Here is a 72089-nt window from a genome sequence, read left to right as displayed (position 1 = left end):
TGAATATATCGTAGCTTGGATGGATGAAACTAGATATAGGGTCTTCAAACTTGTTCAATCTTCACTCGGAGTACAAGTCGATCCACGTGAAAGATGTTCTGGAGTCGAACATGGAAAGACATCGCCTGATTACCAGCAAATGATGTAAGCTATTAACAGGTGTGAGAGGAATCACCGATAATGATGATGACCCTCAAGGTACTACAGTACAATTTGCATGGTGTGAATAAGGGACTTGGCATCGAACACCATGCAAAATATTTTGGTCGAAGGTCATCGATGTAAACCTGTCACCGGAAGTGAGAAACTTACCATTGAGGCATGCAAGCTTCAAAGTACTGAAAGGGTTGTTCCTAAGTCGAATTCTTGGATAATGAGCTGATGTCGACAAGAAGTGACTCACCGTAGGAGGGCCTTAATGAATCCCACATCTACAACACAAAACGGAGTAAATGATTTTGGAGGTGAAAATGATCTGATGATACAGGGTTCAGAGTGGCGGCCATGAAAGAATGGAGTGTGAATGTATTGCAGTGGATGAGACACAGGTGAATTCTCTGAGCGACTTCTCTTGAACATATCGGCGACACTGACATGATGGATTGGTAGCGTTAACCCCAAATGTGGATGGTCTGATGGACCAATGGTAATATGACCAGTGAACGGAACAACCCAACCCGACTCGGATGTGGAGCGAAAGTGTCATGTTCAAGAGCGACTTGCTACCAATAAAGTTTCTTCAAGTTTTCTTCCCAATTTTTCCCGTCATTGCTGACCAGTACCTCTTTATTTTTGTCAAGCTTGAGGAGGATAACATATGCTTGTTCTATAAATTTCCCTTCAGGAAAACCTGTCGCTATATTTTAACGAGCCTAGCGACAGTGAAACTTGTTCTTGTTTGTATGGACAAGTTTGTCGCTATTCGGTTTTAACGAGTTTAACGACAAAGATAACTCAGTCCTTTTTAATTTTAGAGAGTCTGAAAAGGGACGTAAAGGAAACTCCAATGATCCGTTTTCATCATATAATCCCTTAAGCTCGAAAAATTATAAAATAATACAAAAGGGATGAATTTTCGGTAATTTTAACGAGTCGAAAAGACAAGCGCTCGATCTTTTTGTGTAACAACCCCTCAGGCCCAAAAAGATTAAAATCTAGAGGATGGATATCACTTCCAGTCACTTTAACGAGATGGAGAGGCCAATTTCTTGGTAATCTTTTCATATTTTACGAGTCAGTTGAAAAGAACTTAAAGGAGACTCGTTTTTGGGGAACGAGTGATAACTTCGGGTAGTAGTTGATTCCAGGTAAGGTTTGGAATTTTCCAGTCACGACAGTGTCACGAGGATGGCTAACAGGATCACTCTTTGCAACTGTTCCTCAAAAGAGGTAAACAATCAAATGGAGGTGAATGATTGGCTAAACAGAGTGGAGGTGATGATGAGAACACAACCAAGGCTCAAAGTTGATGATAATGCATTCACAATGGTTATTTACCAGGAATTGGTTCATTTTTTAATGAGCTTAAACTCTGGGGAACGTTTGCTCATTGCTTGTGTTTATTTTTTAACGAGCTTGAATTCCACGTTAAAACTGCTTGTGCCAGTCGTATAATAAGGATGTCTCATCTAAGATGCCATTTTTTATGGAGCTTGCACCTTACAAAGCTTTGCCCCAAATCCTTTCTTTATGGAAGTTAGGAACGACCAATCCTATGAGTTTAAAGGGTTGAGAAACTACAAACTAAGAAAATAAATGGTCGCTCTTCGCTTGCATGCCAAAAGGTTTGCATGCCCCCAAGTATAGTGAAAAATTTCCAGGCTACCATATGAAAGCTTTCCATCCGCGTCGCAGAAAAAATGATCCCTTGGCGATGTCTACCGAAATAGACAAAGGCGAGTGGCGCAGTCACTTCCACTCACATAACTTTGACGAGGGAATATTATTCCAGTCTAATCCCATTTTCCTAAATGGATGGGGTGTGTCAGACTAGTCATATATCCTCCATGGAAACCTACCCTATAGCCAAGATTTTCCTGCCAAAACAGACCAGGGTGCATGCCCCCTGGGTTTCAGTCATGTCCTCCTGAATCACTCGCGCTCATCAGGTGGACGGACTGAAGAATGATGATACATTCCTTGCGTGAAAAGACCATTTAGGGATGGTATTTGACTATTTTCTATGTGTGAGCCGGGAAACGACAGCTGGTCTACGAGCTTGACCACTCTGCCTTCGTGCGGAAAACACATTACTCTAAAGAGTGAGGAGAGAATGGCTCCCATGCAATAAATATAGTCATGCCCAAGGAGTAGATTATAATCCAGAGGTCCTTGGACTACCATTACATTCATGTGAATGGTTTTCCTTCTCAATGTTATCAGCACATTGGGAAGGATCCCTAATGGTCAACTGGTTCCTTTGTCAAAGCCTGTTAGATTTCTCATCTCAGGCAGAAGCGATGGCGAACCAAGTGCTTTCCAAGTAGTCGAGGAAAGGATACTCATAGAAGCCCCTTCATCTACGATGGTACCGGCCATGACCATTCTGTATATTTGTGTAATGATTCGGAATGGTACACTAGCCGGTAAACGGGTTCTACCTAGTAGGTTCCAATCGAAGGAAACAACTAGGTTGCTTGGAGGATGGACCGAATAGATGGCCGGATATGACTTTGAAAAACTTCCTTCCTACGGTAAAGGAACGGGTAGACTTCCCTCATGTTCATTGAAGTCTGTGTTTACGAAAAGAATTTGGATGGTCTCGTTCTCATTCTCTTCGGTGATTGTGTCATCTGAAGATGGACCTTCCGAAGACAAGACCAGGTCGACTTCCGCCTCAACCTTTTGACTTTCGTCTGGTATGTGTTTGACCGGTTTATCTTCAATGATATATGCTTCGACCGAACACAATGGCGTGTCAGTCGGATTTTCAACCAGTGATGGACTTGGCAAGAGTTTCTTATATCCAGGAGGAAGCCATAACGGTGAAACCGGATGGTCATCCAAAACTCTTTTAGCTTCGTCCAAGAAGGGACAACGGTGGAGGGCATGATTTCCTTCACACAGTCTACAAGGAAATTTACATTTTCCTTTTTGTCCAGGTGCTTCACCTTCACTAGTTGATGGTGTACTTTCAACATGGTCCTCAGAGGTTGATGACACCGGGTTGTGCAAAGGAGGAGACCAGTCCCTTAAGATCCGAGGGATGCAGGGACAATCTCGGTGGTAATGGTCTCCTTTGCAAATGACACATGGCGATTTAGTCTTGGACAGTGCAGTGTGTGGATTTTCGCTAGACAATGCATGGTTGCCCCCTTTTGCCTTTGGCTCCTTCTTCTTCTTCTCCTTCTTCTTCTTAGTTACTTGGTTTTGGGCCTTACCGGCTTTATCAAGCGAAGAGGAAGGAGGAGAGGGAGAATCGGATGAAGTAGAAGGTTTGGAGGTAACTTTAGTATCATCTAGTTTTTGACTCGATTGTTCAAGAATCGCGGTATTCTGAATGACAGAGGTCGAGAAAAGCCATACGGGCAAGCCAATTGTCAATCCTGGAAGTGACAATGTGGCCATATGAGGTGCACCAACATCTCCCCAAGAGGAGAAGGGACTAGGATTTCCTCCAAGGGGAACTCCTTGGTTGGTGGACTCCATTTTCCTCAACCTAAGACCAACGTAGGAAAGGTGGTGTTATTCCAATTAAAATAAATTTTAGACGCTTTGACACAACTTGTTTTTTCAATTTTTAAGATTCGGGAAAAAACAAAATATGGCTCTAGTCGCCTTCGATTTTTAATGAGCCTGAAGTGACAAGTGCTCAGATGGACCTTTTCCTTTAAGGAGTCTGAAAAGGAATGAAAGAGACTACTCTGGAAATCTAGACAGAGGGATTACCAAACCAATCGCAAAACTGTAGAATACATTTTATGGTACGACAGTCAATCTTCCCAAATGTTGTGTTCAGCACATTGCGATCGATAGGGCGGCAGACATGGCTTCCTATGGATAAAGGATATAGCCTACTGTGGTCTCCTAATATATACTCGACGGTATGTGGGAGCACAAGTCTGTACTGGCACTTGTCGTCTCAAAGAGGAGGAATCACCCAACCAACAGTGAAATCGACAGTTACCAGGATTTACGACACCCGAATAGTCTCTAGCCTAGACTTCTAGATGTTGTGCATTAGGTTCCAAAGCGTTTTTAGGTTCATTAAATTTATTTTATAGTTGATCTTTCTTAAGAAATTTTCTTTTCAGGTTCACCACGTGATGTAGATGTACAATTCCTAAAATGCAATCTAAGATGATAAACAATCATTTAATCTTCTTTTTGCAATGAAAATACTAGCTACTAAAGAAAGAGAGATGGCATTCTTTCAACATAGAGCAGAGAGCACACACTAGATGCACTGTCCTAAATCAAACCAACAAGAAGTCTAAATGCAAATGCACATGGATGTATTTGTTTTCAATTTTCTTAATGTGTGGATGACAAGAAGAATGCTAAGTACAAATCTGAATTATCTTTTCTAAGCGATAGTACTAACAAATTTCTCTTCAAAAATGAAAGGAAGATAATGATGACACTTTACTATTTCGAATTAAAAACTGCTTTCGACACTTGAAAAACTACTAATTCAAATCAAATACAAGAGTAACTGTGTAATCGACCTGTTAGTGTCAGTCTTTTCAGCCTTCCTACAGTGATCAAATATGCTCTTACAAAGTGATCTCAGAGTGTCAAGGTCAAATTTTGTTATTTCAGTGAGTCTTCAAGCCAAAATTTGGTCACTAAGCATTAGGTCTAGGGTTTGCTTTCACTCTGTTCAAAGTTGCCCAAATGTCAGTATATGTCATCATTCAACTGATTTTATCATCATTCATAGGGTTTTCATTGTCATGTCAGTGTCTAATGAGTCATTTCACACCTTGTTCATGCTTCAGTTGTGCCTAGGCAAGCTCATTTCCCTCTCCTAGGGTTTTGAAAGCTAATTTTTCTTGGATGGTCAAATCACCGGCAAAACTTGTTTCCTGATGTTCATACACCTTCCCCTATCCTTAAAGTACCTTATCAAATGCTTCCCATCACTCAGATCCCCCAAATTCCTCATTTTTGCACAAACCCTAGTTTCTAGCTACAACCTGGCAATTTTCTAGGTTGGGCCTGTGTTTTGCCCTTTTGGACCCCTTCCCCTCACTCAATCTCTAAGATTCCACTTTCCCCTACTTCCTAACATCCCTCCCTACTCCCAAAAATTTCCCCAAGAATTTAGAAGCCCCCTATCCCCTTCATTTCGCTCCATTTCGACAAAATCCCTTGTTTCACACATCGGGACAAGTTGCACTCAAATGATGTTTCAGAGCAATAAAAGATGAATTTTGGAAAACTGAGAGAGGTTTTTGTCCATAACATGCCAAATAAGAAAAACCTCCTTCACTTTTTTCACAGGTGTCATGGTTTTAGAGAAATGCCAAAATTACAATCACCGGATCCAAGGAGTTTGACCGAGGCACTAAAATGGAGAAAAAGGCCAAATCCCCTCCGCATCTTGGCTGAGGCCTCTCTCACTCACCATGATACTCATTAGCCTCCTCCTAGCAGCAAACCCAAGAAATTTTGAGGGTTTTGAGACATTTTTGGCATTTTTGAGAATTTTATAGGTTTTGACCATTGGAGTGGTCTCACCCCGCGCGCGACCACTCGTGGGGACAGCTCAGAACGGGGAAAACTCTACATTTTTGGAATTTTCATGCAAAAATACACTTGCCTATGGATGAGTTTCAGATTTTATGAAGATTTGGGCTTCCAAAAGCTCAAAATACATGCAAATTTTGACTTTCTGCCCCTTTTTTGAGTTGCAGAAAGCTACCTTGGGAGAAATGACGTTTGAGGGGTCAAATCAACTCCAAATTCAGAAATTCAAGTGGGGTTGGAAAGTAGAATCATAGACCTTTCCAACACGCTATCTTGCACCTGATTTAGATACCAGGAAGGCCTTCAAACACAGCTGCCAATGTGCGCGACCACTCCAAGGGAGGGGCGCGACCACTCAGGGAAATTTCACCATTTTGACTATTTCGGCCTGCAAAACACTGTTTTTACTTTGGTTGACTTTTGATGTATGTAAATTATGGATTGTTGGGTAATTTTCATGGCACATGGATACATTTACTCTCCTTTAACACTTCTAGAAGTTTCCTTGATGTAAATAGTGAATATTTAATGCATGGATAGATTACCTAAGTTTTAGAGGCAAGTTGTTTTGACTGCCTATTATCTAGTGCTCAGTTTAGAATTAGTTCAAACTGCTCCTAGGAAGCTGAGCTCGACCCCTAGAGGTGGGGAAAGGAGTTAGATGATCTATATTATGCCTTCTCTTGCTCATTTTCATGGTTGGACTCTTGAGGGAGAAGCTCTATTGTATATTTTACTTGTATCTCTGCAATTTGAGGAAAAGGAAGGCCAGGGTTTTGTAGACATCATTGTGGATTCTTGTGGATTATTGTGTTGATGGTGTGTTTCCTACTTGTCATTGTAAGTGTGTTTATGTGTTCCATATCTTATTCTATTGCTGCTAATTAAACAAAAGAAGTGATAAAGTTTGAATTCATGCATGCCATGCTCAGCTTTCAATTTTGTTTAATATTTATGTTTTCCACTGTCTAAAGAGGATTCGAAGTCATTGTTTGCCCTCTTTAGCTCCCTCTCTTTCTTCCTTGATCATCCATCTCAGCTTAAGGCATCAGCACAAACTCCTTCCTTGCCCCAAAGACCCACCTGCAAAAACTGAGCTCAATCCCCACACCCTGAATTGCACTCCCTCCAAATTGCCACCAAAAACCCCAAAAACTTTAAATCAACCCTCCTTATCAATTTACTAGCCTAATATCAGTGTCACTGTATTGGTCATGTCTGTCCATTGAATATTTTACTGAGATTGACCGGAGAGAGCCTTCTCATACCCCGTAGGGCTAGCTACGAGGTGAAATGGTTTGATGTTGCCTTGAAGGTTTACCTTCCTCAGCCTAGGGTGAAATCTCAAGCGCTAACATAGTGGCGACCATATTGGGGAGAACAAACGTGTTTGTGGGCTGATGTGTTTGTTTCATAAGTCTTAGACGGAGCCTGAAGTTATGCCAGGTAGCCTTCGAAAACGCTCTTGTTTTACATCAGCGTTAGTAGATAAACGCTGCTTCAGTCAATCTCTGTGAGCTTGTGAACGTAGCGCTTCATTGACACTTTACCCCAGTACATGTATCAAGTTCAGATTTGATTGTTGATGGTGGACAACGATCAGACACTTGACAGGCTGAAGTCATTCACTTGGCAACTCTAAATCAGTTTTGAAGATCAGATCCAAAGACTCCACTGGAGGATGATCCCGACCAGCAGAAACATGAAAGGACAACATGGACAGATCAGGTACTCAAGTTGGAATTTCATCCAAGACATTTTTTTCTTTGTCATAAATTATTTCTTCTCTTTTCCCAAGAATATCAAGAAGGCTTTGCAAAGTATATTGTATTTGAGAAGAGATCCTCGGCCTGCAGTTGATTCTTTCCCTTCGAAGATTGTGAATACCAAAGATTTGCATGCCTTTGAGCTTGATCAAGATCCTTTTTCTGAATTTTGTGATGACCATCTTCAAATTGATGAGCCTCCAGAGACCAAGATTACTTCTATACCTGCTGTACATACCCCTATACCTTGTAAAATTCCAGATCGGTATAAACCTCTTGTTTTACCTTCTGTTCTCCATGCTTTCCCTAAAAACTATGATCTATACTTGCCGAGGTTTGATGGTGAATGTAAGAATGTCAACGCTGAGCAACATGTATAGAATTTTGAGTCCTTTCTTGATCTTTTTGAAGTTGATGAAGAAGATGTTAGTATAAGGCTTTTTGCTCTTTCTTTGCAAGCCAAAGTGAATAGTTGGTTCAAAGCCCTGCCTGATGCAAGCATCTCAGATTTCCAGCAGTTTGTCAAAGTTTTTCTCGACAGGTGGATGATCGGACAAAACCTTCTCTTGATTGTAGAAGAGTATAACCATCTGAAAAGATTGCCAGGTGAGACAGTACAACAGTTTTCGGCCAGATTTAATCAAGTTTATTATTCAATGCCAGTTGATATAAGACCTACTCCTAGATCTTCTCTCTTGCACTATCCGGGTGCCTTTGATCCGGAGATGGAGTTTCAGCTGAGAGAAAAGAATATTGCAACACTTCACGAGATGCAAAATAGTGCAGTAAATGTAGAGGCACATCTGCTGATCCGAAGGGCAAGGATGAAGGAAGAAGAGATGAAAAACATAGATTTGGCCGAATCAAATCTCTAGAGGTGAAGCTTGACATTTTGGTAAGTGCCATGGAAAAGATGATGGACAAGATCAACACAAGAAATGCTTATGATGTTCAAGATCATGGCTCGCTGATTGAAGAAGAACAAGTTGCTGATCCAAAACATTTTGTTTCTTACCCTAGTTGTCATAGATCTGATAATGATTGTTTTGTAGATCACCTTGGAGAAGAGAGATCTATTGATATGACATGCATGCTTGATGATGTGTTTTATAGTGATGATTTGCCTCGTTTTGATCAGTATGATGATGATTATGTTCTCCAAATAGAGGCTAATTTTGCAATCAAACAAGCTGCTAGTTTGTGGAAGGAAAAAGTTCATTTTCAGCAGCTCGAATATAATGTTCAGCCATCACATATCAGCTATGACATTGACGAGGAAAGTGCAGCACAGTTTGAAGTAAGTGGCGGATCTTTGCCTTTTTGTTTTGATTCATGTCAGTTCATTAGAGACAACTTCCATGAAATTAGAAATCAGCTGTCAACAAGTCTTGATCTAGACCATCTTGAAGGCAATAAAAACCTTGTTCAAGACTTCTCATATTCAGATTTGCAGCCCCCAAATGCCATTGGTTGTCAAGTTGCAGATGAGGGCATGGAAGTTGACATATTTGATCAAATTATACAAGAAGGTTCCCTACCTTTCTGTTTTGAATCATTTCAGTATTTGAAGGGAAATTTTCATAGTCCATCTTCAGTGAAGAATGAGCAGCATGTAGGCAATCATGTAATCACAATGGAACCAATAGAAATGGGATTGCAGCAGTCTTTCCAAGTTTTTCATGATCCAATAGCTGATGTTTTGGATGAGGTTTGCAGTCAAAGTATTTCTCCGTTAACTACATGTGAGCTTGAAACATGTGCTGATATGAATTTGATCCGGCAGCCAATTTCTTTGTCATTTTTAGCAGAGGTCTCGTCACAAGATTCAGATCAAAGTTTGCATTCATGGTATGAGGAGAAAAGTAATCCATTGGATGAGCTAAGGTCCAGTGTGCTTGAATTTCAAGATCCTTATGCAGTGTTTTTGGAGGCGGATAGAGAATTCATATCATTCCACGCATCTGTTTCTAAGTTGTCATGGAAGTTGCCATTCATCAGTTCTCTTTTGTTGTTCATAAGCAAGCACTTGTGGAAAATTCAAAACAGCAGATGGGACACTTACTTGGTTGCATTGGTTGTTTCATTTCACTTGATCAGGTGATGAATGAAACTGTTAGAGTAGGTTGTGATGAATAAGCTCCCCTTTGAGCATCATTTTCAGTTTGTCAGTTGTGCTTAAGTATCGAGTCAGTTTTTAGTTGAGTGAGAGTCAATTTGTGTTATCAAGTTATCATTTTTCAGTCATGCATTTCAGCTTGAGTTTTTGACTCCATTGCCCAATGATTGTAAGGAACTGGTCTGCTCTCCCAGAGGTCTAAGGTTCTTGGCACCTCCAAGGAGCTACCATCCCCATTGGAGCCAATGTTAGTGTCAGTCTTTTCAGCCTTCCTACAGTGATCAAATATGCTCTTACAAAGTGATCTCAGAGTGTCAAGGTCAAATTTTGTTATTTCAGTGAGTCTTCAAGCCAAAATTTGGTCACTAAGCATTAGGTCTAGGGTTTGCTTTCACTCTGTTCAAAGTTGCCCAAATGTCAGTCTATGTCATCATTCAACTGATTTTATCATCATTCATAGGGTTTTCATTGTCATGTCAGTGTCTAATGAGTCATTTCACACCTTGTTCATGCTTCAGTTGTGCCTAGGCAAGCTCATTTCCCTCTCCTAGGGTTTTGAAAGCTAATTTTTCTTGGATGGTCAAATCACCGACAAAACTTGTTTCCTGATGTTCATACACCTTCCCCTATCCTTAAAGTACCTTATCAAATGCTTCCCATCACTCAAATCCCCCAAATTCCTCATTTTTGCACAAACCCTAGTTTCTAGCTACAACCTGGCAATTTTCTAGGTTGGGCCTATGTTTTTCCCTTTTGGACCCCTTCCCCTCACTCAATCTCTGAGATTCCACTTTCCCCTACTTCCTAACATCCCTCCCTACTCCCAAAAATTTCCCCAAGAATTTAGAAGCCCCCTATCCCCTTCATTTCGCTCCATTTCGACAAAATCCCTTGTTTCACACATCGGGACAAGTTGCACTCAAATGATGTTTCAGAGCAATAAAAGATGAATTTTTGAATTCTGAGAGAGGTTTTTGTCCATAACATGCCAAATAAGAAAAACCTCCTTCACTTTTTTCACAGGTGTCATGGTTTTAGAGAAATGCCAAAATTACAATCGCCGGATCCAAGGAGTTTGACCGAGGCACTAAAATGGAGAAAAAGGCCAAATCCCCTCCGCATCTTGGCTGAGGCCTCTCTCACTCACCATGATACTCATTAGCCTCCTCCTAGCAGCAAACCCAAGAAATTTTGAGGGTTTTGAGACATTTTTGGCATTTTTGAGAATTTTATAGGTTTTGACCATTGGAGTGGTCTCACCCCGCGCGCGACCACTCGTGGGGACAGCTCAGAACGGGGAAAACTCTACATTTTTGGAATTTTCATGCAAAAATACACTTTCCTATGGATGGGTTTCAGATTTTATGAAGATTTGGGCTTCCAAAAGCTCAAAATACATGCAAATTTTGACTTTCTGCCCCTTTTTTGAGTTGCAGAAAGCTACCTTGGGAGAAATGACGTTTGAGGGGTCAAATCAACTCCAAATTCAGAAATTCCAGTGGGGTTGGAAAGTAGACTCATAGATCTTTCCAACAAGCTATCTTGCACCTGAGTTGGACACCAGGAAGGCCTTCAAACATAGCTTCCAATGTGCGCGACCACTCCAAGGGAGGGGCGCGACCACTCAGGGAAATTTCACCATTTTGACTATTTCGGCCTGCAAAACACTGTTTTTACTTTGGTTGACTTTTGATGTATGTAAATGATGGATTGTTGGGTAATTTTCATGGCACATGGATACATTTACTCTCCTTTAACACTTCTAGAAGTTTCCTTGATGTAAATAGTGAATATTAAATGCATGGATAGATTACCTAAGTTTTAGAGGCAAGTTGTTTTGACTGCCTATTATCTAGTGCTCAGTTTAGAATTAGTTCAAACTGCTCCTAGGAAGCTGAGCTCGACCCCTAGAGGTGTAGAAAGGAGTTAGATGATCTATATTATGCCTTCTCTTGCTCATTTTCATGGTTGGAATCTTGAGGGAGAAGCTCTATTGTATATTTTACTTGTATCTCTGCAATTTGAGGAAAAGGAAGGCCAGGGTTTTGTAGACATCATTGTGGATTATTGTGTTGATGGTGTGTTTCCTACTTGTCATTATAAGTGTGTTTATGTGTTCCATCTCTTATTCTATTGCTGCCAATTAAACAAAAGAAGTGATAAAGTTTGAATTCATGCATGCCATGCTCAGCTTTCAATTTTGTTTAATATTTATGTTTTCCACTGTCTGAAGAGGATTCAAAGTCATTGTTTGCCCTCTTTAGCTCCCTCTCTTTCTTCCTTGATCATCCATCTCAGCTTAAGGCATCAGCACAAACTCCTTCCTTGCCCCAAAGACCCACCTGCAAAAACTGAGCTCAATCCCCACACCCTGAATTGCACTCCCTCCAAATTGCCACCAAAAACCCCAAAAACTTTAAATCAACCCTCCTTATCAATTTAATAGCCTAATATCAGTGTCACTATATTGGTCATGTCTGTCCATTGAATATTTTACTGAGATTGACCGGAGAGAGCCTTCTCATACCCCGTAGGGCTAGTTACGAGGTGAAATGGTTTGATGTTGCCTTGAAGGTTTACCTTCCTCAGCCTAGGGTGAAATCTCAAGCGCTAACACGACCATCAAGAACAATAGAATGCCTTTCTTTTGCTGAAAACGACACGTGTGACACTTTCAAATCAAAAGACGATAGTTCGACTATGCTACTACTTTGTAAAAGAGAACTGAAAATGGCGGAAAATACATAAAAACATTCACAGTTCTTTGCACAAAGGAGGTGGAATGATGGAAAGGAAGGGGGTTTCCATAGTGGTATACTGATCACAGACAGCAAAACTCCATAATAGAGCTGAAAATAGTGAAGAAAAAAACCAAGACCTGGAGGAAAAATTAGCCTTTTCTGATCATTGCACCTGTAACACAGGGAAAAAGGGATGCATCCCACCTACTGCACACAGGAAGTGCAATGCATCCAGATTTCCTTGAAGAGAGGGTGCAATGGTACCAGGACGAGACTTTACTGGGCTCTTGGTCACAGTTTTCAACTCAGTTAAGGGATTTAGGCCGAGAAAATGATGTACAGTAAATAGAAATCATAGGGGCTGATCTAAAGAGGTTACTAGAGCCACCACTAGGGCAATTAGAAGGTTTGCAAATCAATTGTTTAGTTTATAAACAAAACCCGGAGATAGACAGAAGCAGTGTTGATCTACTTTACACTTGCATAGCAAATGCAGTTCGAAGGCTAGCTGGCTTGAATTCAGGCTCCGTCTGTAAGTTTATAAAACAAACAAATATAGACAAACAAACAATCTATTCACTCCCTAGCAGAGTCGCCATTTTGTTATCGGGAAATATAGTGTCCACTCGGATCTGCTAGTCCCACTAAGACTGGTAGCTATCTTAGAAAGAAACAAACTAAAACCACTTTCGTTTTCCTTTATGAGAAGTAGATAAGAGTGGAATGAAGGACACCAACCTCAGTCTTGCGCTTGGTTCCTTGCTTGATTCCTCTCCTTTCTAACAGATCCTTGCCGCTTCTCCTTCGTCTACCCAGCTTCAAAGAGCACCTGTGGAATCAAAGCAGCATAATACTATCGAAGAACAGAGATGTAAATCATAAACAATATAGGACTAGATGTATATTGACCACACAAATGCATATATCATCAAACCATACAAGAATGTGGAGGAAAACTTGAATAACTTTATTAATAATCAAGAATAGGAAGGAGGATTACAACTAATTATTCCGACCCAGCGTTATCCTCCAGGATGAAAGCCCTTCTTTCACCTCATGAAAAGGGTAGATCACCCAACACTATGATATTCCAACAAGAAATCAATAGCACTTCCTTACAAGATACAAAATTCCAGCCTCTGGATCTCTGGGATGAGGGATCCATATATAGACGATTGCAAGGGGGTGAGTCAACTTCCGGGATTTGATTAGTTTCCTCTCTTTGATAGTTCTTGATTCCACTTGGAGATTGATGATCTCTTACTCATCCCTGGGCGAATTCTGAGAGGCAAGTGTCACAGGAGAAGTTTCTGGAAGATTCCATGATCATCCACCTCGCAAATTGTCTCTGCCATTTGTCCACACTCGCCCATCTCACCCCATAGAAGGGATTTTCAGTATGCATCACACCTCCCGTGTGCATTTAGGTGGGATGTATCGCACTTTGACCATGGAGCAGGTGAGATGGTCCAGTTTTGACTAGTTCTGGGTAATTTTTCATGGAGAACTTCTGGGAGATGATGTAATCAGCTGACGTTGTTCTTTTAGGGGATGGAACAAAACTTTTAGGGACATAGGATCTCTTGGTTTATGGACATGTTTGATTGGGGTTACAGTGCCCAAAAATGTCTATAACACTCACCTCCTATTGCCCGTGGCCCAACTATTTCCCAACTGAAAAAACTAATTTGGAGAAGTATAAATAAACCTCCATGGGAAGGCCTTAAGGGAGAAGATATGAGATATTGATATTATAGTGAGATTATCCTTGATCGATTCTGATGAATCCACGTGTTTCCTACACTCCCTAAAGCTTTAAGAAACCCTTATTTCCTTGTTATAGATATCCTCCATCTTACTTGAGATATCCTTGTATTGGTGATGGAGGAATATTGTTGAAGGTCGAGAAAGGACGGATCTGGAAGACGGTTCTACTTGGAGTTGGAGAAGGACTCAGGTCGTATTTCTCCACTTTAATTGTATATAAATTCAATAAAAGGAATATTGTTTTGTTTCTGATGTTAAATATGTTTATGCATCAAGTTATGTTGTAATTCATTTATGAATCTTATATTGATGTATAATTAGTCATTCATTTTATATGATTTAAAGTTAATATCATGAACATGCTTTATGTTTCTACTATTGTGTATGTTCCATTTGGATAATTTTCAAGTTTCAAGAACATCGGGAGAAGTTGAGGGTTCGCACCCTATGGGATCTACCCAAACGAAGGACATCCGGGTAAGGACAATCCTACACAGTTTAGTAGAATAAGAATTTTTGTTGATTGCCTAAGCATTTCTTATTGTGGTTTGCCCTCTGCTCTGTTGGGGCTCTCAATCCAAAGCCCTAGGGTGGTTTCACCCACAAAAGAATTGGTGACTCCACTGGGGATAACAATCTCGTTATTGCTGGTTTGGGTTGTTTGTTCTCAATCAAGGTTCAGTTTCTTGATTGCTTTCTTTTACAGTATTGTTTGGTCCATTAGTGTCCCAGGCATCAAGTCTGATCTTCTTGATCATAACTTGATTCTTTTTTTCTTAATAAAGCTTTGTATACACTGTTTTATTTGATTATAGTAGCGTATACATGTAGGTTTCTTTAAATCAAAGCCGCGTATATGCAAGTTTCTTGTATTAGAAACGTGTCTGCACGCTTAGGTGTCTTTACATAGTCGCGTATGCAATTGTTTGGATTGTTTTTCAAATATTTTTGTCCAGTTAGGTCTATTGCCTCATGGTTTATGCTTTTGTATGGTCATCAGCTGTCTGGAGAATTCATTTTTATTGCAAGCTTTCTTTTTCAAAATCTGCTTCTCACTGTAAATATTTTGCCTAGGATTGCTTCTTAAGCAAGTTTGTAGTTTGTATCTTGGGTGCAAGGCTTCGTTTTGAAGTTCTTGGTTTGTTCTGGTCTTCTAGAATAGGAAAATGTTTTCAATTTTTTTTTCAGCCCGGATTTCAAGTTCCCTTGCTTTGCTTTCCCTTATTTGGTGGCCTTGTTGCTTTTCTTGCTTTTTTGAGAGTCTTTTTTAAAGTCTGAAAGTATTTCTTTCTTGACATTTTTGTCAGTTTGTCGAAATCTTTTGCTACTATCTAGATCAGTTTGTGTAAGTTTGTAGTCTTTGTTATTCAAGTTTCATTCATTTTAGAGTTTATAACTTGCGGGATTGAAAGACTCTTTGTGCTTATTTATTGGTCTTTCGAGTTTTAATAGTACTTTTGTGACCTTAAAAAGTTGCTTTTGTTTCCTTAAAAGAAAAAAAACCACAAAACATTGCTTTTTGTTTTTCTTTTTCCAAGCTTTTGGTTTACAGTTTCTTTTGTTTTGTTATTGAGAAGCGAATTTTGATCTTTTGCAATTTGTTGTTCTTGCTTTGGAGAGATTTGTTTTTAAATTTTTGGCCCTCTTCATTTTCAAGTTGGATTATTGTTTCTATAAAGAAACACATTTGTTCTTATTATATGCGCATCGATGCAGTATCATTATAGTTTTCATTAAGATAGTTTGCATTATAGACATTTTAGTATTTTCGTTAGCTTTTGGGTGTGTGGAGTGTGTTTTTTGGAAAAAGAAAAAGTTTCTTGTACAAGTTTATTCGTAGAACTCTATAGAAATCGATTTTCATTGAAGAAAATAACTGCATTGGCATGTAGATAAGTTTCTATTGGTTTCTTTTATGTCAAAACATCATTCGTTTCACTCTCGTAATTCCCCATGACTTAAAGAACAACTATATAAAATCAAGTGAACTAATAAAATGAACTAAAACTTTTATTGTTGTCATTAATAAACACCAACAAGTTTAGGTTTATTAAGGCCTTGGAATAGGTGAGTGGAGGGTTAACTCTCCAAGGCCGTTCAAATTACAAAAATAAAAAGTTGAATAAAGAGTGAAACCCAATATCGTTAGAAAGATCGGGAAAGCTCCGTGACTGGGAGTTAAGCACGAGGGAGAGTGAAGGCAAGGAAGAGAGATACCCCCTCTCCTAATTGTTGGATCCTACCTCATGATTGTTTCGACCAGATTTTGATACGAGTTGGTGCCTATAGTTTCCTTTCATAGGGATCTCATAGGTGGCTGTGGAGGGGAATCTTGTGGCACCTAAGGCAGACGTTGCATCACATTCATTAGTACTTTTGGAGGGTACCCTTGCGAAGCTTGGGTTCTTGCACTGGAAAAGGATTTTTTATGGAGGTCAGTGTAACTATTTCTATTACCTTCGCTGGCAGGCTTGGGCTGTTATTATCCAAAACTATCTTCAGAAGTTCCCTTACTTCACTTTCTTGTATTTTGGTGTCCGGTCCTCATCACCCGGAGCAAAAATACCTGGAAGTTGCTTGATTGGTTGCATCTTTAGGGATTTTATAGTCGAGCGCTCTTTTATCTTTCGATTTAGTTGGCTTTAGGTGGACTTGTCTTATCACTTTTGGACTTTAGACTCTGAGTGATTGACCTACCACTCCAACGATCTTGAAAGGCTTTCAATCTTTCTTTTTTAAAGTTGTGGAGTTGCCTCCTCAAGGGAAAAGGTTTTGATTATGCATCTCTCTTCATTGGAAAGTCATTTGTACATTCCCGCGAGGGAAGGATCTACGAATAACTTAGATATTGCCAATATTATGATGGAGACCAACCACGGTACCCTTCCAAAAGGGGACCCTTGTACTTTTCCTTTCTTTGGAAATGTTGGTACCCCCTTGATGGCCACTTTGAATATTCCTGGATTGAATTTTGGACTACCAGTTTGGCTATGGTCCACTCCGAATATTCCTAATGTTCTTGAAGCTTCTCAGATGAATGATTTATTTCAAGGGCATCAAATGGGTGTTAATTGTTCATATTCTTTAAAAGTGAAATCTAGTATTCCTTTTTCTCCTCCTTCTTGTAATAAGAGATCTAAAAAGAAGAGAAATAGGAGGAAAAAGAAGAAGAATAGTTCTATCCAATCATCATCAACCTCTGCAAGTCATTTTGGAGATGAGCCTTCAGCTGCTACAAGTCATACTAGCAATGAATCATCATCAACCTCTGCTAGTCGTGTTGGAGATGGGCTGTTAGCCACTGCAAGTCATGCTGGGGGCATAAGTCTAGTCACCGCAAGTCATACTAGCAATGGGTCACCTACCTCTATGAGCCATATTTTTGTTGACTCACCAACTTATTTGAGTAGGGCTGGGGGCACTAGTCCTATCTCTCTCGGGAAAGAGTCACTGACCTCTACAAGTCATGTTTGGGACTCTCTGCAAACCACTGCTAGTCATGTTGGCAGAATGGATGTTGATAAGAAACCTAGGCTTGGAAGTTTTAAACCTTAGTTTCCTTGTAAGATATGCAAGGGAGACCATCTTACTCATTTATGCCCTGGTATTCCTAAGGTACAAAGGATACAGTTCGAGTCCGAAAGTTCTTCTACTCCTAAATCTGATATGGTTTCTCAACAATCTCATCAAGCATTGGTTGATATGGTGGTCGAGCCACTGCAATATTTGGCTGATTACACTCCTCTTTTGGGGGGTGAAGTGCCTAAAAATAGAGTCTATTTTATTTCTAGTACAGAGTCTTCTAGTATAAGGGGCATTCCGATTTCTTCAAATGTTCCCCCTCCAAGTTCTAGGAGTGTCTCCTTTGATTGGGATAGTCTTGTCGAGCATCGTCTTCCTTCCGCTGCACCTTTCCAAATAAAGGTTAGAGTTAATTCCACAAATGTCTATCGATGTATTGTGGATGAAGGATCCTCTGCAAGTATTATATCCTCCTTAACTTGGAAAGCTTTGGGTTATCCAAAGTTGTTGACAAATGAGAGTCATTTCTTAGCCTATGATAGAAGACCTGGTGAATCTATGGGTGTTCTTCCTCAATTGCCTATTACTTTAGGTGGAAAGATTGTCTTAATCGATATGGTGGTGGTTGATCACCATTTAGACTTTAATATGCTACTTGGGCGTGATTACGTCTATGCTATGAATGTTATGGTGTCTTCACTCTCTCGAGTGATGTGTTTTCCTCATAAAGTGAATATTGTCACTATTGATCAGCTTACATCTGATAATCACCACCCGAATTCGAATTTACTGCAGAATACCCCTTGGTTTGTTCCAAGTGTTCAAGTAGACTCTACCCCACCATAGGTGAATTATGTGGCGTTGAATCCTCAATACTCAGTTTCTTCTGAGAAGGATCCGTTGAGCTATTATATTCCTTCTTGGGACTTGGTCTCGACAATTGACTGGGTGATTTCTCCTATGGGGACATGGGACCCCTTAATTCCCTCTTTTAATCCTTGTAGCTCTCATGATTTCTTAGAGTTTTATTTGCATTCACAGGAGGAACATTTTGAAGCCATGAGTTCTGACTACCAAAGGAGTCCTTGGCCTAAGCCCTGCAAGGAGTTTACCCTGAAGAACTATTATGTGTAAGCCGCAAGGCTGTGTGGTTCCCTATACCATATTATACATATAAGGTACGCATTTTCAAGTTCTGTATTCTATAACACCATCTTTTATATGAAGTTTATATATGGGATGTATTAACTTATTGTCTAGTGTTCCTATTTATGTCTACAGAACTTAGAAGATTTCTCCTTTGGACATTTTTATGGTTGATCTGCTCTGACAGGTATTGGGTCTCAAAACTAGCATATAGGTTAGGTTTTTCACCTATATTGTGCATTTATCAATTTCCTTTCCCGTTTTGGCCTTAGGACCGACCCCACCAAGTTATGGCGCAAAACCTTCTCATTGTTCAGAAGTGTCATAATTATGTGGTAGAGCCAAACTTTACATGGCCATCTTAGTTAGATCTTCGATGACATTGGTTGTCCATGTTGCTATATTGAGTAGGCTCAAGAGTCCTCTTTAGTCCCACCATGAATTGTGCATTGAAGACTCATTCTCATTGTTTTGTGCTACTTTTTGGCCTTATACCCTAGAGGCTCCTTTATGTTGAGTTGTACTTCTGCATTCTATATTGACTACTTGCACCTTTTTGCCTTGAGCCAACTTCACTTGGACTTGTGTTTAAGCCACTTATCGACCATGTCTTCTGCAAAATCAACCTTGCAATCACTTAGCCTCTGCAACTTGACACACCCTTTTACCATGGAAAGAACATCCCTTTGAGTGTCCTTGACTAGTTTCGCCACCTTGCATTGAGCATAGGAATGTTCCTCTCCGAGGAACTAGAGCATCTTCTTTTTTTACACTCGTTCTTTCCACTGTACTATAGCATTCTTTTATTTTTTTTTCAAGCTTCATATAAAAGAAAAAGAAAAAGAAATTATATATTCCAAAAAGAGTGGGAACGGGACATTATTTCCATATTTGATGGCAGCTAGAGTCAGTTGTGTCGCCCTTGAACAAAGCACTCAAAAGAAAGTCTTTCCTCCATTGGAGTGGGCTTTAGTTTGACTTAGGAGAGCCTTAAACTTGTTATCGAGTTATTCCTCCTCCAATTGGTTACCTCTTTTATGTTGAGTTGTACTTCTGCATTGTATATTGACTACTTGCACCTTTTGGCCTTAAGACGGCTTCACTTGGACTTGTGTTTAAGCCACTTATCGATCACGTCTTCTGCAACATCAACCTTGAAATCACTTAGCCTCTGCAACTTGACACACCCTTTTACTGTGGAAAGAACATCCCTTTGAGTGTCCTTGACCAGTTTCGCCACCTTGCATTAAGCATAGGAATGTTCCCCTCCCAGGAACTAGAGCATCTGCTTTTTTGACACTCTTTCTTTCCACTGTACTATAGCATTCTTTTAATTTTTTTCAAGCTTCATATAAAAGAAAAAGACAAGAAAATTATATATTCCAAAAAGAGCGGGAATGGGACATTATTTCTATACTTGATGGAAGTTAGAGTCATTTGTGTCACCCTTGAACAAAGCACTCAAAATAAAGTCTTTCATCCATTGTTGTGGGCTTTAGTTTGACTTAGGAGAGCCTTAACCTTATTATGGAGTCAGTCCTCCTCCGATTGGTTACCTCTTCCAATTATATGGAGAGTTTTCTTATGCCTGCTACATGAAAAACTTATAAAAAGTTATCATATGCTGCCATGTAGTCACAGTTGAGTCGTGCTTTTTGTTCAAAGGAAGTAAAACTGAGTCAGCCTCTCTGTAGTGTCTCTTGACCTATTTTTGAGTCAGCCATCCCTAGTTGTCAGCATCATGTTTTTTATCACATCAGTTTTAATGGTCCTTTCCTCATGCCAGTTTGAGGTCTCCATTGGCTTCTTGCTAGCGGATCTTGTCCTTATTGACTACGAAAAATTGTTATAAGGCCATATCTAGAGCCGCAACCTAGCCCTATTTTCATTATTGGTAGGTCACCTTGTGCTCAGCATCATTTAGTATCATGGGTATTTGACTAGGTGGTTTCCCTTGTGTTCGACATCAGCTTTTATTATCACACATTGGGATTTGTGCAGTGCCTTGGTTTCCATTTGACCCTATTGGTGGATTCCTCACCCTTGTGTCAACTTTCATTATTGGTTGGTTCAGACGGTTTCTATTGTGCGCTAGCCACATCTTGTGTACGCAGGAAATGTGCTTCGATTGATTTACTACATCTTTGTTTGTTCGATTCCTTCCACATTATTGGCCTACGGGTTACACTCACGCTAGATTGATGAAGGATGCCTTAATACCTTCCTTCTAGCATATCTTTTCCCATGCTCTGGGAAATGGATCTAGAGTTCATTTGGTAGTACCTTAGGGTTTACAGTCAACAGTGGAAAATTCCTTCGCTATCGATAGTGGGAAAAAATCATTGTCTCCTTATTGATAGATTCTTTCAAGTGTTCGACTACATCTCGTTTATTCACACTTGTTAGATTGTACTGGGTACCTTGACTCTCAACATCATTATCGATGAGTAGTCTCGTGTTTGTTAATGGTATACATCAATGACCGGTAATCAAACGATTTCTCACATGGTTGACTTTAGATCATTCATTCCCATTGTGTAGAAATGTACCACGATGGTCGATGAAGACCTCAGGTTTACATCAACATGTCTTTGTTCACTTGACAGTTGCTCCTGTTTTTGCTAGTTGACACCATCCACATTATATGTTGTAATTCCTTACAACGACATCTTATAAGCTAGCACCTGAGTTGCAGTGTATTACCATTTATTCCATCATGTTCACTTGGTACTATTTGGATCAGTTCCTTGACTTCAGTGATCTACTTCATACTTCAACATCATTGATCAACTCTTTATATGTGATATTCAGACATGTACTTTCTTGATTATGATCAGATGATCCATTATGTATTTTCAGTTCCTTTGTACTTATATTCATATTGGATCCACTTTTGTACTTGACATGCAGACATGATTTACTATTTCTGAGCATGGGTATGCCCACTTCAGGCAACAGTTTCTCTCTGATCTCTTTCACTGGCTTAGTAGGCTGAATTTTGGTGAACTCATCCTCGATCTTGGCATGATTATTTCCATACACTTAATACATTTCGGCCATCATGTACCCCTTTTGACCTCATATATTATGGGGCATCTGTTATAGCACCATTTACCACTCTTGGTAGATCTGATGCTCTGATTATGGCCTAGGGAAACCCTTCCTTCCAAACTTGGTCCAAAATCTAAAAAACAATGTTTTATTCCCTATACGCTACTTTTCCCTGTGATAAAAGCATGTACACGTGGGTCAGCATATATCCAACCCACGTACATATGTTAAAACACTTAAAAAAATTAAATTTCCTTAATTTTAGGTGGAGTTCATGGGTTTTACCTATTACTCACCTCCTATTGCCTGTGGCCCAACTGTTTCCCAACTGAAAAAACTAATTTGGAGAAGTATAAATAAACCTCCATGGGAAGGCCTTAAGGGAGAAGATATAAGATATTGATACTATAGTGAGATTATCCTTGATCAAGTTTGACGAATCCCTTTTCCTCCTACACTCCCCAAAGCTTCAGGAAACCCTTGTTTCCTTGTTATAGATAACCTCCATCTTGCTTGAGATATCCTTGTATTGGTGATGGAGGAAGATTGTTGAAGGCTGCGAAAGGACAGATCCGGAAGATAGTTCTGCTTGGAGCTAGAGAAGGACTTAGGTCGTATTTCTCCACTTTACTTGTAGCTAACTTCAATAAAAGGAATGTTGTTCCGTTTCCGATGTTAAATATGTTTATGCATCAAGTTATGTTGTAATTAATTTATGAATCTTATAGTGATGTATAATTAGTCATTCATTTATATTATTTAAAGTTAATATCATGAACATGCTTTATGTTTCTACTGTTGTGTATGTTCCATTTGAATAATTTTTAGGTTTCAAGAACATTGGGAGAAGTTGAGCATTTGCACCTTGTGGGATTTAGCCAAACGAAGGACATACGGGTAAGGACACTCCTATACGATTTAGTAGAATAAACATTTTTTTATTTTATTTTTTATTTCTTGAGCATTTCTTGTTGTGGTTTGTCGTCTGCTCTGTTGGGGTTCTCAATTCAAAGCCCTAGGGTGGTTTCACTTGCAACACTAATGAGGATAGTGTATATGCCCCGTGTGTCTTGCCAGTTAGTGTTTGAGTTGTAATGAGGGGAATCTCGTTCCAATAATCTATTTGATATATGACTAATTGCATCTGTGGGATTGAATAAGCTACTTGAGATGAAGAGGCAAGTTGCTGAACTATCATGTTGCGCCTAAAACAACGTCTCACTTTGAATAGTTTGTCCCAATTAGGAGGAGACATCGAGGGCACATTCTTGTAATTGGTAATCACCACAACCAGTTGATATCTGATTTGATACCTAGTGGTAGGAAGATCCTGGATAATTTTGTTTATTCTTACCAAGATAGTAAAATCTCCACAGAGGGCATCAATAACCCTAGCAGAGGAAACTAATTCCTCTCTTAACATGTCCAAGAAACCTAGATCATGTTTCGTTGCCTTCAATTTATCAAAGAATCTTTGCCAGGATATTGCCCAGTCTTCTTCATTCCAGAATGAAGGCACACCAATTCTTCCCAAATAGTTCCACTTGGTTCTGAAATCATTTATTTCCTTGATTTCTCTATCAAACTCATCTCACATGGCCTACATGGTGACCTGCTTCTCTTTTAACATATATAAGGAGAAAATACATTCATCCCCGAGTGACAGTTCAAGTTATGTTAAAGTTTTTTCCTCCAAAGTGTTAACCAGATCAATGATAGCATCGAGGTCTTCCTTCCTTTTCTCTAGGACCTCGGTTGTAGATTTTTCCTCTAGGATAACATTATATATTAGTCCCTTTTCACATTATGAAGGAATTCTCACTTATGCGTCAACTATAATGATCTTTTACCATACTTGCCTCCAGATTTTTTCTTTGGCTTGCTTTAGAACTTTCTTCCGGGTGATCATGACACGAGTGAATTCCTCGAGATTATTTACCTAATTAGTCCTATCTCTTAGTGTATCTTGGATCTTCTCAATCTCTTCTTTCTTTCACCCTATAGCCACATCTATCCTGTGTTCATCTCTTGCGATTTCTTCTTTGGTTGTTTACAACTCTTGCTCGAATTGGGTGATTTTGATATGTAAGAATTTGGGATCTTCTGATTTAGCCATTTGGGCTGAGATAAGAGCTTTATCGATTGAAGCATTATATTCCTCCAAGAGCTCCAAGTGTCATTATTCGTTCTCATGTGATTATGTTCTGACTACCTATAGCTACTTGAGGGTTTTCTTATGCTCTTCTTCCTTGAGCCGCATAACAGTTTCCATTTCCCAAAGATGACGCTCAACCTCTTCCTTCCTTTCGAATGCTTGTGTAAGAACATGGGGGTCATTGTTTGGGATTTTTAAGATTGTCTGAAGAGATTTTATCTATTTTCCCTTTTCCTCAAGTAGCTTCTTCAAAGGGGCAGTACCTTTAGGGTGCCTAGATTTTTGAACGATAACCTCTTCCAGTTCTTTGATTTGATTAGTTTTGGTGCACAACGCCATACGAGTTGTGTTTAGCTATTCATAATTTTTTTCCAACATAGCTTGCATCTTTCTATTCCCTACTATGGAGTCAAGAAGTCTGTAAGATACTATCTCACTTGCTTGTCGGTGTAGGTTAATCACATCCATGCCTGACACTTTTCCCAGATTTATAGTCAGAGAATATGTTCAAGATCCAACCATTTGTTGCTTTTCTCCCATCTCAGGTTGCAACACTATAAGATTCAAGAAATTTATCTTGAAATCAGCCATTTATATAAAATGGGGTGCACTTAAAGGTAACTTCTCATGGAGCATTGAGGTGTCCACTGATTGGGACTGTTCAGGGACTACAGTCAGCTCTTTACCAGATGTCATTTCTTCCTTCTTCTCAGTAAATGAGTGTTTGATATCTAGGGCTTGAGTCCTAGAATCCTTAGGTTCAATATTCCTTAAGGTCTGTTTGATCTTTTTTTCCAACTACTCAATCTGTCGTCAAAATTATCCGCGTCCACATCGACTTCTTTTGATCTGACATCTCGAACTAGCTTAAAATAAGTTAATCCATTGAATTTTCACTTATTTTCAGGGGTAGTAGAAGAAGAAACTACATGTTCATCTTCTCATGTGTGTTCCTGAATCTGTGAGTGGCCAGAGGCATGTCATACAAATACATCAGTCACCATTATAGAGGATACCGATTGTAATTCTTCTTCTAGCAACACTAGAGAATTTTCCATTTTTTCCAGTTTTGCTCTGCCTTCATGAATTTAAGCTGATAATGTATCCTATTTTTTAAGTCACGAAATAATACATAATGGATCATAACGCCAACAATCGTCTTGCACGAAACCAAAAGAAGACATTTCCTTTTCCAAAGCATCAATGACATTCTTATTTTTAGCAATTAGAGGAGATATAGCATAAGGATAATTGAACAACACTCCTTTGTTTTTAGACACAAAATGAAATTAATTAAGCAAAATTTTCTGCCTTAATAATTCTTATGAAAATAGTTAAGGTGTCACATACTCGGGGAGACGAGTCGGCTGATTATCAAACTCATATAAATGTATTATAGTACACTCTGGGAAAAAAAACCAGCTACAAATACTTTCTTGCTCAGTCAGTTATAATACTTTGACTTGCCCCTCTGAGATCCAATTCACTCTAACCTCAGTTATTTTTTATTTTAAAGGGTAGGAAAAGAAATCTATATACTGTGAGTAAGCAAATGTAATACGTTGATGATATACTGCATCAGACCAACTGAATACCTCTTTTTCTTTACTTTCAACGTCTGTAGTGCTTAGGAGGAGGCCAGAAGCAAGGAAGTATGAAGAATAAATGTACAAAATCAAGGGAACAAGGTAAGAATAGTTTTGGCAGGAGTGGAAAGGAAGGGTGGTAGAAACTCCCATAGTGAGAGCCAAAGCTAAGTATTTGGGAAAGTTAATGGTATGTTGGTTTGGCTTAAGATTAACAAGAAGAATTGCTAAAAACAACGATTCATCTACCTTAGAGTCAAATAGAAGGGCTTTAGAAAAGTAGTTGGATAGGAAAAACTATCTTTAGCTCAGGGTGAGGATTTTTTAAAAGGGTTTGAAGGAATTCAAGATTATTTTCTTCGACCCATGTAATGAATTTGTTTTCTAACCCTTTGTCTATAATGTCTATTTCTTGGGATGGTATGCCCAACATTTCTACAATAATTCCTTCATCAATATTTAAAAATAAAGTGTGGCTATTCCTAAAGTCTATTGCGTGTTTCTCTAGTTCAAACCTTTTAGCTAGCAACAAGATAGAATCAAGGTCGAAATGGACCGGTGGAAGAGCTGCATGAAAGATTTTGGTCCTAAGTAGACAATGGTCATCAACCAACGTATCAATTGATGAGGAGAGAGTCCTATTTAGGGTGAGGATATTAGTGAGGCACACCTTGGTGTCCTACACTCCTGCCATTTCATTCATGAGGGCTTCCTTTCCTACTGGCTTGACCATAATGGCTCGAAGGGGAAATATTACAAATGTAACCAAAAGGCGGAAATAAATAATGACTTACAGGTGAATATGCTTGAATTTGTAATGTTCACGGTAGTCTTGCAGTCTTGATGGGATCATGGTCGAGCTTGAGCTACTACCATGGAAAGAGAGGAAATAACGAGCATAATAGGAGAAAGATGGCAACACTTAGGCTTAATGATGTTTTAAGACACTCATTAATGCAACAGATAGGTGTGATACTATCATAAGATCTGTTACGAACAATAGTGGGTGAGACCCGCCCATCACATGAAAGAAATAAGTTAATTAACATGAAAATCCAGATGCGATGACTGTTGATCCAATATCAATCAACTGTGATCGTGGTATTGGGTCTGCGGGGATATGCTAACAAGTGGGAAACTTCAATTGTAATAGGATCTGAGAGCTGTTGGATATAGAATTAATCAACAATCTACGTGCGTCGAAAGAGAGTCAAGGGCTTACTACACGCACACCTTCGTATGTGAGTGTATTGATTGTGCTATTAGATTATATTTTGATGATGATCAGGCATGGAACTGCAAGAGTTTTAAATACGTTGGGAATTTAATAGAAGTTATCCAAAACGTGATTTGAGAGCGCGAGAGCTTCAGCTAACCATTGATCCTCAACTTTTAGAGAAAACATTAAACTACTCTATAAAGGTTACGAAAGCTTAGTATTTAGAAAAATTTGATAAGGGGGGATTTTTTTCCCCAACATTGGCTCCTTTTTGGGATAACTTTCCCTCATGGGAAGCCAAGAACATGGATAAGTTGCCTTCTCTGGTTGGGTTATGGAGTCATGGTTAAGTGGTAGTGAGGATCCCTCAACTAGACAACTATGTACCAATACAACACGGGGGAAGATATCTGTGATGCGATGGATCAAAGGTAGACGTTAATGTAGAGGTGACAAAGGTTAATTAAAGAATAAATAACTATCATTGGTGCAAATATGGTTATTCATCCAACTGTATGTGACGGGGAAAATCCAAGTGCGACGAGAGAAGATAAGAGAAATGGTAGGTGTTGGTAGTAGTAATACAGGATGTCATGATAACCTACATGACAAAATGGATAGGATATTGCATTTGTTAACAAGCATGGAAGAATCATTAATGTTAATTGAGGACCAACTGACCATGCTACCCAGGATTTTTCAGGGAGTCTAAAGTATCTGCTCACGTGACCCGGATGGTAGCACTCATCTCGTTGGATCATAAAATATGAAGGAAGAAATAATCCAGATTTCAGAGAGTTAGTCTTGATATAACAGTTACCTCAATTTTGAATGTAAAGCCTGCTAGTTGCAGAATTTTGTATAATTTTCACTTATATGAAGTATGGAGTGTAGAGGCTCATTTTGAACTTAACAGACTGTAGGTTTTAACCCGTACAGAAATTACCTGCATACGAATTCTAAAACAAAGAAAATAAACAATGCAAGAGCATAACACATAAAACACATATACACAGAGATTTTCCCCTGGATCCCAAAACTGGGACTACCAGCTTGATTTTTCATTATGTTTCCTTTCGATGTTACAATACGTATTTATACATGCTGAAGCATCCAATACCATGGACTGAAAATCATCACGTCCAAAACCATGGACCAAAAACCATAGCATCCAAAACCATGGACTAAAAACCATCACGTCCAAAACCATGTGTGAAAATCATGCACAAAACCATAGGTAGGTCCACCCAACCTAATATACGTGGGCTACTCATGGAAAGAATAACACAACCCAACATTCTCCTACTTGTTGTTTTCTTTCCATAGGGGGCCAAATGAGAGCTTAGTCATTTAACCAGCCTTGTAATGCCCATTGTTTCTATACACCAAGAGAACTTCTCAGAGCTCACATATTTTGTCAATGCATCTACAGTATTCTTCAAAGTGTCCACCTTTACCAGAAACACCTTTTTGTCTTCTATCATATCCTTCACAGAGTGATATTGAACATTAATGTTCTTTGTATTTGAATGGTAAGCAGGGTTCTTTGCCAAGAAAAATTCACTTTGGTTGTCACAGTCTATCCTTATAGCTCCCTGTACTAACCCCATACTTGAAAAAAATCTCTGCAACCAAACTACTTCCTTGCTTGCATGAGTGGCTACCATGCATTCGGCCTCTGTAGTTGATAGTGCCACTACAGATTGTTTCTTACTCATCCAACTAACTGCACCTCCAAATAGGTTAAACACATACCCACTTGTAGATCTTCTCTGATCTAGATCTCCAACCCAGTCCACATCAACAAAGGCACAGATATCCAAAACTTTGTCCAATCTTGGTCTTCCTCGGTAGCACAAACCATAATCACTAGTGCCACACAAATACCTGAAAACCCGCTTCACTATTGTCTAATGCTCCTTCCTTGGTTTTGAAATAAACCTGCTCAATACTCCCACTGCAAATGTATGGTCTAGTATAGACCATCACATACATCAGGCTACCGACTGCACTTGCATATGGAACACAAGACATATCCTCTTGCTCTTCTTGTGTCTTGGGACACTGTTTAGCAGATAACTTTACACCTACAAGAATAGGAACCTTCGCCGGTTTACTATCCTACATATTAAACCTCTGCAATATTGTCTCGACATACTTTCTATGGTTTAACCAGAGCTTCCTCTTTGCCCGATCTCTTTTCATTTCCATGCCCAAAATATAGTTTGCAGCACCAAGATCTTTCATGTCGAATTTGGAGAACAATTGGGTCTTCAAATCTTGGATCATTTCTTTGTCATTTCCAACCAGCAACATATCATCCACATATAAGACCAAATAAATAACACGGTCACCAATTAATTTAAAATACACACAGTGATTTGCGTCGAGCAATAAAAAGGGTCTTTTTCACCTCTATTTACCCTACATTAACTTATCAATCAAGGAACAATTTGTTATCTCAAAGAGTGTACTTAGTTTGAGGCGGTCATTTGCCAGAGTAATGCTAGTAGTATAGTGCTCTAAATACAAGAGTGAACGGATGCTTAAAATAAGATCTACTTATAGAAAATCTCCTTAAGACTCAAATCATGCATTCAGAAAACTATAGCAATTTATCAGTCAAGGGTACAATAACAGTAACTCATCCCTCTATAAACTGATGTAGTTAAAGATAACCAAGGAAAAGATCATCAATCTGGGAGCTAGACAATAGATGTCAATACTCACTACAGTCTCAGATCGTTCTGCATACCAAAGCAATGATAATACAAATAACAAGAAATGGAACAACAACTAAGAAATGGAACAACAACTAGTCTTCTAAACAAGATTGAATAGCAAAACCTTAGTCTATGGAAATAGTTTCCATAGTCCGGTAATCTGATGTGTTTTGCTAGGTTCCGTAGTCTGGTTCCATAGCTTCTATCATGTGACATTGCATGTGGGATCTAGATTCAGTTTGGCTAATAAAATTGTTAATGACATCATCTTCTATTTGGTCTTTGAAATTGAGGGCCTCTTCTATGGTTAATGGAGATCTAATATTTTTGGTAAGGTATGATACAGGGTGTTTGTTAGTTTTTATTATTATGACACTTGGTTGGGCTAGAGGATATAAAGCTAGATTCTTGATATTAGATCCCCTAGTTATGGTCATACTTCCTTGTCGGCAGCCAATATAAGCATTAGAAATTGCAAGCCAAGGTTTGCCTAAAATCAATGGATGTTGTTGAAAAGTGTGCAACAAGAAATGCTTGTTGAGAATGCAACAAGATGATGGAGCTTAGTGAAAAGAGTCGCCTTCACTAAGTGGGCCCGCAGGCAAATTATGGCACAAGTTCTATTTTTGGATCCCAGCAGGGATGATCACAACAGGAGTGACCATAGCAGGGATGATCATAACAGGAGTGACCACAGCAGGAGTGATCACAGCAAGAGTGATCAAAGTCTATTTTTAGACTGGCTGTCAAAAATAGAAAAGTCAAATATTATTGTCTCATAATAATATTTGGACTATAAACTTGATCTTATTCTCTTGGAGCACTTCAATTTGAGCTACAGATGTGGCACATGCAGCTGTCAGAAGGAAGTATGCTTTCTGTGTGAGTCAGTTGAGTTGTTGCATGCATGACTTCAGTCAGAACTCAATCAGTTGAGTTTGGTGGAGTTGATTGTAGAGTTAATGAAGTTGTGTTCAGTTTGTGTTGGGTCCCTATAATACTAGTGATTACCCCATTACTATTGTAGTTATACCCCTTATTTATATTGTTGTGCCCCTATTACCCCCATATTGTTATTTCTGTGCCCCATAGAATCCCTCTATTGTTATTTTTGTGGCTTTATATTATTATTGTTAGGTCGGCTGGATTATATTGTGACTCCTTAGACTCCTATATATAGAAAGGAGGTTTTGTCATTTGTATCATTCAAGAATTGTTCATTTATGTAATGTAAAGGAGGTTGCCCCCTCGAAGAGGCTGAATTCTAAGGCGTTGATCTATCTTTTCTATCTTTTCTTGAGCTGGTTTCATAACATTTGGTATCAGAGCTTTGGATTCTAGGGTTTCGCTGCTCCAAACAGGTCATCGTGGCATTTTCGCTATAACTTTTTTTCTGTGATGTTTCAGAAGTCACAAAAAAACCCATTTGAGAAGAATTGGCGCTGAACCTTGGGTCCGAATTTCAGAGCTTTTTGCGTGAAATTTTCGGAGATATGATCTGATGAAGTTGGCCTTTTTGCAGACTCCTGAATTACATTCAAAACAGGTGACCTGGGGAAAATCGTCATAACTCTCTCTCTGAGGGTCGGATTGAAATTTCGTAAAAAGGTACAAAAAGAGGACGGACTGTAGTTTCTTTTCTGTGTGTTTCAGATTCAAAGGTTGAAACAGTGACTTGTGGAACGTCGTACAAGTTCGCTCTACTGAACCAGTCTAAAAGCAAGTCACTGTGGGAGATTTCACATAACTCTTCCTTGGAGAATCCAATTTGGCTCAGACTTGTGGCATTGGAAAGAGGACGCAGAAGGCTACTGGAGGTAGAAATTTCAGAACTGGATGATACGAAATTATAGAGATACATTAGATTCAATATCAGGCTTCTATAAAGTGAAAAAAAAGGTGTGTATTTTTTTTTTTTTAATTTTTGTGTAAGCTTGGTTTAATGGAATTCAAAGGGCATAGTAAAGCATTATTATCGGTAACTGATGCCCTGAGGAAAGAAAATTCAAACACCTAGTAAGGAACCTGAAAGCTCTAGCATGACTCATGAAGAAGAAGAAGAAATGCTACATGATATATCAAAATTACAAGAACAAGTGCAACAAATGTCACGCTCACAAAAGATAACAGAAGCTAAGATAAGTGGCGTGGAATCTAAGATAAAGGGCATGGAAGCTAAAATGGATGATTCAAGGACAGATTTGAAGAGAGACATGGTAGATTTGAAGATAGATTTGAAGAAAGATATGGAAGAATTGAAGAAGTTGCTACAAGAAAGGGTCATTAATGGTGAAAAGGTAGTAAAGGAAACTCATGATGAGAACAAAAGAAATGTTAATCATGATTCCATAGACACTAATGTTGGATCGAAGAATCACCATATTCCAAAAATCGATATGAGGAAGTTTGATGGCAAGGATCCCGCTACATGGATATTACAGATGGAGCAATTCTTCGATCTCAATAATGTGCAAAATGCACAAAAGGTACGTATGGCAACTGTATATTTGGAACCAAATCAGTTTGTATGGTATCAATGGCTTTGCTCTCGTAAAAAATTTATCACTTGGGCAATTTTTACGGAAGAATTGATAGCACATTATGAAGATACAAAAAGCAACACTTTTTTTTAGCCAATTGATAAGTCTCAAACAAAAGGGTTCAGTAATGGAGCACATTGAGGAGTTCCAAAAATTGAACATAAGGGTAAAAGATATTCCAGAGGAGCATAGGATTGATGTGTTCATAGGGTCTTTAAAGGATAATATCCAACATGATGTTCGCCTTTGGGAACCTGATTCATTAGAGAAGGCATTCAGGTTAGCAAGAAAAATGGAAAGCAAAATTATGGCAACCAGGAAGCATACCACTCACAACTATAAAGACGGAAGTGTTGTTGCCCCTAGTCTTCCACAACCTATAAGGTTGACACCACAACAATTGGAAGAAAAAAGAGCAAAAGGGCTTTGTTACAGTTGTGATAGCAAATACACTAAAGGTCATAAGTGTGCTGAGAAGAAATTATTCTACATAGATTGTGAAGAGGAAGAAGAAAAGGAGCAAGAAAGGTCAAAAGAAGAAGATATACTCCAGGAACAAAGCCTAGATGAAGAACAAATAAATCCGACCATATCTTGTAATGCATTGGCGGGAATTACCACTCCTCAAACCATCAAGATAGAAGGACAAATCAAGAAGAAAAAGGTAATAGTGTTGATTGATTCAGGAAGCACCCACAATTTTATTCATTGTAGGGTAGCAAAAGAATTGAATTGCTTCCTATATCCAGCACCAGAGTGTCAAGTGATGATTGCAAATGGAGGAACAATAAATTGCTCTGGAAAGTGCCATAATATCAAGCTATCCATGGGAGAATATGTATTGACTAGCCCAATGCTTTCCATTCCAATGGGAGGTGCTGATGTTGTACTAGGAGTCCAATGGCTACAATCCTTGGGTACAATAGCTTTTAATTTTCAAGAACTTTTCATCAAATTTTCTTCGGAAGGAAAGGAAGTTGAATTAAGGGGTATTGCAGGGAAACCAGGAAAGATAATCAGCTCTAATGGTATGACAAAGCTTCTAAAAAAGGAGCAAAGAGGTGTAATTGCACAATTATGTTCGCTAGATGTTTCCACATTGGAATCATCTATTTCTCCAGATCTCCAAAAAGTCTTGGACAATCATTCCAAGGTATTTGAGACTCCCAAGGGTCTCCCACCTATGCGTGATCATGATCATGCTATTCATCTGATTCCAGGAAGTGTTCCTCCAAACATCAGGCCGTACAGATATCCCTATGTCCAAAAAAGTGAAATTGAACGTATGGTTGCAGAAATGCTAGAGGCTGGTATAATTCAACCGAGTCAAAGTTCTTTCTCAGCTCCAGTAGTATTGGTGCACAAGAAGGATGGATCATGGCGCATGTGTCCAGATTATAGGGAGCTCAACAAGCTCACTATTAAAGATAAGTTCCCCATTCCTGTTATTGATGAATTACTGGATGAATTGCATGGATCAATTTACTTCACCAAGTTGGATCTTCGTTCGGGATATCATCAAATCAGAATGAAGATTGAAGACATTCCAAAAACGGCATTTAGAACTCATGAGGGTCATTATGAATTTTTGGTCATGCCTTTTGGCCTTACCAATGCACCTTCAACATTTCAAGGTTTGATGAATTCAATTTTCAAACCATTCCTTAGAAAATTTGTGTTAGTATTTTTTGATGATATACTAATCTACAGCAAGTCTTGGAAGGATCATGTTGAACATGTTGACAAGGTGCTACAACTATTGGAGGAGAAACAATTATATGCAAAAAGATCCAAATGTTTCTTTGGAGTCCAGGAGGTGGAATATTTGGGTCATATTGTATCTCATGAAGGAGTTAAGGTAGACCCTAGCAAAATTAAAGCCATTAAGGAATGGAAAATCCCCACATCCATAAAGCATCTGCGAGGATTTCTTGGGTTGACAGGGTATTATCGCAAGTTTGTTAAGAATTATGGGAGAATAGCAGCACCTCTAACAACATTATTGAAGAAAGATTCATTTTCATGGACTCCGGAAGCAACAAAGGCCTTTGAACATCTTAAAGAGGCAATGTGCCAAGCACCGGTCTTAGCTACACCGGACTTCACAAAAACCTTTATTGTGGAATGTGATGCTTCAGGAAATGGAATTGGTGCTGTTCTAATGCAAGATGAAAGACCCATTGCTTTTGAAAGTCGTCCAATCAAGGGAAAGTTTTTAAGCAAAGCTATTTATGAGAAGGAAATGTTGGCAATACTCCATGCACTTAAGAAATGGCGACCCTACCTAATGGGAAGACACTTCAAGGTAAAAACGGATCATGATAGCCTTAAATACTTTTTAGAACAAAGATTATCCTCTGAAGAGCAACAAAAGTGGGTCACAAAGATGTTGGGTTATGACTTTGAAATCATCTACAAAAAAGGGAAGCAAAATGTGGTGGCAGATGCACTCTCAAGAAAGGATGAGGATGTGGAAGCATTGTTGTGTGCCATTTCTATTATCCAACCAGATTGGATAAACGAAGCAAGGGAGGAATGGAAGAATGACGAAGAAGTGTGGGCACTTATTCGAAAGCTACAACAAGATTCCAGTACTTCTGATACATTTAGCTGGCAAAATGATTCGTTATGGTACAAAGATCGCTTATACCTCTGTAAGAATTCCCAGCTAAAACAAAAGATTCTTATGGAATTGCACACTTCTCCCTTAGGAGGGCACTCAGGATTTTTAAAAACTTACCACAGGGTTAAGAAGGAATTTTTTTGGGATGGCCTTAAATCAGATATTCAAAAGTTTGTGGCGGAATGTTTGGTTTGCCAGCAAAATAAAGTTGAAACAATTAAGACACCGGGTCTATTACAACCTTTATCCATTCCAAGCCAACGTTGGGAGGAGGTTTCAATGGATTTTATCACAGGTTTACCCAAGTCTGAGGGAAAGAGTGTCATCATGGTGGTAGTTGACAGACTTACCAAGTATGCACACTTTTGTGCATTATCACATCCATTTAAAGCCAGTACAGTTTCTACTGCATTTATGGAAACAGTTCAAAAGCTACATGGAAACCCAAAGATTATTGTAAGTGACAGAGATCCCATTTTCACTGGAAATTTTTGGACAGAATTATTTTCTTGTCTTGGTACTCAGTTAGCTCATAGCTCATCTTATCATCCTCAATCTGATGGGAAAACTGAGATAGTAAACAAATGTTTGGAAGGATATCTTCGTTGCTTTGTATCTGATAAACAGACACAATGGGTCAAATGGTTGCCTCTGGCTGAATGGTGGTATAACACTTCCTTCCATACAGCAACAAAAATGACCCCATTTATGGCACTTTATGGGTATCAACCACCATCCATCACATCATATTTAAGAGAAAATTCTAAGGTTCAGGCAGTGGAACATCACATCGAACATCAACAACAAGTCCTCCAACTCTTAAAGGATAACCTCGTGTTGGCACAAAATAGAATGAAACAACAGGCAGATCAACATCGCAGTGAAAGAAGTTTTGATGTAGGTGATTGGGTATTCCTACGGCTACAACCATATAAGCAAATGTCCCTAAAGCAAGCTAAGAAGGATAATAAATTATCACCAAAGTATTATGGTCCGTACAAGGTGTTGCAAAAGATTGGTACTATGGCATACAAATTGGAGCTTCCTGCAGCTTCTCGATTGCACCCAGTTTTCCATGTTTCATGTTTAAAGAAGGTTATAGGTGACAAGCTCCCAATTCAAACAATATTGCCAGAACTTGATGAGGAAGGAAAAAATATATTGGAACCGGAAGCAGTCACAGAAACAAGAACTCGACAGCTACGAAATCGATCAATTTCAGAGTATCTTATCAAGTGGAAGAACTTATCCGCTGAAGATTCCACATGGGAGGATGAGAATTTTATGCAGAAGTATCCAGAACTACTCAAGCGTTGAGGACAACACTTTTTTGAAGGAGAGGGGCATGTTGGGTCCCTATAATACTAGTGATTACCCCATTACTATTGTAGTTATACCCCTTATTTATATTGTTGTGCCCCTATTACCCCCATATTGTTATTTCTGTGCCTCATAGAATCCCTCTATTGTTATTTTTGTGGCTTTATATTATTATTGTTAGGTCGGCTGGATTATATTGTGACTCCTTAGACTCCTATATATAGAAAGGAGGTTTTTTCATTTGTATCATCCAAGAATTTTTCATTTATGTAATGTAAAGGAGGTTGCCCCCTCGAAGAGGCTGAATTCTAAGGCGTTGATCTATCTTTTCTTGAGCTGGTTTCATAACAGTTTGACTTGGTTAAACTAGTTGTAATTAGTCTAACTGCAAATAGACTAATGATGAGTTTTTAAACTAATTATTAACTCATAATGCAACTATAGAATACATTAGTTAACTCAGTTGCATGTCAGTGCATGTTCAGTTCAGCATGGACAGGTGTTAGAGGATCAGATTGCTATCAATTGTGACTATAGTTATGCATGATGATTTGCTAAATCAAAAGGATTGAGTATGCAAATGAATTGGCCAATACCAAGTATTATAGCCTCTGCTCACGTCTTTCCCAGTGTGAGTGATTCTTTGGAGGTTAAATATGAGTTTGGTAAACCATTCTCATTCATTCTTGAGCAGGTATTGAGCTGTGGAGGCAGGAAAGCAGCGGAATAGATTTGGAGATCAGATCTGAGCTGTATTGTGTGTAACAGGTGGAGTTGGTACTAGATTGCTTGTGATAAGCATTGTAATTTGTAATATTACATGTTCTCAATCATTAATATACAGATAGTGTGGGGTTTTTAGAGAGATGTTTTCCCCGGGTTACATACTGTGTTAATGTGTGAATTCTCTTGATGTTTTATTGTTATTGATGCTGCTATATTGCTGATCAACGTAGAGGAGCTTATGTATTGTGTATGAATTCCACAATAGTACATGATCAAGATAATATCCATTGAATATGTGTTTATTATTCAAAATTTATACATGGTATTAGAGCTGTTGATCATCTGATCTACTATTCAGGAAGTGTTTACATTCTATTTCTTCAGGCAGAGTTTGTAATTGGGCCAGGTAGCCTCTGGATTCATCCTTCTTTTGGAAGGTGAGATATCTGGTGAAAGCCCATACAGTCGATCTCTGTACAAGAAATATTGTGTTCTCATGAATCTTAGATCCGAGGCAGTTGAGTTGGTTGTTGGTGGAATTTGAATTTGCAGCAGTGTTTTCTTGGTGTCAAAACTCAGATGTCTTTCACAGGATTATGATTGGAGTATGCCCTTGAGGGCAGCTCAAACTATATTGCATGGAAGGACAGGATGGAGGTAGTATTGGATGATAACGGGCTGAAGGAGTTCATAGAGACGGATGTCCCAAAGCCTACTGATGCTACTCAAGCTGATGCTTGGCAAAAGAAGACCGCAAAATGTCGAAGGATTCTGTTGGAGGGCGTGAAGGATCACATTGTGTCCAGCCTGCATGGAAAGACTTCTCCATATCTGATGTGGAAGGCTTTAACAAATCTATTCCAAAGCAAGAGCGATCAGAGGAAGTTGGCGCTCAAAGATAAACTCAGAAACATCAAATTTGAGAATGGTGACAGTATGCCCAAGTATCTCACGAAGTTCACTCAGTGTCGAGATGAGCTGGGAAGTGTGGGGGTTACTGTCGATGATGAGGACTTGGTGAGCTTGGCTCTCCTTGGTCTTCCGAAGAGTTGGCATTCCTATCAGGACTCTGTTAATGGTCGGGAGAAATTGCAATGATGGGAGAGACTTTGGTCGGATCGTGTGCAAGAGGAGATCAGACAGAGCACCAGAGACGGTTCTTCATCCATGCAGGATGAGGAGAACTGTGCCTTAGCGAGTAAGGCGAAGAAGGGGAAAGGGAAGGTTTCTCTTTCCAAATCCAGTTCTTCCAATGATGGGAAGAAGGTTGACAAGGTGAAGGTGAGATGCTTTCGTTGTCATGAGTTGGGTCATTATGCTACTAATTGCCCAAAGAAGAAGTCCAAGAAGGGATCCGGGGAAGGATCTGAAGGTGAGGCACTTGCTTCACAGTTTGAGTTGTATTTCACCCTCTTCACATGCATGGTTTCATCCATGATAGGAAGTGGTTGGTTTCTTGACAGTAGCTTCTTTCCACATGACCGATGACAAAATTTTGTTCAGTACTTTGGAGGAGAAAGATCTCCAGATACTCATAGGGATGGGTAATGATGAGAAGTATAGTGTCTCAGGTGTAGGCATGGTTATTTTTCAGAAGGAGAATGGATCTCGCCTTACCTTGAACGATGTCATGTATGTACCAGGACTGAAGAGAAACCTGGTGTCGATCACGATGCTAGAAGATAGAGGCTATGATGTGGTCTTCAGTAAGGGAAAGGTTTTCCTTAGACACATCATCACTAGACAGGTGAAGCAGATTGGTTCACGGGTCAAGAACCTGTATGCTCTTGAGGTTCAAGATGCATGCAAAGCCTTGAGCAGCAAGGCAATTGATGGAGACTTGGTGGTTGAGAGGGAGCGTATATTACCTCTCAACATGCAGAGCCAGAAGAAGTCTCAGACGATTGTAGAGGAGCCACGATTGGTGCAGCAACTTTAGGAGGTTGTGGAGGAGCCAAAACAAGGGAAGATGAGAGGAGATCGATTAGAGACATCTGCTCATCTAGAAACCTCCAGTAGGGGGAAACTTCAAGCCAGGTGGGCTGAGGGATCGCATGCAGCCATACCTCCAGGTAGGAGGTGGGGTGATGTGGATTGATCGTCCCAAGGAGGAGGGGTAGGATCCTTGAGGTACCCAACCTCTTGGATGAGACCTTGCTATGGGAGCCCTGATGTGGAGTAGCAGGAATTGACTGATTGGGTAGAGATAGATGCGGATGGAGCGGCAAAGAGAGCGATAGTGTAGGGAATCCTAGGATAGTGCATAACTAGCAGGCTGCAACAATGCGAGAGGCACACGTGTTTTGCACAGTGCTAGGTGGCCCAGAGAGGTGTGCAATGGTGCGAGATGCATGGAGATGTTGCAGTAGCACAGATGTCAGAGAGGGAGCACTTGTTAGTAGTAGCTAGAGCTTCAACATCAGAGGATGTTTCTAGCCCAATAGGGAGGTCAGTTGGGAGGTGCAGTGCGGATGCAATGCTGGGAGATAGAACCAGCAGTAGAACGGATGCAGTCAGAGATCAAAGTGACAGAGGCTAGAGTAGTCAGATACTGAAGAGCACAGAGATGCAGAGTCTTCAGTAAACAGAGGCAATAGCAGTCAGAGACTTGATGACAGAGGAAGTGGACCGGCCAGATGTGTTGCATGGAGAAGATTCCAGAGTTACAGGATCAGGTTTGAGAGGAAGCCTTTCTTGTTGAGAGGGAGTGTTGAAAAGTGTGCAACAAGAAATTCTTGTTGAGAATGCAACAAGATGATGGAGCTTAGTGAAAAGAGTCGCCTTCACTAAATGGGCCCGTAGGCAAATGGCGCAAGTTCTATTTTTGGATCCCAGTAGGGATGATCACAACAGCAGTGACCACAACAGGGATGATCACAGCAGGAGTGACCACAACAGGAGTGATCACAGCAGGAGTGATCACAGCAGGAGTGATCAAAGTCGATTTTTAGACTGGCTGTCAAAAATAGAAAAGTCAAATATTATTGTCTCATAATAATATTTGGACTATAAACTTGATCTTATTCTCTTGGAGCACTTCAGTTTGAGCTACAAATGTGGCACATGCAGCTCTCAGAAGGAAGTACGCTTTCTTTGTGGGTCAGTTGAGTTGTTGCATGTGTTATCTCAAAATCAGACCCTGATAGGCTGCTAGTCAGGTTGACTCTAAGTAACTATTTCAGACCTACTTTAGGCTGAGGCTTAGCCTCCTCAACCTGAGAGGGCTCTCTCTTAAAGGATTAATGATTTTGATTAAAGATAAGATGACTAACTCTTATAGAACAACTGTGAAAAATATGAATGCTGGAAATACATTAAACAACTATCCATTGGGCTTATGGAGTCAACAACACCTCAATATAACAGTGAACTCAACCTTACATAGAAGTCAGGGCACTCAGCATTTAGACATTCAGAACATAACTCATATGGGACCACAGTTTATAAATGCATACAGGAAATCAGAGCACATTCAGTGAATTCTGAGTGATTATACATCTATACCAATGTAAAAATTATGGGAAGGACAAGATCACATATTCTAAACATAAGAAATCCTTCATGAATCCTGAGAAGTAAAGTCAAAATTATATTACTGAAAATGAGTCTTTACATAAGCCAAATACAAGCTGTATCATAAAATTTTCCAACCTTGATTACATTGCTGTTTCAGCTATATATAGAACTCTTATTCTAACTGATCGAGATTCCTCCTCCAGCATGAGGGGAATTCGAAAACTACTTCTAATGACACCTATTAACCCTTTAACTAACTAATAAATACAACAAGGTGTTGACTGGAGTTTTTTTTAGAGATCTAAATCAACTATGACTCTAACTCCATATTACATGCATGATGGCTTCTCCTCGTTCTTTGACATCTGGTTTTCTTTTAGTTTGGCTGAGATGGGTGTTTAATGCTCCATGTTGACCTTGGATGCTGAATCTTCTTAACTGCCCAGAAATATTAGGAGACTATCCTTGCTTCTCGGCTTCAGTTTTCCCCAAAATATTCGAATGCAAATAATCATGTCCTTTATCCTTTAATTACCCAAAATGGAGCAGAATGCCACGTCCTTGATGTGCTATCCACCGTTTTCATGTACCTGTGTGATGACAAAACCTTTCAAAAAGATTTGCCACTTTGTCAATCATAATTGATCAACTGAATTGTAACATGCAACTACAGTAGTTTCGTAGCGCGCTACGAAACTGCTGTGTAATTTCAAAAGCATAGTCTTCCTTTCATAGCTAAATGATCGCCACTGTTCATGGCTTAAGACCGCTCTTCTCTAATTACAAAATTTGGATGTTTGACCTCATTACAGCTGGCATTTCCATAATGCAAAAACAACAACCATCTTATTCAAGCTTAACTCTGTCCAAATCACTAATAATCTCTTCACACTTGATAATGTGACACATAACTTTATCAGCGTATAGCTTTGAAGACTTTGATTCAACAATATGAACAATATCCTCATCAATATAAAAGTCAACATCCGCATTTGATATAATTCTTCCATCATGATCAATTTCATGAGTCTTATGCTTGTATGTCATAAGAGTTTTCCTTAAGGTAGACTCATCAACGTCCATAAAATTCGCGAGCTTTTCCATTGAGATGGATGTATACAACTTCAAGAAGCTCCGTAGACCTGACAAAAGCTATTGTTGTCTTACTTCTGATAAGAACAGCTTCAACTGAAGCCTATATGCATCCTGGTTATAATTTACAAGAGCTTCATCATAGTTTGGTACTGAAGGAGTAATAAATTTAGGACAGGCATATGAAAAAAGTTCGTCATACACAGCCTCATCTCTTCAATGCATTCTTGCCATCTTCTCTCCATACTTCTCTTTCAGCTGATCGTTATTTCCTCAACAAGCTTCATTTCTGGACAGATAGAGAGGCATATAGCCAATAGAGCATACATCTGTTCATTTTTCTTCAGAATTTGGTCAAACTGTGGAGACTTTTGACGGAACTGTTGGGTCTTTATTATATACAACAGAACTTGATTGAAGGCCCGTATTGCCCGTAGTTGTGATATGGCTTCCAATCACTGAATTGTAGACACCTGTCTGGTTAACAACTATAGGTGCTAAGCACTTGAGTCCACTGTAATAATCTCCAAGAAGGCAATGTACACGAAGTAGACCAATAATACTAAAGTATCCCAGAACCTTCAGAACATTGCTTCCTCCATTGTAGTCATATCCATCAGTTGCAGTAAATGTTAAATTACCTTCTTTCTCTTCCTCTAGGATCTGGATGATCATAGACTTCTCAACAAGAGCCTGTAAATAGTTGAGCACACTATAGACATTCCACACCTCGTCACATTCCCGCAGAAAAGCTAGTTCTTGATCAGTCTTGTTCCTGAGCTTAGCACGATACTGACAAAACGATTGGAACTGATAAATAAACTCATCGATCATATCCCAGAGCCATTGATTCGGTAACTACATGTTAACCATGCCATGAACAATGACCTGAAAAAGACTACAATAATTGTCCTAGGATTCGACCGACTGCTTCAGATTTGGGGACAACCTCGCATAAAGATGGCGGAACCACATTTCTCTGTAAAGCAAACAGAATACATGATCGTTGTCGATGAATGGAGCAATGGTCTCCACTGAGGGCCACGAAGATTCCTTGAACATTCGTTCGCTCAGCTTCAGACAGAGATTTCCATTTAATGATTCTCCTCCTTTATCCAATCGTGTTATCATTGACTGAATTTCTGAAATAATATCAAACAAGCGACCATTCTTCAGAACAATAGAGCCTGCTAGACCTGAACCCACAAGGATCATAAGAATTTCTAGAAGTAAGAATTTGAGAAGAAACCAGAGTTTGTGAAAACTGTTTTGAAGAGGTGTGCCAATTATAAGAAGCCTGTAGTTGGTGTTGTAGATTCTCATAGTCTTTGCAAGAAGTGAACTTCATTCTTTATTATATGCGCTTCATCAATAATAATGTATCGCCAACTGAAACGTTTAAGGGCGGTCTTTGAGTATGACCATGATGGCCACATCCATACCGAAATTCTGTACTTGGCGATGATCAATTTTTCTTGCCAGCTGTCATATGTAAGGAGTTCCATTTGACCCAGCAATACCAATTTTGTCCATATCTTGAGAAAGATAAGCCTAAAAGCCTAATCCTGATAGAGAAGAAAAACGTGACTTTCATCTGCAGGAACCTGCAAAGGGACTAACACCAAACCTTTATAACAATTTAAAAATTGATGTTCAGAATTTAAAATATTTTCCTTGAGTGATAACAGGTGGCTCCACTTGGGATAGTGTGCTCCTGCGGTACACTAAGAACATGCAGGTCCAGTGCTTTGTCCTCTTTATGAAAAACATAGATTTTCTTGATAAACATTCCTTTCCAGCTTCTTGGGCTTTCACCTCGAGCTTAAGCTTGATGATCATTGTAGGAGAAAGAAATATACATCTACTGAAAAAATTCTCAGTCAACCTTGAGCTTATTTGCATTTTCCTACCTACCTACCCTAACAATTCAAACTTCTTTCATCTCAATCAGTGTGAAATTTCCAATGCGGCCAATCATTTTTCTTATCTGATATTTGAGTTTTTTCACTGCCTCGGAGTTCAAAGCCACAATGATATTGTGATGACCAGTGCCACTGAAATTGCCTCTGATCTTCATAGAAAAACTGAAACACTGGAAAGTAAAACTCTTCCATATTTTTGGCTATAGGATCCTATAATACTTGCTCAGCTTGATGATTCTTGTAACTTTCTGGTTGTACAAACTGATCTTCAACAACAGTGTACAGTTCCTCAATCGTGAAAGAGAAAGGAAGCAACACTCTCTCCTTGTGTTCTGCCATGGAAAGCTTCTGAAAATAATGATAATGATTATGAAGACTATATGCCTGAATTTGACCTTGTAAACCTTCAATGTCTTTCTCAATGTCCTTAGCAACTTCATCCAAAAATTTCATCTTATCCTCTGCCTTGCACTCAAATGATTTTAGATACGAAGACAAGGACAAAGAAAAACTTTCATCTATTTCTTCATTAATATGATGATCATTCCACTGTTTGAAACTTTGAACTGAAGGAGAGTTTGCCACCACCTCTGATCTATCTATCCATTCCTCCAAAAACATAAACCAAAAGTCTTCAAATGACTTAATGGATTTGGTAGGAAAGCTTTCAATCCATTGTTTACATTTCCCTTGAAATGAATCATAGAAAAACATAATGCAAACATCCTCATGTTTAACTCTAAGAAGCTCTGTAAAATCACAAAAATCTGATATATGCTTCAAAGTTAAACTCAAATCTTCTCCATTGAATTTTGGACCATTCCTTAGAAAACATGCATCCTTGGGAAAATGATTTGGGAAACCATGAATTCCTGAAAAATTTATGCATGCATACCTTGAAATAAGAATGGTAGCATCTGGGTCCTTCATAACTCCAGTGGAATCACCATGAACGTATGAATTTCGAATTCTTCAACAATGGAGTCGCCAAGGTAGATTGTAGCCTCGAAAACCTTCTGAGCTCCTACTACCTTCAGAAGTTCAGCTTCATGATTTCGGGAATGAATAATCTTCAGGCTCTCGACAGACGCACCAAAATGTTATCTCAAAATCATACCCTGATAGGCTGCTGGTCAGGTTGACTCTAAGTAACTATTTCAGACCTACTTTAGGCTGAGGCTTAGCCTCCTCAACCTGAGAGGGCTCTCTCTTAAAGGATTAATGATTTTGATTAAAGATAAGATGACTAACTCTTATAGAACAACTGTGAAAAATATGAATGTTGGAAATACATTAAACAACTATGCATTGGGCTTATGGAGTCAACAACACCTCAATATAACAGTGAACTCAACCTTACATAGAATTCAGGGCACTCAGCGTTTAGACATTCAGAACATAACTCATATGGGACCACAGTTTATAAATTCATACAGGAAATCAGAGCACATTCAATGAATTCTGAGTGATTATACATCTATACCACTGTAAGAATTATGGGAAGGACAAGATCACATATTCTGAACATAAGAAATCCTTCATGAATCCTGAGAAGTAAAGTCAAAATTATATTACTGAAAATGAGTCTTTACATAAGCCAAATACAAGCTATATCATAAAATTTTCCAAACCTGATTACATTGCTGTTTTAGCTATATATAGAACTCTTATTCTAACTGATCGAGATTCCTCCTCCAGAATGAGGGGAATTCGAAAACTACTTCTATGACACCTATTAACCCTTTAACTAACTAATAAATACAACAAGGTGTTGATTGGAGTTTTTTTTAGAGGTCTAAATCAACTATGACTCTAACTCCATATTACATGCATGATGGCTTCTCCTCGTTCTTTGACATCTGGTTTTCTTTTAGTTTGGCTGAGATGGGTGTTTAATGCTCCATGTTGACCTTGGATGCTGAATCTTCTTAATTGCCCAGAAATATTAGGAGACTATCCTTGCTTCTCGGCTTCAGTTTTCTCCAAAATATTTGAATGCAAATAAGCATGTCCTTTATCCTTTAATTACCCAAAATGGAGCAGACTGCCACGTCCTTGATGTGCTGTCCACCGTTTTCATGTACCTGTGTGATGACAAAACCTTTCAAAAAGATTTGCCGCTTTGTCAATCATAATTGATCAACTGAATTGTAACATGCAGCTACAGCAGTTTCGTAGCGCGCTACGAAACTGCTGTGTAATTTCAAAAGCACAGTCTTCCTTTCATAGCTAAATGATCGCCACTGTTCATGGCTTAAGACTGCTCTTCTCTAATTACAAAATTTGGATGTTTGACCTCATTACAGCTGGCATTTCCATAATGCAAAAACAGCAACCATCTTATTCAAGCTTAACTCTGTCCAAATCACTAATAATCTCTTCACACTTGATAATGTGACGCATAAAGTTATCAGCGTATAGCTTTGAAGACTTTGATTCAACAATATGAACAATATCCTCATCAATATAAAAGTCAACATCCGCATTTGATATAATTCTTCCATCATGATCAATTGCATGAGTCTTATGCTTGTATGTCATAAGAGTTGTCCTTAAGGTAGACTCATCATCGTCCATAAAATTCGCGAGCTTTTCCATTGAAATGGATGTATACAACTTCGAGAAGCTCCGTAGACCTGACAAAAGTTGTTTCTGTCTTACTTCTGATAAGAATAGCTTCAACTGAAGCCTATATGCATCCTGGTTATAATTTACAAGAGTTTCATCATAGTTTGGTACTGAAGGAGTAATAAATTTAGGACAGGCATATGAAAAAAGTTCGTCATACACAGCCTCATCTCTTCAATGCATTCTTGCCATCTTCTCTCCATACTTCTCTTTCAGCTGATCGTTCACATTTTCCTCAACAAGCTTCATTTGTGGACAGATAGAGAGGCATATAGCCAATAGAGCATACATCTGTTCATTTTTCTTCAGAATTTGGTCAAACTGTGGAGACTTTTGATGGAACTGTTGGGTCTTTATTATATACAACAGAACGTGATTGAAGGCCCGTATTGCCTCAACATACCTTCTCAACATAAGGTTGGTGAATCCATAATAATAAGTACTTGTGATATGGCTTCCAATCACTGAATTGTAGACACCTGCCTGGTTAACATCTATAGGTGCTAAGCACTTGAGTCCACTGTAATAATCTCCAAGAAGGCAATGTACACAAAGTAGACCAATAATACTAAAGTATCCCAGAACCTTCAGAACATTGCTTCCTCCATTGTAGTCATATCCATCAGTTGCAGTAAATGTTAAATTACCTTCTTTCTCTTCCTCTAGGATCTGGATGATCACAGACTTCTCAACAAGAGCCTGTAAATAGTTGAGCACACTATAGACATTCCACACCTCGTCACATTCCCGTAGAAAAGCTAGTTCTTGACCAGTCTTGTTCCTGAGCTTAGCACGATACTGACAAAACAACTGGAACTGATAAATAAGCTCATCGATCATATCCTAGAGCCATTGATTCGGTAACTGCATGTTAACCACGCCATGAACAATGACCTGAAAAAGACTACAATAATTGTCCCAGGATTCGACCCGCTGCTTCAGATTTGGGGACAACCTCGCATAAAGATGGCGGAACCACATTTCTCTGTAAAGCAAACAGAATACATGATCGTTGTCGACGAATGGAGCAATGGCCTCCACTGAGGGCCACGAAGATTCCTTGAACATTCGTTCGCTCAGCTTCAGACAGAGATTGCCATTTAATGATTCTCCTCCTTTATCCAATCGTGTTATCATTGACTGAATTTTTGAAATAATATCAGACAAGCTACCATTCTTTAGAACAACAGAGCCTGCTAGACCTGCACCCACAAGGATCATAAGAATTTCTAGAAGTAAGAATTTGAGAAGAAACCAGAGTTTGTGAAAAGTGTTTTGAAGAGGTGTGCCGGTTATAAGAAGCCTATAGTTGGTGTTGTAGATTCTCATAGTCTTTGCAAGAAGTGAACTTCATTCTTTATTATATGCGCTTCATCAATAATAATGTATCGCCAACTGAAACGTTTAAGGGCGGTCTTTGAGTATGACCATGATGGCCACATCCATACCGAAATTCTCTGCTTGGCGGTGATCAATTTTTCTTGCCAGCTGTCATATGTAAGGAGTGCCATTTGACCCAGCAATACCAATTTTGTCCATATCTTGAGAAAGATAAGCCTAAAAGCCTAATCCTGATAGAGAAGAAAAACGTGACTTTCATCTGCAGGAACCTGCAAAGGGACTAACACCAAACCTTTATAACAATTTAAAAATTGATGTTCAGAATTTAAAATATTTTCCTTGAGTGATAACAGGTGGCTCCACTTAGGATAGTGTGCTCCTGCGGTACACTAAGAACATGCAGGTCCAGTGCTTTGTCCTCTTTATGAAAAACATAGATTTTCTTGATAAACATTCCTTTCCAGCTTCTTGGGATTTCACCTCGAGCTTAAGCTTGATGATCACTGTAGGAGAAAGAAATCTACATCTACTGAAAAAATTCTCAGTCAACCTTGAGCTTATTTGCATTTTCCTACCTACCTACCCTAACAATTCAAACTTCTTTCAGCTCAATCAATGTGAAATTTCCAATGCAGCCAATCATTTTTCTTATCTGATATTTGAGTTTTTTCACTGCCTCGGAGTTCAGAGCCACAATGATATTGTGATGACCAGTGCCACTGAAATTGCCTCTGATCTTCATAGAAAAACTGAAACACTGGAAAGTAAAACTCTTCCATATATTTGGCTATCGGATCCCAGAATACCTGATCAGCTTGATGATTCTTGTAACTTTCTGGTTGTGCAAACTGATCTTCAACAACAGTGTACAGTTCCTCAATCGTGAAAGAGAAAGGAAGCAACACTCTCTCCTTTTGTTCTGCCATGGAAAGCTTCTGAAAATAATGATAATGATTATGAAGACTATATGCCTGAATTTGACCTTGTAAACCTTCAATGTCTTTCTCAATGTCCTTAGCAACTTCATCCAAAAATTTCATCTTATCCTCTGCCTTGCACTCAAATGATTTTAGATACGAAGACAAGGACAAAGAAAAACTTTCATCTATTTCTTCATTAATATGATGATCATTCCACTGTTTGAAACTTTGAACTGAAGGAGAGTTTGCCACCACCTCTGATCTATCTATCCATTCCTCCAAAAACATAAACCAAAAGTCTTCAAATGACTTAATGGATTTGGTAGGAAAGCTTTCAATCCATTGTTTACATTTCCCTTGAAATGAATCATAGAACAACATAATGCAAACATCCTCATGTTTAACTCTAAGAAGCTCTGTAAAATCACAAAAATCTGATATATGCTTCAAAGTTAAACTCAAATCTTCTCCATTGAATTTTGGAACATTCCTTAGAAAATATGCATCCTTGGGAAAATGATTTGGGAAACCATGAATTCCTGAAAAATTTATGCATGCATACCTTGAAATAAGAATGGTAGCATCTGGGTCCTTCATAACTCCAGTGGAATCACCATGAATGTATGAATTTCGAATTCTTCAACAATGGAGTCGCCAAGGTAGATTGCAGCCTCGAAAACCTTCTGAGCTCCTACTACCTTCAGAAGTTCAGCTTCATGATTTCGGGAATGAATAATCTTCAGGCTCCCGACAGACGCACCAAAATGTTATCTCAAAATCATACCCTGATAGGCTGCTGGTCAGGTTGACTCTAAGTAACTATTTCAGACCTACTTTAGGCTGAGGCTTAGCCTCCTCAACCTGAGAGGGCTCTCTCTTAAAGGATTAATGATTTTGATTAAAGATAAGATGACTAACTCTTATAGAACAACTGTGAAAAATATGAATGCTGGAAATACATTAAACAACTATCCATTGGGCTTATGGAGTCAACAACACCTCATATAACAGTGAACTCAACCTTACATAGAATTCAGGGCACTCAGCATTTAGACATTCAGAACATAACTCATATGGGACCACAGTTTATAAATGCATACAGGAAATCAGAGCACATTCAGTGAATTCTGAGTGATTATACATCTATACCACTGTAAAAATTATGGGAAGGACAAGATCACATATTCTGAACATAAGAAATCCTTCATGAATCCTGAGAAGTAAAGTCAAAATTATATTACTGAAAATGAGTCTTTACATAAGCCAAATACAAGCTATATCATAAAATTTTCCAACCCTGATTACATTGCTGTTTCAGTTATATATAGAACTCTTATTCTAACTGATCGAGATTCCTCCTCCAGCATGAGGGGAATTCGAAAACTACTTCTATGACACCTATTAACCCTTTAACTAACTAATAAATACAACAAGGTGTTGATTGGAGTTTGTTTTAGAGATCTAAATCAACTATGACTCTAACTCCATATTACATGCATGATGGCTTCTCCTCGTTCTTTGACATCTGGTTTTCTTTTAGTTTGGCTGAGATGGGTGTTTAATGCTCCATGTTGACCTTGGATGCTGAATCTTCTTAACTGCCCAGAAATATTAGGAGACTATCCTTGCTTCTCGGCTTCAGTTTTCCCCAAAATATTCGAATGCAAATAAGCATGTCCTTTATCCTTTAATTACCCAAAATGGAGCAGACTGCCATGTCCTTGATGTGCTGTTCACCGTTTTCATGTACCTATGTGATGACAAAACCTTTCAAAAAGATTTGCTGCTTTGTCAATCATAATTGATCAACTGAATTGTAACATGCAGCTACAACAGTTTCGTAGCGCGCTACGAAACTGCTGTATAATTTCAAAAGCACAGTATTCCTTTCATAGCTAAATGATCGCCACTGTTCATCGCTTAAGACTGCTCTTCTCTAATTACAAAATTTGGATGTTTGACCTCATTACAGCTGGCATTTCCATAATGCAAAAACAACAACCATCTTATTCAAGCTTAACTCTGTCCAAATCACTAATAATCTCTTCACACTTGATAATGTGACACATAAAGTTATCAGCGTATAGCTTTGAAGACTTTGATTCAACAATATGAACAATATCCTCATCAATATAAAAGTCAACATCCGCATTTGATATAATTCTTCCATCATGATCAATTGCATGAGTCTTATGCTTGTATGTCATAAGAGTTGTCCTTAAGGTAGACTCATCAACGTCCATAAAATTCGCGAGCTTTTCCATTGAGATGGATGTATACAACTTCAAGAAGCTCCGTAGACCTGACAAAAGTTGTTGCTGTCTTACTTCTGATAAGAACAACTTCAACTGAAGCCTATATGCATCCTGGTTATAATTTACAAGAGTTTCATCATAGTTTGGTACTGAAGGAGTAATAAATTTAGGACAGGCATATGAAAAAAGTTCGTCATACACAGCCTCATCTCTTCAATGCATTCTTGCCATCTTCTCTCCATACTTCTCTTTCAGCCGATCGTTCACATTTTCCTCAACAAGCTTCATTTGTGGACAGATAGAGAGGCATATATCCAATAGAGCATACATCTGTTCATTTTTCTTCAGAATTTGGTCAAACTGTGGAGACTTTTGATGGAACTGTTGGGTCTTTATTATATACAACAGAACTTGATTGAAGGCCCGTATTGCCTCAACATACCTTCTCAACATAAGGTTGGTGAATCCATAATAATAAGTAGTTATGATATGGCTTCCAATCACTGAATTGTAGACACCTGTCTGGTTAACATCTATAGGTGCTAAGCACTTGAGTCCACTGTAATAATCTCCAAGAAGGAAATGTACACGAAGTAGACCAATAATACTAAAGTATCCCAGAACCTTCAGAACATTGCTTCCTCCATTGTAGTCATATCCATCAGTTGCAGTAAATGTTAAATTACCTTCTTTCTCTTCCTCTAGGATCTGGATGATCACAGACTTCTCAACAAGAGCCTGTAAATAGTTGAGCACACTATAGACATTCCACACCTCGTCACATTCCCGCAGAAAAGCTAGTTCTTGATCAGTCTTGTTTATGAGCTTAGCACGATACTGACAAAATGACTGAAACTGATAAATAAACTCATCGATCATATCCCAGAGCCATTGATTCGGTAACTGCATGTTAACCACGCCATGAACAATGACCTGAAAAAGACTACAATAATTGTCCCAGGATTCGACCCGCTGCTTCAGATTTGGGGACAGCCTCGCATAAAGATGGCGGAACCACATTTCTCTGTAAAGCAAACAGAATACATGATCGTTGTCGACGAATGGAGCAATGGCCTCCACCGAGGGCCACGGAGATTCCTTGAACATTCGTTCGCTCAGCTTCAGACAGAGATTGCCATTTAATGATTCTCCTCCTTTATCCAATCGTGTTATCATTGACTGAATTTCTGAAATAATATCAGACAAGCGACCATTCTTCAGAACAACAGAGCCTGCTAGACCTGCACCCACAAGGATCATAAGAATTTCTGGAAGTAAGAATTTGAGAAGAAACCAGAGTTTGTGAAAACTGTTTTGAAGAGGTGTGCCGGTTATAAGAAGCCTGTAGTTGGTGTTGTAGATTCTCATAGTCTTTGCAAGAAGTGAACTTCATTCTTTATTAGATATGCTTCATCAATAATAATGTATCGCCAACTGAAACATTTAAGGGCGGTCTTTGAGTATGACCATGATGGCCACATCCATACCGAAATTCTCTGCTTGGTGGTGATCAATTTTTCTTGCCAGCTGTCATATGTAAGGAGTGCCATTTGACCCAGCAATACCAATTTTTTCCATATCTTGAGAAAGATAAGCCTAAAAGCCTAATCCTGATAGAGAAGAAAAACGTGACTTTCATCTGCAGGAACCTGCAAAGGGACTAACACCAAACCTTTATAACAATTTAAAAATTGATGTTCAGAATTTAAAATATTTTCCTTGAGTGATAACAGCATGCATGACTTCAGTTAGAACTCAATCAGTTGAGTTTGGTGGAGTTGATCGTAGAGTTAATGAAGTTGTGTTCAGTTTGACTTGGTTAAACTAGTTGTAATTAGTCTAACGGCAAATAGACTAATGATGAGTTTTTAAACTAATTATTAACTCATAATACAACTACAGAATACATTAGTTAACTCAGTTTCATGTCAGTGCATGTTCAGTTCAGCATGGACAGGTGTTAGAGGATCAGATTGCTGTCAGTTGTGACTATAGTTGTGCATAATGATTTTCACAATCAAAGGGATTGAGTATGCCAATGAATTGGCCAATACCAAGTATTATAGCCTCTACTCACGTCTTTCCCAGTGTGAGTGATTCTTTGGAGGTTAAATACGAGTTTGGTAAACCATTCTCATTCATTTTTGAGCAGGTATTGAGCTGTGGAGGCAGGCAAGCAGTGGAATAGATTTGGAGATCAGATCTGAGCTGTATTGTGTGTAATAAGTGGAGATGGTACTTGATTGCTTGTGATAAGCATTGTACTTTGTAATGTTACATGTTCTCAATCATTAATATACAGATAGTGTGGGGTTCTTAGCAAGATGCTTTCCCCGGGTTACATACTGTGTTAATGTGTGAATGCTCTTGATGTTTTATTGTTATTGATGCTGCTATATTGATGATCAACATAGAGGAGCTTATGTATTGTGTATGTATTCCGCAATAGTACATGATCAGGATAATCTCCATTGAATATGTGTTTATTATTCAAAATTTCTATAGATGTCCATCAAGTTATTTTTTGGGGTTTATTATCAGAAAATATGTAGGATACTCATAGGAATCAACGGATATCATGACATCATGCAGTGTGCCTTCTGTCCTAACCACAGATCAGTCAGCTAGTTCTAATAAAGTGGAGGTTGGTTCTACTAATGTAATGCCCAGTTTTTGACAAGTGGTGATTGTTAAGATATTAATTGCAGCTCCTAGATCAACTAAGGCATTTGAGAAGGTTTGTCCATTGATTTGTACGGTTACTATTGGATTTCCTGGGTCTTCATATTTAACGGGTGTTTCTCTTCCTGATAATAGGTTGGATAAGGTACCAACTACTTGGACTTTTGGGTTATTTGTTATTTTCCTCCTTGGTTTTTTTATACATAGCTCTTTGATGGTCTTTGCATATATTGGGATGTCTTGAATGGCTTGGAGGAGTGGGATTTTTATGTACAGATTTTTTAGTTCTTCCAGAATGTCAAAATCAGGATGTTGCATAGGTCAAGGCATAATTATGTTGGCATTATGACACAGGTTTGGCACTATGACACAGGTGTTGTCCTTGATGGCAACTCACTCAGGTGGCAGATCACTGTTCAGGCTCTCAGAATGAAAAGAAAAGAGGTATACGCAGTTCCCTGTGGCGAAGTCGCATATACACGCAATATTCAAAAGTCACGTATGCATATGCACGCACTTTCAAGCATGAAAAGGCACGTACGTGTGGGAAATCTATTATGAAACTAGCTCACAAAAAGATAGAAAAGAGAGATCAATTCCTTATAATTCAGCCTCTCCGAGGGGGCAACCTCCTTTACATTAAACAAATGAGCAATTCTTGGATGATACAAATCAAAAGACCACCTTTCTATATATAGGAGTCTAAGGGGTCATAATATGATCAAAACCGACATAACAATAATAATGTAAGGGTACAATAATAACAATAGTGGGCTTCTATGGAGCACAATAGTAACAATATGGGCACTACATGGGTACATCAATAATAAGGGGGTTGTACTAATAACAATAAGGGGTTACACTAGTAGTATAGAGGCCTAACATGCCCCTCTCCTTCAAAAAGTGTTGTCCTCAACACTTGAGTATTTCTTGATACTTCTGTATAAAATTCTTGTCCTCCCATGTGGAATATTCAGCGGGTAAGTTCTTCCACTTGATGAGATACTCTGAAATTGATCAATTTCATAGCTGTTGAGTTCTCGTTTCTGTGACTGCTCCAGGTTCCAATATGATTATTCCTTCCTCTTCAATTTCTGGCAACATTGTTTGAATTGGGATCTTTGGCAAATTTTGAATAAGTGACCATACTTATTCAACCTTCTTCCATTCATCCCTTGCTTCATTTATCCAATCTAGTTGGATAATAGAAATAGCACAAAACAATGCTTCCACATCCTCATCCTTTCTTGAGAGTACATCTGCAACAAAAATTTTCTTCCATTTTCTATAGATGATGTCAAAGTCATAACCCAACATATTTGTGACACATTTTTTCTATTCTTCTAAAGATAATAGTTGTTCTAAAAATTATTTAAGACTATCATGATCCATTTTTACCTTGAAGTGTCTTCCCATTCGGTAAGGTTGCCATTTCTTAAGTGCATGTAGTATTGCCAACATTTCCTTCTCATAAACAGCTTGCTTGAGATGTAGCAGTAAAAATACCCAATCACCTACATCAAAACATTTTTCACTACGATGTTGATCTACCTGTAGTTTCATTCGATTTTGCACCAAAGTGGCGTTATCCTTTAAAAGTCGGAGAACTTGTTGTTGATGCTCGATGTGATATTTCACTGCTTGAACCTTTTTCTTCATGATATGTCCTTCTATCTTTAGAGTTTGAGGAGTGGTAATTTCTTCCAATCCTGTTACTATGTAATTGAATAGCAATAGCATTCTGTAAGTAACAATAATTTTATATCAATGGTTAAAGGAACAACAATGTGTTACAAGTCAGAATGAACAACACAACATTCCTGTCACAGAGAAAAACATTACTTAGTTGAGCATAAACAAAATATAACAGAACCGTGATGTAAAATAACAAAACACATCATATTACCAAACAGAGCTAATAATGAAAACCACACACAAATTAGAAATAATGATACAGGAGCAAGTGTTCCACCAGGTCCGGGCCCTTAGCCTTCATGGACACACCACTTTGATTACTCCAGAATCAAGGATGGAATGGTAACCAGATTTATATTAAAACATCAAAGCAGAGTTACAGTGGATCACTTCTCAACGAGAGTCAATGATCAAAGTTTCAAATACAAAGGAGAATTACATAAAAAATAACAACAGGTCATCCCCTGGGCTAACAGTGCTGCCCCTTCTTATAACAGTCGAGTGGAGATATCAATGATGCAAACATAGTTAAGATAGTGATCCCTCGGGATTCGCCAGACTATTAATTCCCAGTTATCCATTTGTTCTCTTGTGCTAATTTGATATCTCCTTTTCCCTTTCCAGGCTGATATGCTCCAATTTGGATCGTCTTGTTTACATGCGGTTTCCTACCAAAGGGACAACAGTTAACTTTGTCTTGTATTTTCCTTTGGGACAACAATCTTTCGTTTTATCTTTTTTCTACATAAGAAAATGGCAATTATTAGTTGTTTTACTTTGCATATAAATCCCATATATTTTGTCATAATTTCTTAATATCTACCTAGTTCATGATGCAAAGAGGTTATGAGTTTTAAAGAAAAGATGACAAAATAAACAATAAAAACATACCTTCTTCAGTACTCCACAATCTGCTTTGCTTCTAGTGAAGCCAAGGCCCCGTATAAATGTATCAAATTTCTGACACCACATCCTTGGTGACTGTTTTAACCCATACAAAGACTTCTTTAACTTGCATACTAGTTCTTTCTTACCCTTCACCGCAAAGCCTTCAGGTTGCTTCATGTAGATTTCCTCTTCCAGATACCTGTGAAGAAATGTTGTCTTCACATCCATCTGTTCTACCTCAAAATCAAAAGCAACAGTAACAGATAAAAGTAATATAATAGAAGTTACCTTGGCAACAGGAGAAAAAATATCACCAAAATCAATTCTTGACACCTGGGAATAACCTTTTACTATCAACCGAGCTTTGTATTTCTCCACCTTTCCTTCTGCATTTGTCTTCTTCTTGAACACCCATTTTCTGCCAATCGGTTTCCTTCCAGACAGTAACTCCACCCGATCCCAAGCCTCATTTTTGTGCAAAGATGCCATTTCATCAACCATGACCTCTTTCCAAAGTTTTCCATCCTCTGAATCTACTGCTTCCTTCACAGTTCCGGGATCATCGTCAGTAATAGATAAAGCAAAAGTTGAATAGAAAGAAAGTGGACTATACCTTTCTGGCTGCCTACTTTCTCGAATTGATCTTCTCACACCTGGAGTTTGTGGCTCTTCATCTTCTAATTCCTCCTCTGCTCTAGAGTCTGATTCTTTCTCCTTAAGCTCAAACTCTATCTTCTCAAGTTCCTTTGGTTGGACTTCATGTCTAATAACATATTTTCCCTCTCTGAACACCACATATCAGCCATACACAACCTTCCTTGTTACTGGGTTCCAAAGCTTATAACCCTTTAAACCATCCTTATAGCCAATAAAGATGCACTTTCCATATTTACTATCCAACTTGGTTCATTTCTCTTTTGGAACATGTACATATGCATCACATCCAAATACCCTCAGATGTGAAAGAGAGAGTTTCTTACCAGTCCATACCTCTTGTGGAGTCTTATCCTCCAACGCTGATGAAGGTGATCTATTGACCAGGTAACATGCTATCTCCATTGCCTCTGCCCAAAATTCCTGTCCTAACCTAGCACCACTGAGCATGCTTCTTGCCCTTTCCATCAATGTCTTGTGCATTCGTTCTACAACTCCATTTTGCTGAGGTGTATATGGAGTAGTATTCTGCCGTGCTATACCAAACTTACAAAATTCTTCAAATTCCTTACTGCAAAACTCTTGGCCGTTATCTGTCCTCAACACCTTTATCTTCTTCTCTATCTGGTTTTCCACCAATGCCTTAAATTATTTAAACTTGTCAAAGACTTTAGATTTATTCTTAAGGAAAGATATCCATGTATTCCTTGAGAAGTCATCTATAAATGATACATAGTACACAGACTTACCCAGTGATGGAACCTTCACAGGCCCAAACACATCACTATGCACAAGCTCTAATATCTGTTTCTCCCTCTTACCACCAGAGGGGAAACTCACCAAATTCTGCTTCCCATATACAAAATTTTCATAGAAATCAAAATCCAGAGAGATATTACTCATACTTCCTACCATACCTTTACCATGAAGTATTCGAAGGCCCTTCTCTCCAACATGTCCAAGATTTTGATGCCATAGCATGGTCTTCTCTCCAGAGACCAATAGATTTTTTGCTCCACTTTCAGGAACCATAGAAATGTTGCACCCATCAATAACAGTGCTAGCTTGCAGCTTGTACAAAGTTCCAATCCAAAGTCCCTGCATCAATACCAGTGCTCCCCAAACCATCTTGCAGGTATCCTTCTCGAACATTGTTTTTACACTTGCATCATCCATCTTGCTTACAAAAATTAGATTTTTGGCCAATGCAAGAATATGTAGAACACTCGGAAGTGTTCTAACCCTTCCACCTTGAAACTTCATCTTTAATTTTCCGCGACCAACGTTTCTAGCCTTCCTATTATCCCCCAAGAAGACATCACCACCATCATATTTCTCATACTCGTAGAACCACTCTCTATGGAGAGTGAAGTGAAAGGATGCACCTGAGTCAATCAACCATGCCTCATGATATACATGTGTACTTGAAGAAGCCAAGTACACATCCCCACCTTCATCTGAGATGGTTTTCGCCTCTGCAGAAGGAGCATCATCAGATCCCTTTCCTTTATCAGTAGCTTTAGATTTGCAGTCCTTTTTGTAGTGCCCTTCCTTTCTGCATTTCTAGCACACCACCTTTACAGGTTTTCCTGGAGATTTATATCTCCCTCTAGATTTAAATCTCCCACTCGATGAATTATTTTTGTTTCTATTCTAGGACCGTCCTCGTACAGAAAAGGCATCACCATTGTAGCTCTCCATATTTTTCTATCTCATCTCCTCCATCAACAAGGATGACACTATCTCATCAAACTACAAGGCAGTTACATTGCTACCTATTACAACAACTAGACTATCCCACGAATCTGGTAGAAAACACAACAAACTAATGCACTTATCTTCATCTGAAATTTTGATATCAATAAACGATAACTGACTTACCACAGTAATAAATGCATATATATGCTCTGTCACCGAGTCTCCATCTTTCATCCTTAGGTTATACTACTTTTTCCGTAGGAACAGTTTATTCACCAGAGACTTAGATTGGTACAAAGTCCCTAACTTGTCCCACAAAGCCTTTGCCGTAGCGTCCCCTGATACATTCAACAATACTGAATCTGAGACACACAATCGTATTGTTCTCTTTGCCTTCCGATGCAACTTCTTCCATTCTTCATCAGAAACTCTTGTTGGTTTAGTACCCGGTTCTATCGCGATCCAATGATATTTATCCACCAACAGATCCTCCATCTTGAGTTTCCACAACTCAAAACACTAACCATTAAATTTCTCGATCTCAATCTTTCCACTGCTCGCCATCTTCTTTCACCACTAGAATCGATCCCAGAGATCTCCCACTAAACAGGGTCTGCGACAGGCCTGAGTGAAACCCCTTAGCAACAAAGGTGTCCCCTTGATGCCAAAACAACTACGATACCAAATGTAGGTTTTAACCCTGTGCAGAAATTAACTGCATACGAATTCTAAAACACAGAAAATAAACAATGTAAGATCATAACAAATAAAACACATATATACAGAGATTTTCCCCTGAATTCCAAAACTGGGACTACTAGCTTGATTTTTCCTTATGTTCCTTTCAAATTTACAATACATATTTATACATGTTGAAGCAATCAATACCATGGACCGAAAATCATCGCGTCCAAAACCATGGACCGTGTTGTAGCATTTTTTGGTTTTGATTAGATAGAATATTTGAAAAAATGTTAAGTTAGGATATGGACATAACAATAGTGAATAAAATGTTAGTTGAAAAGTAAATCTTGATAATGATGTCCATATCAAAGAAAATGTTAGGTAGATGCTCTAAAAAATCAAGGCAAAAAGAAAATGTTAGGTTAGAAAGAAAATAAAACAAATAAACTCTGAAAGTGAGAAAGTCTAAATGGCACTATTCTTTTTCTGCAAAATAATGGTTGTGTGTAGCTTGTCTAAATGCCACAACCCATGACAGTTAAACTATTTAATCTTGACCATGATTTAAATTTGATGTTATAGTTAGAGAACAAAAATCTGGCCAAACTGTTTAATCTTGGCATATCAGTAGTTAGGTAGAGAATAATAAGGTGCTCATCAGTTTAATCTGAGCCCTTAGAGGATATAAGGGTATATTTAGATAGTTTGCTTTTGTTAAATAAGAAGAAAGGAAAAGGGTTTGCTAGCTTAAATGCACCCATTAAGTGAAGAAAAAATGATAGGATAAGGAAAGGGTAAGTAGAGAAAGGTTGCAACAGTTTGATTATTAATTGGAAAAAATGTACATTTATCATGTTTTTTGTGTCCATGATCCAATTACACAAAGCAAATGAAGGTCTACTTGATCAAGTAATTAACTTCCCATTCATCTCCATTCATTCATATATTTACTAATTTCCCCTTCATACATTCATATTCATTCATTTCCATAAAATCCCTTTTCCTAAGGTCAAAGCCCTTTTTACCTAGGAAAAGTAAAAATTCCATGTAAAAATCCCTTTTTACACAAAAAAACCCATTAAAATATGTTTTCCCTAAGTATTAATGCATATATGAAAAGAAACAACTCATAAAAAGCATTATACTTAGTGTTATTCCTCTTTTCCGCTATATTTCATATTAACACTAACATATATTATTAAATCCTTAAGATTTCCCCTTTCCCGTATTATTAACTCCTTTTATATAATAGCCCGAAAACCCTTAGTTTTTGTTAAAAAACTATGTATTTTATACAAATATCGCATCGCAAATGATGGTGGACCATAACCTTTCATATAAATGCACCTTTCCCTGATTGCGATATGCGATGGGAAGCCCGGACCCGACGCTATATATATTGCAATCTATTCCCATATCGCGTCCGCTCCCATCGCAAAGTCCCGCTTATAACACATAACCCTTCGCCATTGCGATATGCGATGCGTGATGAGAATTCGGACCTGATGTCATTATATATTACAGTCTATCGCCACATCGCATCTGGCCTCATTGCACATCCCATCTGATATATATACCTCCCACCACTGCGATTTCCGATATCCGATGGGAGCCCGAACCCGACATAGTTATATGTCATATAACATTTCATGTCACATCTGCTCATTATCATATTCTTTTTCGAAGCACTTCCCCACCCATATTGTGATAGAGATATGCAATGTTAGCCGAAATCCGATATCATTATCGGCCCGGGTTAATAAAATTCCAAATCTGCCATTATGTGTTTTGCAAAGATTTTCTATGTTAAAGTGTTTTTTCGATTTAAACAAAGAAATGACCCGAGACTCCACTTTAATTGCTAAACACATTTTTAGCCACAATTAAGCCATTCTCGCCATATTTAATCCCTCCGTATTCTTTCTTTAGCACTATTCACCTTTGCCTGATAATGCAAAAGAAGACTGTTTTTCCCATTAAACACATAAAAGCCATTTTTTGCTTTGTTTGCCTATTTTATACAGTGAAGCCTCCATTATGCCTCTGTGGCCATTAAAGCCATTGTTTACCCTCCGATACGCCCCAGACTCCTTCCAATAGCCTTTCAAGCTCAGCAGAGCCATTGAAGACCTTCAATCACCTATGTTTTTCTTAATAAGTTGTTGTGTTTTGCAGTAAATACTGTTGTTTCAGGTTTTGTAAACAAAAAGTCTGTGTAACAGTTTGAAGATAAATATGAGGATTTTACTATTTAAAAACACAGTAAAAACTGGAATGCGTAGTCAAAATCTACCCAACAGGGTGAAAAGAGAGTTACAAAGTTTAAAGAATTAAGATGAAAGATCAAAATGAAGAAAACAATCAACATAGAGGATACAAATAACAAAGTAGCATAAGAGGAAAATATCAGACAACAAAGCTAGCACAACCTGAATAAAGGGGACAACAAGAAGCAGTTCAAACAGCTGCCCCTATCTTCTTGCCATGAAGATCTTTCTTTTCCTAAAAATCTTAATCAGTTCTAGCGATATTTTTCTAGTTTCATTATTGTATAAATAACTCTCTTCTTGAGTTGTAAATGGTTCGAAGTTCATGGTTTATTTCTCACTGCTTGTTAAGTCGTGACTGTTCATTCAATTTTGAACCTGGTTGCACCTTTGAAGGAAGATTTTGTAGACACTTGATGTATTCAGTCTTTCTGGGGCCTTAATACAAAACTGTTAAGTTATGGTATGTTCTATGCTTATAACAGTTTACTTCTTTTTCTTATTATATTCCACCGATCAACAATCACATGTACATAAAGTAAAGTGCAGATAGAACAATAAACGATCGACAGAAAACAAGCCAAGACAAGAGACACAAGATGTGGCAGCTAGCCAGGGAAAAACTCCACAATGTGTGGGGAAACCCTTTGATCAAATCTTCTTTTATCTTCAATAATTCAGCAGAGAGAAATAGTACAATAAATCTGATTCATATCAGCAGTAGCAAACCCTAGATTAGTAGCATCAGCATTAGCGGCTTCATTATCAAACTAGGGCAGACCATGTCTCATAAACCGATAGTCGGATTGACTTCATTCCACCACCAAAAGTTGCAGCTTTCAAAGGAGGTTCAGATGAACCTACAACACAGCTCCAAAGAGGAGATCTTCTAGGCCACGCAAGTCAATCTTTACTTCTGCAGTTGCAGCTTCAGTTTTAGCAGTTTCCGGCTTCAAACTAGGGCAGTCGATATCTTGCAAACTGTTCGTTGGATTGACTTCATTCCACCACCAAAAGTTGCGGCTTTCAAAGGAGGTTCAGATGAACCTACAGTGCAGTTCCAATGAGGAGATATTCTAGGCCATGCAAGTCAATATTTACTTCTGCAGTTGCAGCTTCAAATTCAACAGCTTCCGGCTTCACATGTGAGAGAGAGAGAGACCCATTTCAGCGCGGTAGAGAAGAGACTCATATCTGCGCAGTAGAGAGAGAGAGATGTGATGAGATGAGTGAATCCAAATGAGGAAAAGTCCTCTTATATTTATACACAACGTTGGTGGGTGAATAGATGCGACTGTTGGGCTTCTGAGCCTACATGAGTTGTAGGTCGACTTGATAATAATTCCATAATCAAAATAAATTCATATCTTCATGAATACTTATCGGAATTGGATGATCTTTATATCAATCCTACACCTCTCGAAGAGAGGAATCTAATAAAAATATTATTAGCCATGAATAAGATGACCCACATGAAGTTTTTCCCTGGTTGCCAATTTTAACACTCCCTCTCAACCATGGAGAACTTCATCTACAATCCGTCTATCGGTCGTTACTATTCATCCATCAAATGCACTACCTTGTATAGCCTGACCCTTGCCCTGATCTGCTCTATTTTGCCTGTTCTGCTTTGTCTTGTTCTGCCCTGCACTGATCTGTACTATTTTGTTTTGTTCTGCTCTGCTCTTGCATTGTTCTGTTCTACTCTGCTTTTGTCCGAATTATGAAGAAGAAGAAATGATCGAGGATGTATCATACTGACTCAAAGTCAGTCTCAAAGTATGTACTACTGGTCCCAGACCAGTCTCAACCAACCTAAAGTCAGCGTCATAGTGAGTACAACTCCAATGGTCCCAGACCAATATCATCCTCCACTGACTCAAAGTCAGTCTCAGAGTATGTACCACTGATCCCAGACCAGTCTCAACCGACCCGAAGTCAGCGTCATAGTATGGTACAACTCCTACTACTGGTCCCAGACCAGTATCATTGATCCCAGATCAATGGAGGTCATCCTAGCGTAGAGAGTATGGTAGTTACAACGATGCGTCCATCGGTACTACTATGGTCCCTAACTTCATTTCCCTGCTCATTGATCAGATGAGAGGTACTTCCCATGAGTCCCAGACTGCATGGGTAGGATGCCTCGACAAGAGAACTAATCAATCCTGTCCTCACAGGAGAACACATCAATCCCGCTACAATCGCCATGGAGAACACATCAATCCAGGTCGCCATGGAGAACACATCATTCCAGGCCTCACAGGAGAACACATCAATCCTGCTACAATCGCCATGGAGAACACGTCAATCTAGGTCTCATAGGAGAACTAATCATCCTGCTACACAGGAGAGCGAATCATCCTGTTCCACAAGAGAGCGAATCATCTTGTCCCACAAGAGAGCGAATCATCTTGTTCCACAAGAGAGCGAATCATCTTGTTGCACAAGAGAGCGAATCATCTTGTTCCAGTGCGCACCACCAGGGGAGGGTGAGTCACCCTGTGGTCGTATGTTGCTCCAGTAAGAACCACAAGCCCTCAGAGCTCCCAGAGCTCAATGTATGCAACATGCAGGACCCTTGTACAAGGGTTTCTTGATGACTCCAAGTCGTTTGGGAAAATCACAAATATAATCTTTCCTCAGGGTTTTGACAAGGTGTATCAACATGTACATCATCTTAATGCGATGGAGCCTCCTTGCTCATCAACTTACCATATCCCAGATGATGTCTATCTGCTGGAGCAATCGAAAAATACGGGATTCCTCAATAATCGAATCCCACCTCTGGTTGTTATAGAGAATCACAATGGTATCCAATGTAAATCCACACAGTTCAGTGAAGAGCTTTCGCAACCAGATTGCCTCACATGAGGTCATGCTAGCAATAGTATATCCTGCTTCAGCGGTGCTCAAAGTCACCGACTTTTTCTTCCTGCTCATCCAGGATATCGAAGCAGATCCCAAGTTGAAACAACACTTGGAAGTGCTCTTACGGTCCACCACATTGCCTTCCCAATCAGCATCAGTATATCCAAGTAGTCTCACATCTTCGACAGTGTATCTTAACCCATTGTGCCACGAAGATATCTCAGAAGATTCTCGGCATCAATCCAGTGAGGCTCAACCAAATATGAGCTCAGAATGCTAACTGCAAAACATATGTTCAGATGGAGGTTCACCAAGAACATCAATGCGAATGAGTTTGTGAAACTCAGAGGCATTTCCCAAATCTGGTCCGACATCACTACCATATAACTTTTAAAAGTTAAGATCCTCGAGGTAGTCACAGGCTTGCAGTCCATCATACCAAATCTTTCCAATATCTTTACCACATATTTTCCTTGAGATAGGAAAATTTCCCTTGGCTTCTGCCACACTTCAAGTCCTTGGTCCTTCATTTCAAATTCAGAATCCATCTCCCTCTTACATTTGTGAATGAGAGGGTTTGCACCTGTAGAAAGAGGTCATCCACATGCAACACCAGTATGAAAGGCTTTTCATCTTCAACCTTAAAGTAAAGGTTAGTATCAGCTTTATTCCTAGTGAATCCCAACTTCATCAAGTAGCTATCGATCCTCTCATACCATGCTCAGGGTGCTTGCTTCAGCCCATAGAGAGCCTTCTTGAACTTTCATACATGAGATTTTCAATCATAAATCTCAAATCCTTCGGGTTGCTCCACGTAGACCTCTTCTTTGATCGAGCCATGCAAGAACACAGTCTTGACATCCATCTGATGTAGGTTCCATCCTTGTGAAGCGGCAAGGGCTATGATCGAGCGGATGGTCGTATATCTGGCAACAGGTGAAAATATCTCATCATAGTCTATACCTTCCTTTTGGGAGAAACCTCGAGCAACAAAACGAGCCTTATACTTTTCCGTGCTTCCATCTGCTGCATGCTTTATCTTGTAAAGCCATTTGGAAGTAACAATAGTCTTGTCCTGGGGTCTGGGAACTACTTCTCAAACATCATTCTTTATGATAGACTCATATTCTTCGGTCATAGCATCCTTCCATACTTGATGCTTGACGGCATCTGAGAATGACGAAGGCTCATTTTGTATGATCGTGCTTATGATGGTCAGGTATCCTTGATACCTATTAGGTTTCTTGCTTTCACGAAAGGTTCCTCAGGGTGCAGCATGTCCTTCAGCATCATCAAGTAACCCCTTAAGCCATGAAGGCCTCTTCCTAGAAGAGGAAGGCTCATATCGAGGAGGATCAATCAGATCCATGGGTTCTTCTACATCAGGCATTGATTCATCATCCTTTTCTTTCGGTTCCCTGGTGTCGGCTTCTTGAGAGATCCTTAAAGTCAGAAGATTGATCACCTTGCTGAGAGCCATATCTTCGTCAAAGGTGACATCATGGCTAATTATGACTTCCCTTTGACCGGCTACATAGATTCTATAGCCTTTAGTATTTTCACCATAGCCCACGAAAATTCCCTTCTTTCCAGATGCTCCCAATTTATTTCTTTTCTCTTTCGGCACATGAAAGTATACATGGCTTCCAAAAATTTTAAAATGAGAAACATCAGGTTTCTTACCGGTGAATTTTTCTTCAGGAGTCTTGGAACCCAATACTTGATGAGGGCATCTATTTTGTACATATACGGCAGTGATTGTAGTTTCAGCCCATAGAAACTTCAGAAGTCTTTGATCATGTAGCATGGCCCGGACAGCTTCCATCATCGTGCAGTTCTTCCTTCCCACCACACCATTCTGCTCAGGAGTATGTGGTGTAGTAGTCTCCCTCTTAATGCCAACCTCAGGTATGCCTGAGTGAACCAACTGTAATATATCGGAGGTCTTGCTTTGGCTTGAGGGGAATGGTCCCCTTTTGAGATTTCCTTTGGCACATCCCGGACATACACCTTCTTTCTCTACTTGGAATTCGGGCATCCCTGTTACCATCTGTCTTACATCGGGTAGAGCTTTGTAATGAAGGTGGGAAAACCTCCGATGCCAAAGTTCGGACTAAAGAGATGTGTCACAAGACATGACACCTAGCGGACTTCCATCGACCTGATATAATGAATCAACACTAAACCCAAGAGTAAAGGAATCTTTATCATTATTTTTCCATATACATACCTTGCCATTGCTGAAGGTTACCTTGTAGCCTCTGTCTTCCATGGCCAAGATGGACACTAGGTTCCTTTTGAGGTCAGGTGCATTTAATACATCTTGGACTTTCTAGCCTTCCTGAATGGTTGTCCTCTTCCTCGATCTCCAGCTCTCCTCTTACCTTTGCTGTTGAATTTGTCATTCCTTTGATTTGCCATCAGAGGGATTTTGATCATCGTCCCGGTGTGAGTCCTTTCTTCTCTTTGCATGAGAAGAAAAGGCAACAGGAGGACCTTTAGGCATGGGCATTTCTTGCACTTCTTCCCTTGTTTCTTCTTGAATGCATCTAGCCATTAATTCCTCGAAACCAGGAATTACATTATAGTTCAAAAGAGTAGTCTTGAACACGTACCATTCGGATGGTAATCCTCCAAGAGTTGTGAGTGCCATTTATCTGTCAGTAATAGTTTTCCCAATAGATAGGAGATCTTTCTTGATCTCGGTGATTCTTAAGAAGTATGCTTGCATACTTTCATCCTTACTCTTCTTGATTTACCTCCGCTTATTTCTAAGAAACAAAACTTGATTTGCATCATTAACTTTAAATAAAATCACCAGTCTATTGTAGATTTCCTTGGAGGTGTCCAGTTCAGAGATGTAGGACACCAAGTGCTTGTCGATAGAGTCCCAGATGATCTTCTATTTTGACTTCTCCATTTTTCCATTTGTTCCAGGCAGTAGCGGATGCATTTGATGGAGGCTCAACAATATTGCCTCTTACATGGTCCAACACTCCTTGATCTGATAGACATCTTCCATCCTTGATAGTCAACTTTCTCACGGAGCTTGTCTTCGACAGGAAAGAGTGTTGAGGACCCCATAGTTCTTTTAGGATAGCCTTTCCAATCTTCTCTTCGATGATTGCTCTTACTCTTGCTCGAGCTTTGTCTTCACCTCAGCTCTGATACCATGTTAAGTTATGGTATGTTCTATGCTTATAACAGTTTACTTCTTTTTCTTATTATATTCCACCGATTAGCAATCACATGCACATAAAGTAAAGTGCAGATAGAAGTTTAAACGATCGACAGAAAACAAGCCAAGACAAGAGACACAAGATGTGGCGGCTAGCTAGGGACAAACCCCACAATGTGTGGGGAAACCCTTTGATCAAATATTCTTTTATCTTCAATAATTCAGCAGAGAGAAATAGTACAATAAATCTGATTCATATCAGCAGTAGCAAACCCTAGATCAGTAGCATCAACATTAGCGGCTTCATTATCAAACTAGGGCAGACCATATCTCACAAACAGACAGTCGGATTGACTTCATTCCACCACCAAAAGTTGCAGCTTTCAAAGGAGGTTCAGATGAACCTACAACGCAGTTCCAAAGAGGAGATCTTCTAGGCCACGCAAGTCAATCTTTACTTCTGCAGTTGCAGCTTCAGTTTCAACAGTTTCCGACTTCAAACTAGGGCAGTCGATATCTTGCAAACCGTTTGTCGGATTGACTTCATTCCACCACCAAAAGTTGTGGCTTTCAAAGGAGGTTCAGATGAACCTACAACGCGGTTCCAATGAGGAGATCTTCTATGCTACGCAAGTCAATCTTTACTTCTGCAATTGCAGCTTCAAATTCAACAGCTTTCGACTTCACATGTGAGAGAGAGAGAGAGAGACCCATTTCAGCGCGGTAGAGAAGAGACTCATATCTGCGCAGTAGAGAGAGAGAGATGTGATGTGATGAGTGAGTCCAAATGAAGAAAAGTCCTCTTATATTTATACACAACGTTGTTGGGTGAATAGATGCGACTGTTGGGCTTTTGAGCCTACATGAGTTGTAGGTCGGCTTGATAATAATTCCATAATCAAAATAAATTCATATCTTCATGAATACTTATCGGAATTGGATGATATTTATATCAATCCTACACCTCTCAACGAGAGGAATCTAATAAAAATATTATTAGCCATGAATAAGATGACCCACATGAAGTTTTTCCCTGGTTGCCAATTTTAACAAAAACAGAGGATTTTGAATCTGGTTTTACACAGTTTTGTGTTATCCTGTAAGTTTTTCCAGTTTTCAATAATTATGTTTTCCTTCATATGCTTATGACTTATAGAGATACCTAGGTAGGAACAATTAGAGTTTCAATTGATTCCCATAAACTCCTAAAGTGATCATCTATTAAGAGAATGGATTAATGCAATTGTTTGTGTAGCTAATCCCCTCTAATCAATAAATCATCATCATCTTCTGTAAGCATTAAGTATATTGCCTTGAACCTTTGGAAGTAGTTTAGAAGGTTTTCCAACTTATGATTGTTCTGTTTTACAGTCTAGAAACTATAATAATCATATTTTTTGTTGTCTTCTACTCACCACTATTTTTGATGTATATCACTGTGTAATGCTTTATAGCAACCCTTTGCTGAAGTATTAATATAACCCAAAGTATTAATTACTTCAATTCTACGTCTGTCTTCATTCATTGGTCTTCCAAAATTAAAACCAAAAACCCTCAAAACAATTATTTTAGATGCTCTAGCATTGGTAGGCTGACCTACTACTATCTCAGAGGTACAACATCATATTGGAGCTGTTGCCAGGGATTTGAATTTCATTCAAGTTTCCCTTGGGAAAATGATATTCATTCATTCTTTCCTTTAAAGGTGATTAAAGGTTTATAAAGGTTAAAATCATTCACCTAGGCGACTCCAAACTCCCAAGCTGGCACCATATAAACATACCAGATCTCGTTCAGAAGGTGACATAGTTAGTCCTTGTCAGATCCTCAAAATATTTTGAGAAAAGCCAGATTTAAAAGGGGACACCAACCATCTTCTTCCTCCTCTTCAGTCCTACAGTCTGAAGAATTAGAATCATTTGACCCCTATAGTAATATCCCAGCTGATCCTGATTACTCCCATTTATCACCTAGGGTTGCTGAACTTCTAAACAGAGGAGTTGATTTTAAGTCAACATACCTTATTCATTCATTAGAATCTCATCCAATACCCACACTACCTCTAGGATCACCTAAAACTGAATCTGATTTGGGTGTCAATCTACCAGAATATAAACCCACATATTTCATATCCCCTACCACCTATCATTTTCCTTCCATTTTTGATCAACCTGAAGCTTCTTCTTCCAAACAATCTAAGGAGACCTTTTCTATATATTCCAATCCTCTCTTTGAAACAAAAGAAGGTATTCCTTTACAGGTCCCAAAGTTAGTTCTTAGGACTCCTTTGAAGTCTTTTAGGAGATCTCCTCCTCCTTCACCTCCAACTAGTTCATCAACTCCTAAATCACCATCTTCTTCTTCTACTTCTTCTTCATCCTCTACATCCACACAAACACCTCATACTCCACCTGGACAACCTCATACACCTCAAGCACCTCATACACCACCTTCTATCATGGCTTTCTGACCTATTGTACAAGCTAGATATGTTTCCTTAGTCTTACCTAATAACCTTAATGCATTCCCACTTGGATACTTAAAATACCTTTCCAAGTACAATGGAGAAACTGGTCCCTCAGCTGAGGACCATATTCAATCTTTCCTTGACTTTGCAGACATCATGAATATTGAACAAGAAAATGTTTATGAGATTGTTTATACAGTTACTTGAGGGAAATGTGAGGATTTGGTTTAGGCAGTTACCAACAGCTACTATTAGAAATTGGGAAGAGATTACTACCACTTTTAAAAATCAATGGGGTGTTAAAAAGGATCCTCTTTATTTCCTCATAGAATTTGAAGAGATTAAAAGGAACTTTGGTGAACGAGTAGTAGATTTTATCAAAAGACTCAACAAACTCTATTAGAAAATGCTTGTTGATTGTAAGCCCCCTGTAGCAGTAGCTAAGTCTAGATTTTCTAAAGATTTCGATGATGACTTTGATGTTATGCTACGAGAGAGAACTTCAAGAGCTCTTGAAGACATGCAAACAAATGCTATAGAAGTAGAAGCAAATAGGGCAGCCTCAACTTCTTTGAAACTTAAGGAAGAAAAGGCCCAAAGAAAACTTAAATCTGTTCAAGCTCTAGTTCCTCTAAGACTAAATAAGAAGACTCGAAAATAGATCAAATAACATCTCTTCTTAGAAACCTATCAAATAGGATTTCAAATATTGAGACCCAACCTAGGACCATACAACAAACAGTGGTTAGACCTCAAAACCAAAATCAAAGCTAGTATACAAGAAACCAAACACTACAAATTCTTCAGAGACCTACCAATGATCAACAGGTTCCTACTCCTCTATTAATAGATGACCAACAACCTGATGATAATACTATGACAATTACTAAAGATATTAATAGTATGGATTCTTCTTCCAATCAAACAACCATCATTCCTCTCTCACAACAGAATCAGGTTCAAGAGGATCAAGAAGTTGCACCGGTATCTAAATATCATGCTTTTTCTAAATTTTTAATTGCAGAATTAAACATAAGGTATGATCTTAGGCCTAGGCCTGGTCCTGGGAGGCCTCCAAAGGAAAATCCAATAATTGAACCACGTACGAAAACTGCTAAAGCTCAAACAACTCTTATTCAACCATTAGATCAATCAATTGATACTTCCCAAGTTGGCAAAACATTTTGACTGCATTTAATGTTGAAAAAGAATTGGAGAGGGTTAAGATCCCAATTCCATTGTTAGAACTTTCTAAAACCCCTGGTTATAAAATTCAAGTCACTAAATGGATTCAAAATACCTCGATTGATGTTGAAGGTGATGTCATAAGTCTACAAGATGAAAAGCCAGTAGTAGTCTTTGGCCCTAGTTCAGACATGATAGATGAGATAGTGCCTCCTTTCTATGTAACTCTTAAAACAAATGACTCCATGTTATACAATTGTATGCTTGATTTAGGAGCATCACACTAGCTTATGCCAAAATCCATCATGGACCATTTGAAACTCAATATCACTAATTCCTACCATGACCTGTACACCTTTGATTCCAAAAGGGTGCCCTGTTTAGGACTAATTAAGGATCTAGTGGTTACCCTTGCCCAAATTCCAGTAAAGAGTGTAGTACTTGATATTGTTGTCACAGATATCCCTCCCAAGTTTGGAATGCTCCTTTCTAGGTCATGTTGTGCCAAACTAGGGGGAACTCTATAGATGGACATGTCATATGCTACTATTCCTGTTTATGGAGGAGAGCAGTTGAGATTATATAGAGAGGTAATATTTGCACATACTGTTTGTAAGACTGACCAGCCAAGGAACCATCCAATTTATGCAATAGATCAAGACTTTGGTTGTTTTCAGCTCACTTCAAGCCAACATAAAACTCAGGTTAAGATTGAAGAAGTAGTTGAAAGTCCTGAACCAAACCAAACTGATATTTGGAAACTGTTCTTTGATGGCTCTTGCACAAAAGATGGGGCAGGAGCTGGAGTTGTTTTAATTTCACCTGAAAAGGAAAATATAACCCAATCATGTAAATTAGACTTCGAAGTTACCAATAATGTTGTTGAATATGAAGCTTTTCTTTTAGGATTGAATTTAGCCAAAAGCTTAAAAGTTCAAAATTTAAGTGTTTTTACCGATTCTGAACTTATTTTTAAGCAAGTAAAGAATGTTTGCCAGACTAAGCACCCTAGACTTAGGTCCTACCGAAATGAGGTATGGGATTCAGTGGGAAACTTATTTGATGCTTTTAATTTGACTCACATTCCCAAAGATCAGAACATTCACGCAGATGCCTTAGCTGTCTCTGCTAGCGCTTTTAAAATTCCTGATCATACTGATGTACTCTATCAGATACAAGTCAAAGATAGGCCATCTATCCTAGATAATATGAAACATTGGCAAATATATGAAGATGATGAAGAACTGGAATGATTTCTGTAGGTAGTAGATGATTTCTCATTTCTGCAAATTGATGAAGATAGAGCCGAAATAAATGAAAACGTAGAAGGAAATGATACTTCAGATTTTAAAGCCTAGATTGCTAATCACGAAGTTATCCAATTATCTAATAGTTTTATTCCAAATGGACTCATTCTATTTCTTCAGAAGATGACATAGAAGAAATAACATTGG

General features: G+C 38.8%; 3 pseudogenes; all 3 read right to left on the bottom strand.

Annotated features, from left to right (window-relative positions):
• Positions 1-41054: 41054 nt before the first annotated feature.
• Positions 41055-42515, bottom strand: LOC149173596 (uncharacterized; annotated as a pseudogene).
• Positions 42516-45454: 2939 nt separating this feature from the next.
• LOC149173595 (uncharacterized) lies at positions 45455-47071 on the bottom strand (annotated as a pseudogene).
• A 2968-nt stretch (positions 47072-50039) lies between these two features.
• On the bottom strand, positions 50040-51734 carry LOC149173594 (uncharacterized; annotated as a pseudogene).
• Positions 51735-72089: the final 20355 nt, after the last annotated feature.

The sequence above is a fragment of the Pinus tabuliformis genome, chromosome 4_2 (genome assembly GCF_031772625.1).
Source record: "Pinus tabuliformis cultivar Carrire ecotype Pingquan chromosome 4_2, CPIR1, whole genome shotgun sequence".
NCBI lineage: Eukaryota > Viridiplantae > Streptophyta > Pinopsida > Pinales > Pinaceae > Pinus > Pinus tabuliformis.
The sequence above is the reverse complement of the archived record's forward strand: the minus strand, read 5'-3'. Positions and strand labels throughout refer to the sequence as shown.